General features: G+C 40.5%; 2 protein-coding genes and 1 long non-coding RNA gene across 5 annotated transcripts; all 3 read left to right on the plus strand.

The window, feature by feature from the left end:
- Window positions 1-7,746: 7,746 nt before the first annotated feature.
- On the plus strand, window positions 7,747-18,164 carry LOC117294570 (proton-coupled folate transporter-like). 2 transcript variants are annotated; one of them, XM_033777033.1, is made up of 6 exons: window positions 7,747-9,984; window positions 11,561-11,626; window positions 12,559-12,732; window positions 14,367-14,450; window positions 16,629-16,788; window positions 17,966-18,164. In XM_033777033.1, the coding sequence occupies exons 1-6, from the start codon at window positions 9,054-9,056 to the stop codon at window positions 18,036-18,038; spliced, it is 1,488 nt and encodes a 495-aa protein (XP_033632924.1). In that variant the 5' UTR covers window positions 7,747-9,053; the 3' UTR covers window positions 18,039-18,164. The 2 variants fall into 2 exon arrangements, with proteins under 2 accessions (XP_033632924.1, XP_033632925.1); XM_033777034.1 differs by lacking the exons at window positions 14,367-14,450; window positions 16,629-16,788.
- Window positions 18,165-20,324: 2,160 nt separating this feature from the next.
- Window positions 20,325-29,390, plus strand: LOC117294264 (BRISC complex subunit Abraxas 2-like). The gene is made up of 9 exons (XM_033776626.1): window positions 20,325-20,420; window positions 21,911-22,001; window positions 23,195-23,231; window positions 24,208-24,274; window positions 24,991-25,190; window positions 25,689-25,820; window positions 26,199-26,283; window positions 26,714-26,864; window positions 27,897-29,390. Exons 1-9 carry the CDS (start codon window positions 20,331-20,333, stop codon window positions 28,490-28,492), a joined length of 1,449 nt encoding a protein of 482 aa, XP_033632517.1. The 5' UTR covers window positions 20,325-20,330; the 3' UTR covers window positions 28,493-29,390.
- Window positions 29,391-32,201: 2,811 nt separating this feature from the next.
- LOC117295062 lies at window positions 32,202-38,325 on the plus strand. 2 transcript variants are annotated; one of them, XR_004519623.1, is made up of 8 exons: window positions 32,202-32,446; window positions 32,814-32,922; window positions 33,781-33,869; window positions 34,289-34,402; window positions 34,868-34,965; window positions 35,767-35,874; window positions 37,156-37,259; window positions 37,859-38,325. It is a non-coding gene; the product is annotated as an uncharacterized LOC117295062 (long non-coding RNA). The 2 variants fall into 2 exon arrangements; XR_004519622.1 differs by having other exon boundaries at window positions 32,205-32,289.
- The last annotated feature ends 26,216 nt before the right edge of the window (window positions 38,326-64,541 follow it).

Raw genomic sequence — 64,541 nt, forward strand, 5'->3', positions numbered from 1 at the left:
TAAAAAATAGAAATTTAATCAACTTTTCGGTAAAGGTAGAGTCATGATTAAATCAGCGTTTCGTTAAAAAAAAAAAAAATTGTTTTTGTTAACGAAATTCTGATTTATAGGCCTACATTTATTTAAAAAAAAATGTCAGTTCAGTGTCTACTTGCAGAGAAACGACAAAAAACTGCCACTGTGCTTTCACAATGAGCGTCTAATCCTCCAGCTTCACAGAAAAATGTTCTTGCTTATTTTTAATGAGGTTTGGCTGTGAACTGCCTCAGAAAGTAGATAGACCTAAGTCATGTGACTGGGTTATAACTTTCCCCGGGTAGCGGAAGACTTCGTCTAGTTTGTTTTTAAGCGACTCGGACTTTTTCCATCGGAGCTGCAAATCGCTGGACAGTGTCACCTCGCCGAGAACCTTGTCTGCCCCGAAGAGACCTTTACGACGCACGGTGAACATTAGCTCTGCGTACCTCGAGGTATCACTGCCTTCGGCCGTGAAGTCCAACGAGAAGGCCTCCTTGTACACGGGATTGCTACCGCCTTGGTGGCACTTTGTTCGGACCGTCTTCATGGCTTCATCCTCAGCGCCACCTCGTCGGAACAGTTTCACTTCCACGTAGGATTCTGCAAATGAAAAGGTACAAACAATGAATAAATATAAGGTCTTGTCAATTGAGATGCCGCTGTTTGAAGAAAAGACAATGGTGGGTGAGAATTGAAGAAAACAACATCACAGAACAGTTTCAGCTTTACTCACCTTTTGCTAAAGCAGACATCTTTAATGACTTTGCTTTGACTACAGTTATCATCAACTTCTTCTTGTGAGCGTTGTAGCACATGCAAAATGAGATCGAGCTTGCCGTCTGTAATACCGATACAAGAGAAAATAATGAAACACAATTAATTGTGAGCTCCGTCTCTCCATATACAGTTGCAACGCACATGGCTCTTAAGGCAATAACTGGTTCCATGACCTGTTATAAAGTTTGCTGTGTTACGGAAAGAGGCAAGGGTAGTTTTACGTTACTCTTAAAAATGAAAAGACCAGACTTATTTGCTTCTTCCTGCACAAGTTCATTTACACTTGAAACTCTGCCCTGGCATTAGCCCCGGCTTTGACTCATTCATTTCGAGGGCGTCCAACAGACTGACGAAGCCGGAACCAAAGTGACAATTTGGGAAGGAGAGACAACTACGACTTACCGTTTGTTGAGCTGTTGGCTCTAAGGTGACCCAGTTAGCATCTCCAGTGAGTGAGAAATCGGCAAGAGGCATACTGGCTTGGTACAGCATCTTCCCAGTCCTCCGAAGTAGACCATTGGTGTACACTTTGATGGTTAGTATCTTAGACGAAAGACTAGTCGACTTCATCCCCTTGAAGACGGCTCTCTTCGGAGGGAGGATGCTGCCATCAACGGAGTCGTCTGAAGACGGGATGCCTTCTAATAAATGACTCTGTTTGCCGGGGTTTAGAGTTAACTTGACTTTGTAGCTGAGTTTCTTATTACTCATTGTGGATACACCACAATATAAGTCATGGATACTGAATTGGAGGTTCTTGTTGTGTGCGTTGTACTGTGCTGAGATGCTTATGCCGTCATCAGAGGTTGGCTCCAGGTCGGATGTGGATGTACTGCCAGACTGTAGCTCGGTTGGCTCCTCATCGTGAATTAGCGTCATGGACGATAATGCCGTATCGATGTAAGATTCACGAATTGATGCATCTGTACTCTGCACTGACATCCTCTTGAGCCTTAGTGTTGGTGATGAGAAGGATGGAAACAGCCTTCTAGGCAGTGGTGACTGAGGATGCGCCGGCCAAACCTCCTCCGAGAAGCGGCGCAAGGCAGATTTCTCCACCGTCAAACGCGTCGAGGTGCACCCCAAAGATTTGCGAGATCTTTGGCATGGAGACTTCCTCCTCTGTGAGTGTAGAGAGTTTGCATCGAGGAAGAGAGATCCAGATGAGCAGTTGCTGAGAAGAGAACTGTACAGAGATAAGTCTGAGAGCCGCGTCTTGCTCCCAGTGTTTAATGATGGGATGATGAATTCAGGAATCTCCTTGCAAGACATTTTCTAAGACTCTTTAATTCACTTGGCGTTTAACAGAAAACAGACCACTTTGGTTGTGAGAGGGAGAGAGAGGGGGAGGGGAGGGGAGTATGCTTCCCTTGTCAGTTGCATCTACATCTTTATCAGCAGAGTGGAGTCTCTTTTATAGTTGCTGAGGTGAACTTCCATAAATAAATTTGAGAGTTGATAATGATTCATCAGATCACCGCATGCACTGAGTCACAATTACAAGGCACAGTGAATATATTATTGCCTGAAACCATACAAGGCATCATTCGACTCTCCGATTCCGTACTTTCTTGTCTCTTTACAATAAGACGGTAGCTGCCATACGATTTCTTATATACGGTTATTAAGACTGTATGTAATTAGTGTGAAATAAGTTACTTAATCTGACCTTGGTTAATGACGATGTGCTTTGTGGCTTCTGAGAAAATTAAAACCAAGTTTACCTCGGGTTGCAATCGAACCGACGAAAGTTTGTTGATACTTTGGTTTTGATATTTTGTTGACAACTTTGTAGACATCATGTAAAGTGGCCAACTGGTCACAAACTAACACGTGCGGATGACTGAAACAGGAAAGCTGCTAAAAACCACTGGGTTATGAATTGAACCCGTTTGCAGTCGGCTTGATCAGACTGGGTCAGACTGATCACACTGACCTAGAAATTGGCCAGGCACAACGAGACCCGCCGTCGATTTCACCAAACTCTTCGTAACTTAATAGAAATGATTTTAGGAGTTAGGACGAGTTAAGTGTCGTATCCATAGACTTAATAGGACGCATTGAACCCATCCTATGACGAGGTCGTCCTAACTCGAGTTAGGATTAAACCGAGTGTTTCCTGAAATCGGCTGCCGGATATATCAGGACCAAGTCTAAGGACTCAAGGACCGATGGTTTAAGCCAATGATATGATTGTTAGCCATAAACGCCATTTTGCCCAACACTGCTCATGGATATGACTAATATATAGTTGCAGATGGACCTTTCTCTCTATGGCCCTTCTCGAAACCACGGCTTGGGCCTCATCTCAGGCTTTAGACTAGACTTGATTCAAGTCCCGTTCTCGTGTGAGAGATCCCTAAGCACATCACGCCAATGGGAGACTTTTGGGACGCTTGGTGACAGCAGACTTACCAGGTGAATTTCCATTGTTCTCGGTCATGTGCGCAGGCTCAGAACTACGTAAACAATGGAAATTTACCTGATAAGTCTGCTGCCACCTAGCGTCCAAAAGTCTCCCATTTACTATGCCACAACCCGTAGCATACAGTACAGTGCGTGCTTGCAGTCAAATAATGTGATTGTGAAGCGGACTGGTTTGGTCGGGTATGCAGAGCATCACAAAACAGTAGTTTCTGACGATGGCACGGGATCGGGACTTGAGTCAAGTCTAGCTTTAGACCCAATCAGTTATTGAGAACCTAACTCCTGAGCTTTCCATACGGGTTTTCTACCGGCCAGGTGGAGGAAGCTCAAGCCGGAGCCTACGCCCGATCCGACCCGTTGTTTCGAAAAGGGTTGTGTGAGTTGTAATGATAGGTTTTTGGACTGACGTAGGTTGGCTCTTATGTCATGCAAAGACTTCATTTAGTAAAGCTTGATTGATAAATTCGTAAACCATAAAGAATTCGTTTCATTTGTGAGAGACAACGCGGATTTTTAATTGGGGGTAAGGCTTAATTGGGGTTTATGCACTTCCATCATTAACAGTTGCAAACAATGTGTCGTGGTACGTACACTCTGATAATAAGAGAGCACTAAAACAATACCCTTCGTCATCAGTCTCTTAAAGAAAAGGTCCTTAACATTAAACTCATGCACATGCCTTTGCCTAGACTTGTGGACAAGTCGTTAAATATCTGTCGCTATAAAAAGGACACTGGATTTGTGCCAGCTGGAGAAGTATCCACACGCATGGGGGACAAGAAGACCTGGAGAAACCTCAGCCGTAATATCATTGACCGAGGACACCACTCGAAATAAAAGAAGGTGATAGCGTTCCGGCTCTATTCCGAATAATAATCTCCTCGCTATTCCCGCGGTATTCTCGCGAGACTGCTGGCCCCGCGCGACTACAGCTCTCACGCCCCGAAGTCGGCAACCAGCAGTTCGCGCGAGAGCAGTGATCTCGCGAGAGCACAGCCACAACTCGACTATCTCACCGCGGTAGACCATTAACGACTCGTCCACAAGTCTAACCTTTGTCCAGAATCCTAGTCTGTGCCCAATTTCATAAAGCAGGTAAGCAAAAAAACCTGCTAAGCACAGAAAAATCTTGCTAAGCAAAAACGGGTAAACACCTCACACACCATGACGTTTACACCGGTGCGCGAGTGGTGCCCTTGTCAAGCTGTGTTTTCTGCTAAAGAACTTTATGAAATTGGGCCCTGCTGTTTTTCTCTGGTTGGGTCTTTCATCTTAGAGTTTGTCTCAAAATGTTTGTAATTTTCTAATTTTCTCTAACTTTTTGTTTTCGATGACAATATCAGTGTTTGTGTCAAAGTTTGTGATGTAGATATCGTGGTGTATTGTAGTGCTTGCATTCCCTTTTAAAGACAGTGGACACTATTGGTAATTGTCAAAGACCACTCTTCTCACTTGGTGTATCTCACATATGCATAAAATAACAAACCTGTGAAAATTTGAGCTCAATGGGTCGTCGAAGTTGCGAGATAATAATGAACGAAAGAACACCCTGCATGGTCACACGAAGTTGTGTGCTTTCAGATGCTTGATTTCGTGACCTTAAATTCTAAATCTTAGGTCTCGAAATCAAATTCGGGGAATTAACCCTTTCTCGAAATCTATGTTAATACTACAGAGGGAGACGTTTCTCACAATACACTGCCAACCTCTCCCAATTACTCTTTACCAAGTGAGGTTTTATGCTAATAATTATTTTGAGTAATTACTAATAGCGGGTGCGTTCGTTTAGCTTCCCTGGGTCTACCCCGCGGTGCTCACTCGGGTGAGCCCCTGACAAGAGCTAATCGAACGATCACACTAGCCCTCTCGTGGTGACGGCATGCACCTCAGGTCACCTCCAAGTGACCCACTACACAAGCAGGGCACTCGGGGCTGACCCAGGTGAGCCCCGTCAAAGCTATTGGAACGTATCGGGGCAGACCGGGGTCGACCCAGGGAAGCTAAACGAACGCACCCAGTCTCCACTGCCTTTAAGTTGTGTTCGGCTGTTTCTTTCACAACTTCTAAATATCTTGAAAACAGAGAGTGACTTAACTTCTGAAGAGTAAAGTTGACATTGCTTTCATTATAGAAATGTGTGTAATTGTCATTAAAATGTAGGATTTAATAGGGCAATCTACTAGGTGGTGTAGTTAGTATAACACTGCTCTAGAAATGCAAAGGTCGTGGGTTCGAATCCCACCGAGTAATGTGCCTGTAATTATGCTTAGGCCTTTTTTTCACAGAGCTGAGGGAAAGTATACTTTTCTTGAGTATACAGTGCTAACACAAGTCGGTGTTTATGGCTAAAACCAAAACAATTTCATTGAGAGGTACTATACGGTAAATTAACTTGAAGGAATTCGAGTCGAAACAGGGGTGTCGGTGTATGGGTAAAAACCAACATTAATAACATTATTATTGCTAGTCGAATCTTTCTTAAAAAGGAAGACGTGCCCAGTAGTTGGCTCGGGAGATGGTCCATTACAAACGTACATTACATCAGCCCATCCCACCTCTTATGGGACCTATAGAGCGACCACAAATCGTTGTGACAGCATCTTCGGGGAACAAAATCTCCTGCCACACCGGCAAATCGACACGAGGTTTAGTAAACTATACTCGCTAAACAAGTTCGCACCAGCTAACCATTAATTGAAGACTACCCTGGCAGTACTCAGCTTTCAGCTTCGTCCCTGTTATAAATAGGTCGTCTTTACATCTCCGGCCTTAATTTTGTGTAACCTGGTTTTCAAAATGACCCACTATACATATTGAACGCCGTACTTTTTTGTCCACAGAAACTCATGACTTCCGTTAATTACGGACCAATTTAGACAAAGTCGTATACGTGGCATCTTCGGATATAGAACATATTGTGGGTAATAAGTAGTAGGCATGGGGATTGTCTTTAAATAGTCAGACAAGTATAGATTTTGTACAAGAGGGAGTCTTGGTGGGGTCCCTTACTTGTTATTTCGGCCGGGTACCATCTTATGCAAGTTGTGTAACATTTTACACAACCCCTGTTTATACGAACCCATCAACTGTTGTGTAAACGGTTTACACAACCCCATTTGTGTAATTTTTTAAAGAATAGTGTGTGATGATTTTACACAATTAATTTTACACAATTATTTGTATTTTACACAACACGTTGTGTCAACGGTTTATAAGTACTCGCGAGAGGCCACCTTCGGTGGCCTTCAGGCCCGTAACCAGGATTTTGTTTTTGGACAAAAAAAGTACATCAGCACCTTATATGGTTAAAATGGCAGCTTGACCCACGTGTAAATATGCGCAACATTTTTACAACAAGTTCGTTGAGAGGGCAAGATGCGCCCTATATTTTGCGAAGGGCCACTTCCAGTGGAACATCCTCAATTCTATGTGAGAAGTTTGACGGGGCGCTAGGCAATTGTTTTTCTAAGCCGTAACATCTTACAAACTGGGCCCAGGCTTAAAGGCAGTGGACACTATTGGTAATTGTCAAAGACTAGTCTTCTCACTTGGTGTATCTCAACAAATGCATAAAAATACAAACCTGTGAAAATTTGAGCTCAATCGGTCATCGAACTTGCGAGATAATAATGAAAGAAAAAGTACCCTTGTCACACGAAGTTGTGTGCGTTTAGATAGTTGATTTCGAGACCTCAAGTTCTTAACTTGAGGTCTCGAAATCAAATTCGTGGGAAATTACTTCTTTCTCCAAAACTATGGCACTTCAGAGGGAGCTGTTTCTCACAATGTTTTATACCATCAACCTCTCCCCATTACTCGTCACCAAGAAAGGTTTTATGCTAATAATTATTTTGAGTAATTACCAATAGTGTCCACTGCCTTTAATGTTAGAGAGTGAAAAGCACTCTTTGAAGAGCCATATGAAGGACAACTCTTTTTCGAGTGATCTTCCACTCTTTTAGATTGAAGTTTGCATCTTTTTGAGTGATTTTTCACTCTGTCCTGGAGTGAAACCCTTCTAAAAGATAATAATAAAAAAGGAGCCGTATGGAGGACAGCTCGAAATGTAAAGAGTGGTGTTTTTCACTCTTTTACATTTAGAGAGTAGGGTGGGTTCAATGCTCCCTAACGTCAATGGAAATTACGGAAAATAACTCAACCAAAGTCTTACGATTAACTCTAAGTTGGGAAGAGTTTGGTGAAATCGACGGCTTTGTGTGTTTACCAATCTATAAAACCCAACCTTGCAGCTTGTTATTCTACTCGTGTAGGGGGGGGGGGGGTCGATAAGTTCCATTCAAGCTTCATTCAACCATAAAGAGTGGTCCTTGATCGAGCCATGACCCAACTGTGTTTTTCAGACACCCACAGTGACCCCTACACCACGGTGTACGTACATGTTTGTATATTGTACACAACTTGACCCAGTGTGTGGAGATTGAGTACACCATACGCATTGTGCGTACAGTATGTATAATATTATGTACGTACACGTGTAGTGAATTCAGTGGGATCGCTGGAGAGTATACGGTATTGTATCCTGTAAGGCTAGGCTCTGTTAACCTGGAACGATTCTAAGGCTTGGGCGGATCAAAAATACACCGTCTGTGGTAAATTCATTGCTTGTTTTTTATTTACACGCGATAGGTGTCCCACCAGAGAGAAGTTACAGATTTGGACTGGTAGAGTTGAGACCATTACAGTACCATGGTTGTACGAGCAGAGAAGACCCAGCGAAGACCAAGCCTTGCATAAGCAGATGGTTTTTACGGGGGGAGCTGTCTGCCGGTGGTAAGGTCGAACAATACCATGGAGGTACCTCCATGGCAATACCGAGGAAATGTTGTTCAATAACCGGGTGGTCAGCAGTGTATATTCGGTGTATAAAAATATAGGCCTAACTGCAGCTATTGCGTTTGTATGTGTTTTCAGAGTTTGGTCTTTGCGTCTCGATCGATCCGAATTCTCTGGCACCCTTTCACTTTCGCATTATCTATGTACGTACATTCAACACAGAGGTGTGGTTCTATATGGCTATGATTCGACCAAACAACCTAATCCACCTTGGTGTATGCGAGAGCTAACGAGTTTTCAAGACGACAATGAGGTCTCCCAACTTTTGTCCAAAGGGAGTATTTTTAATCGTGATTTTGGTAATTTCTAAAGGGAGTGCAATTTGATCATAGAGCAGGATCATGCTGTGATAGTTTGACGTCTGTGAATCACATGGGCTAGCAGTTGTCCCGTAGAGCTGCTTGGCCTCCGTTATCGTTGCAACTGGCCCTTTGTAGATAGAGCTTGGCTTCCGGACAATTTGGTCAGCAAACTGCATTGAGGGAGGGTTCATGTTTCTGTTGTGTTGAGTCTCATAGCAGACTGGAAAGCCTGTCTAAAACAGCTCCACCCCAATCTGTGGTATGACCTCCTGTCTAAATCGCCGGTTTTTAGGTGTCCCTTGGTGCATTCTGTTTGTATCCATAGAGCAAGGAAGATCCAAGACCGGTCTTCCAACGTGCCTGCGCCTGGATCAGTGGGACAGCTCTAAATGTAGCACAGAATTGGGCCTTCAGCAAACGAAACACAGCAATGCCCATACTCGTTGTGCTTAAGAGACATTCTTATTGACTTTTCGGGACTAAGTTTTATGCATGAGCTTTTGAAAAAAAATTGAACTTTTTAGTTCTACAAATATCTCAATCGAACGATTACTGGTCAGCTATCTTCTATTCTGAAGTGTTTGATTTATCGTTCAGTTTCTAGACTCGGTTGCTGTGTGTGTCCGTGAGCGTAGATTTGAGGACATTGGTTGGTTAAGAAACACTTGTATCAGAATGGGAGTTTGTGTTTATATCCGTCGTCTGTTAGGCGGCATCACAGTGGAACCTTTAGTGCTGGCTGCCATGACAGCTATATACTTCCTCGTCCAGGGCAGGCAGCAGTTTTTCTTCTTCAAACTCTGCATGATCAACTACAACGACCTGGAAGCCTGTTACAACCTTAGTGGGAATCCTCACTGGGAAGAGCAGGTCCAGATTGACACTGCTCGCTGGATGATGTACACGGACATCGCACTGCTGGTTCCGACTTTGTGTTCCAGTCTGGTCCTAGCTGCGTGGTCCGATCGGAGCGGCCGGAAACCTGCACTCATCATCGGATGTCTAGGTGGTGTTATTTTCGGAACAGTCTGGCTAGTTTGTTCCGTGTGGATCCACATCCCGATGCCATTTCTACTCCTAGGATCGTTGGGTCTAGGAGCTTCGGGTGGCCAGGTCATCATCATGGCGACTGCTGTGAGTTACATTGCGGATATCACAACCACAGAGGAGCGAGTAAAACGTGTTGGGCTAGCTGATGGAGCTCTCTTTATAGCATCCGTTATTTCGTTATTTTCATCAGGGCTACTGTTGGATGCCCATCTCTATTCGCTCCTCTTCATTCTTATGATTGTGCTTTTCCTTTGTGGTATATTATACACACTTGTGTGTTTGAATGAAACGCGTCCACTGGAGTCTTCCGAGAACTCAACGGTGCAAGAAACGGATCCCTTGCTCGGGGGATGTGGAGAGCCGAATGACGGCGAGGACTTGGCGCACGCCCCTCGCGACCACGACGGGGGTGTCGGTGGGTTTTGTGCGGCGTGTTGTAGCGTAGACTTGGTGCTGAGATCCTTCGTTGTTGCTGTTAGGAAACGGCCAGGGCGGAAGAGATTGATTATTATTCTGGTGATGGTCGCATTTCTTGTGAATCAGGTCGCGTTTGTTGGTAAGTTTGACACCTAGACCCCTTTAATTACTGAGCTGCTTATAGCCGGAAAGTGGCTAAGCACAATAAAATTCTGCTTACCTACCAGAATAAGGTTAACAGCCAAATTACTATGGTGTACCGTTATTAAGCAAATTAAGGTGTCAAGCAATATTTTCTGCTAAGGCAGCTCTTTGACAATGTACACCAGTATTTTCAATTCAGTTCAACATTTATTTCCATAATGCAAAAAATGTACTCAGGGTTTGTATATAATTAATTAGAACGAAGGTTTATTGAGCAAATATAATAATTATACAAGCCTTAAGAACTTCAAAAAATGATAATTATGCGAGACACAATGAAATAGAGGCAAATTCAAAAGACAAAATCTTGTGAGTGTCGTGGACTTCGAAACGGAACTAAAGCTACAACAGAATAAAGACAGGGACAAAGCCAGATAAACAAAGCAAACGCTACTTAAAGACACTGGACACTACTGGTAATTGTCAAAGACCAGTCTTCTCACTTGGTGTATCTCAACATATGCATAAAATAACAAACCTGTGAAAATTTGAGCTCAATTGGTCGTCGAAGTAACGAAATCATAACGAAAGAAAAAAACACCCTTGTCACACGAAGTTGTGTACTTTCAGATTCTTGATTTCGAGACCCTCAAATTCTAATTCTGGGGTATCGAAATCAAACTCGTTGGCAATTACTTCTTTTTCGAAAATACGTTACTTCAGAGGGAGCCGTTTCTCACAATGTCTTATACTATCAACTTCCCCCCATTACTCGTTACCAAGTATAAGGTTTTATGCTACTAATTATTTTGAGTAGTTATACCAAAAGTGTCCACTTCCTTTAAGAAGAAGTCACTCAGGATAATTAGAGAGAAGATGTTTCTTGTAGAAGAGTTCTTAAAGGAACACGTTGCCTTGGATCGGACGAGTTGGTCTATAAAAAGCGTTTGAACCGGTTTTAAATTAAATGCACATGGTTGGAAAGATGTTTTAAAAGTAGAATACAATGATCCACACACATTTGCCTGAACTGACAAGGTCGGCCATTTATTGGGCTCTGATGGGAGATCGCGAAGTTGTCCGACTCATAGCTGACAGCTACCCCTTCTAATCAAATAATTTGAGGGTGATAATTAAGGGATTTGCAGCTTCTTCGGGAGATTTTTTTTGAAAATGTTGGCAGCAAAATCATTACAACGAGGGCAATGTAAAACTACACTTTCCGTGCAAAACACATGACATCGTGGAACATTCTCGTGGAATTTCCTATATTGGTGGAACTGTGTTTACCCATTACTGGCATTGTTCAGCCACCGGTAAGGTCTCATGTTACAAACTCCGGAATATTTGTCAGTGATTTCAAGAATTGAGTCTTTATTGAGTCAAAAAAACCACAGTAATCATGTCTTTTTAACGCCCGTTCATATGCAGTAGGCCGTGTTTGTTTAAATATAATACCCACTATAGGTCACGTGACGCACGGAGCGCAATCGGTCTATTATATTCTTAAACAGAAAGCGACTGGTGGGGTAAAACAATCAATGTTACTTTACTTTACTTTGTTTTAACAGGTTTCCAAAGTGTGTTTGTGTTATATGCCAGCAAAGCACCCTTCAGATGGAGTCCATTCATGATCGGTAATTACACGTTCTGTTTTAAATCAAGGGGATAAAAGAGTAGCGACGAGTTCTTAAACTGCCGTTTAAAACCGACAGGGTCGTAGCCGTGCGATAAAGGCCCGAGCCGAAGGAGAGGGCCTTTATCGCTTGGCCACGACTCTGCAAGGTTTTAAACGGCAGTTTAACAATGAGTCACTACTCTTTTATTCCCCTTCATTAGTTTCTTTTTGGTTACATAGCGAAACCCTGTAAAACTTATCCTTTTCCGACGTTCTTGAGCTCTGTACGTGTTTTGCATTTTTATGACTGAGACAGTTTCGGATATGCATTCGTGCGCGTAGTATGCATCTAAACGTATCCGAAAACAACCATTTATAATCAGCTCCAGCTGGTCATTATCAACCGTTTAAACACCCCACGTGACGCGCTCTTCACCAATAGGAATAGCGAAACCGTCTGAGGTATTTATGAATGTAAATTTGAGGAGAGGAGATCACGTTGCAGATGACATTATGTAAAAAAAAACCACACGAATAAAACGATCACTGGTCGATAAACTCCACTGCGAAATTAGATTATTTCTTTCTCATCAAATATAAAATTTCAAACAGAAATATTTCAAGTGATGTTTTCTACTATCATCATCATTACACGTAAATCTGTGATCTTCACGATATCATTTTCCTACCAATTTTGTAATGCTCCTTTAATATTGTGTACCATAACACTCGAAGCGTTCAATAGTTAAATACTCGAAGCAGTCACTGGGTGCGTTCGTTTAGCTTCCCTGGGTCGACCCAGGTGTGTGGCGGTTTTTTTTCCAGGACGAACGTGGGTAATTATCTGCACACGTTCGTCCTGGAAAAAGAAAACGCCACACACCGGGTCGACCCGGGGAAGCTAAACGAACGCACCCACTATTATTTGTATACTTTATTTCCATTCCCTAGGTTCCTTAATAGGCGTCATAGCAATAGCAAATGCCATTGCTCTGCTGGTGTTTCTACCCTGTTTACGATGGGCACACGTCAACAATAATGTCATAGTTATTTTGGTCTTGCTGTCCATAAGCATCAGCTGTGGACTTTTCTCGATTGCCAGAACAACAACTGCCATTTGGTTAGGTAGGTAGCGGGTGCAAGCCATTTGGGCCATTATTTAATAGAGCTGCTTATAAGCACCGTGCGTCGTTCAATAATTTTCTTCTTAAAGCCAGTGGACACTATTGGTAATTGTCAAAGACTAGCCTTCACAGTTGGTGTATCTCAACATATGCATAAAAAAAACTAACCTGTGACAATTTGAGCTCAATCGGTCATCAAAATTGCGAGGTAATAAAGAAAGAAGAAAACACCCTTGTCACACAAAGTTGTGTGCGTTTAGATGGTTGATTTCGAGACCTCAAGTTCTAAATCTGAGGTCTCGAAATCAAATCGTGGAAAATTACTTCTATCTCGAAAACTACTCCACTTCATCGGGAGCCGTTTCTCACAATGTTTTATACTGCCAACCTATCCCCATTACTCTTTACCAAGTGAGGTTTAATGCTAATAATTATTTTGAGTAATTTCCAATAGTGTCCACTGCCTTTAATAATAAATGTGGCTTCTTATATAGCGCACATGTCCGTCAGCCAGTGACGCTCCTGAATTATGAGACCTAATTTTGATAGCACCATGTAATGCTTTACAAGGTGCTGTGGCACCAGTACGAACCCCTTCTCTTTTCGATAAGTGCACTGGGTTCTTTTACATACGTTACACAACACATGGGACCAACCGCTTTACGTCTCATCCGAAGGACGAAGCAATGGTCAAGTGTCTTGCTTAAGGACACAAGTGTCGCGGCTGGGGATTCGCCCACACTCTGCTGATCAGAAACACCATAGTTTGAATTCGGTGCTCTTAACCGCTCGGCCACGACACTTCCATATTATACCGACAATAGAGATCAGTGGCCAGGCCCAAAGGGACCCGGACCCGGGCTAAGTTTGACCAATGAGTTGTAGAGTGTTCACCTCTTTATAACAAAGGGCCATTGCACACGATACAACATTTACAGGCAACTTTGAGACAACCAACTGCAGTGCATACTACAGGCCCACTTTAGTTGCACATGGGTCATTTTTCGAACATTGTCTTACGATCTACAATAAAAAATAGATGAACATTGAAGTGTAGAACTTTCCTTCTTGGAGATTGCCTGGAACTGATTGCCTGTATATTGCCTCTTGTGACATGCCTTTAGATGTTCCATAACATATCTGGTTTTACACATCTTTTGATGACAGTTTTATACTTTTGTTTTTACCTTGACAGCCAAAATTTAATTAAATTAATAATATTGCTAATCACGATATTGCTAATCCTCTGAACCCCTATAAATAAGCCCACTCATCTCTTACATCTTCAGTCTCCTGACGATGACTAGAGCAAGCTAGTCCAAACGTTGAGACCAACCCAAGAACTGACTCCGCGGTAGTATGATCTAAGCTAAAGTAGTAGTCCCAGCCTATTCCTTTACCATCCGCCCGAGTAATAGTTAAAAAGCAGGACAGTTCTTTTCAGAACTGAGAACTTTCCTGAACCCCCGAATATCTATCCCGCGGTAGTAGAATAAAGAAAGACAGTTCTCTCGGAACAAAGTCTACCTGGCAAGTAGATACACACATGGTGTTACTGCAAACCAAATATATATTGATACCTCACCATGCAATGCCTCAAATCCTAATCACGATTTTGTTTTTTTGTATCTATAGCCGCAATGCCAACGTTTGTCTTCGGATTGGTTCCCGCAATTTACAAAGGATTGACAACTATGTTAGTTCCTGGTGACGAAACAGGTTCGTACAAAGACTATCCCTGTCTAACTTCGCCAAACAACATCACTCAACAATATAATAGATGTTAAATTTGCATCGGGGATAAAGAATATTAATTTTGTTTTTTACCCATACACCGATGTGTGTTAGCACTGTATACTCAGTACTTTCCCGAGTCCTGTGAAAAAATATCACAGGCATGTTACTCGGGTGGGATTCGAACCCACGACCCTTGCAATTCTAGAGCAGTGTCTTACCAACTAGACTACCGAGGTTGCCCGGCAGCTAGAGGCAGTTCGAAAGAACTAAAATTAATATTCTTTATCCCCGATGCAAATTTAACATCTATTATATCGTTGCGGTACCCGCTGCCAAAACATAGGATTCGAACTGCCTCTAGCTGCCGGGCAACCTCGGTAGTCTAGTTGGTAAGACACTGCTCTAGAACTGCAAGGGTCGTGGGTTCGAATGCCACCCGAGTAACATGCCTGTGATATTTTTTCACAGGACTCGGGAAAGTACTGAGTATACAGTGCTAATCACTCAACAACTTGAAGAGGGAACTAAAGACATACTTGTTCACTTAGACGTATTTTGGGTTTCATATAAGTTAGATTATGTTTATTCTTCATTTTTAATTGTATGTTTTCATTTTGTGTATGCCAACCGCTCCCTCTGAAGTGACGTAGTTTTCGAGAAAGAAGTAATTTTTCACGAATTTGATTTCGAGACCTCAGATTTAGAACTTGAGGTCTCGAAATCAAGGATATGAAAGCACACAACTTCGTGTGACAAGGGTGGTTTTAGTTTTATTATTATCTCGCAACTTAATTGAGTACAAATTTTCACAGCTGGTTTGTTATTTTATGCATATGTTGAGATTATACACCAAGTTGGAGGACTGGTCTTTGACAATTACCAAAGGTGTCCGTTGCTTTAATTGAGCTCTACAATGTGTATGGCTCTTTTTAACTGCTTGCCATGTATCACTAAACACACACAGGTTTCAGGGACTCTTCCACAAAAAGTGTTCAGTGTTTCTTTACAAGCACTTACGATTCTACCTTGCTTGCACTGGAAACCTTTGGTAATTATCACAGTGTTGTCACTTATTGTATCTCAACATATGCATAACATCCAAATCGGTGAAAGTCTTGACTCAATTGGTCATCGAATTTGCAAGAGAATAATGAAAGCAAAAACATGATTGCTGCACAATTAATTTGTATGCTTTTAGATGACTATAATAAAAGGCTCCAGGCATGTAGTCTTAATATTTGAGTGACAGTTTATGGAAACTGAAAAGAAGAAGGGGAACTAAATCAAAAAAATTGTTGGCATAAAAACTTACTTGATGAGCAATGGAGAGCTGTTGACAGTATAACACATTGTGAGAAACGGCTTCCTCTGAAGTATGTTGTCTTCTTTTTAGAGAGAGGTATATCAGGGATAAGATTGTTCAGACTTTTGGCTGAATTCAGACTTTTTGTTTCTGCCTGGTGAAGAAAATTAGACAATATATTTTGTCCACAAATAAAGAAATCCTGCTTATTGGTCTACTTCTCTAGTGCTTTGGATACTGTTCCGAAAAGCTCTTTGGAATCTATAACCCCAGGGGTTACCAAAAGGTAGAAATGCCATAATTTCAACATACCTTTGAATTTGTATCCAAGTTTTAGACTTTTTTGTTAGTAATGACTCTCATCCCTGTATATTACCAGGATACGTGTGCATTACAAGTCTTATTATTATTATTATAGGTTTTCTCTGTCAAATTCGGCAAATGAGCAATCAATTTCATTTTCATGCGTTCGAATTAAAGCTGTTTTGCCTCTCCAGTTGTTACTGCGTTTCAAATTCAGAATTCGGCCATTCAATTTCCTTTAGAGTCGAGTCAAATTCCTGTAGCACTCTGTTCAATTTAGCGTACCGTCATTCTTTTTCGTGACACACACGCCTCCAGAAGCGTCTGCGAATTTGAATGCTGCTTTGATGAATTTTAAATTGAATGATTATTTTGTTAAATCGAATGACGCAACATTACATTTTACTAATCATAAAACGAAATCGAATGACCATTTTCAGTAGCATTCGATTTCGCGCGAAATAGAATAGCTTGGTGGTTAAATGCTCATTTGCCGAAATTAACCGAGATTAACCTATAGTATTATTATTAAGTCTTATTACTTGCATACACAGGTAGTGTGGTGGCCTTGCTGATGAATATGGACGCCATTGCTACGTTGTGTGCTGCACTCATATTTGATAATCTCTACCCTGCAACTCTTCATATTCTTAATGGGACCGTCAGCTTCCTAACTGCCAGTGGACTTTTCTTTCTTGAACTGTGTATCTTCCTGTAAGTGTGAACTCTTCTTTTTTCCCTATTACATTCGGATATGGGATTGTCATTCTCAGTTGGGCACTGAACATCACACAATAACTAATCTGTGAAAATGCGTCCAATTAAAACATTCCAGTTTGGAGTAGGTCTATTCGTCAAGAATTTGCCCAAAATATTTCAAACCTATAAAGACAGTGGACACTATTGGTAATTGTCAAAGACCAGTCTTCCCACTTGGTGTATCTCAACATATGCATAAAATAACAAACCTGTGAAAATTTGAGCTCAATCGGTCATCGAAGTTGCGAGATAATAATGAAAGAAAAAACACCCTTGTCGCACAAAGTTGTGTGCGTTTGGATGGTTGATTTCAAGACCTCAAGTTCTAAACTTGAGGTATCGAAATCAAATTCATGGAAAATTACTTCCTTCTCGAAAACTACGTCACTTCAGAGGGAGCCTTTCTCACAATGTTTTGTACTATCAACCTCTCCCCATTACTCATTACCAAAAGAGGTTTTATGACAATAATGATTTTGAGTCATTACCAATAGTGTCCACTGCCTTTAAGGACCCTTAGCTGTATTTGTAACACAGCTTTGGCTGCATGGTTTGAATGTTTTAATCAACCAATGATAACAACCATGCAAGTCTCGGGCGTATTCATTTTTTGGCGGGACCTATAATTGGTCCCTCCTAATGCTACAATTGGTTAAAGGATCGAACACATTGCCTTGGATCGGTCGAGTTGGTCTTTGAAAGCGTTTGTAACCGTTTGTTAAAAAATGCATAGGGTTAGAAAGATGTTTTAAAAGTAGAATATAATGATCCACACACATTTGCCTCGAAATTGCGTGGTTTTCCTTTTACTTTGCGAACTAACACGGTCGGCCATTTTATGGAAATTTGACTCCCATAAATGACCGACCGTGTTTGTCGACGAGTTAAAAGGAAAACCACACAATGTCGAGTGATACTTGTGTGGATCATTATATTCTACTTTTAAAATATCTTTCTTATCGTGTTCATTTTATAACAAACGGCTACAAACGCTTTTCAAAGACCAACTCGGCCGATCCAAGGCAATGTATTCCTTTAATAAAACGTGCGTGCTTTAACGGTTCACAATACCGTACAACATTATAAACCGATTTTAAACATAATAAACTGATGATGATTTTTTTTTTTGCAGAGTCGTCGCATACTTCTTAAAGTATCATAGTGGTAATGAGGATTCAGGTTCAGTCGATGAAGCTACAACGTAATGACGTAATGACGTCACTAGAGAAGGGAGTCAAAATGGCCACGTTCGATCAGGGTCATTGTGAACCATTTATGCTCAATTGGCTATCGAAGTTCCATTAAAATAATGAAATAAAAAACACCATTGTTACGTAGAATTGTGTGTTTTCAGTTCTCAATTTTTTTTGTGAGCGTGTCTACTCACTTAAAGCCATTGGACACTTTCGGTAAACAGTTGGTCCAAAGGCCCACACTTCGTGTATCACAACTTATATATAAAATAACAAACCTGTGAAAATTTAGGCTCAATCGGTCATCGGAATCGGGAAAAAACAACGGGAAAACCCACCCTTGTTTCCGCCATTTCGCCGTGTCATAACATGTGTTTAAAATAAATCCGTAATTCTCGATATCGAGAATTGATCTTGTTTTAATGTTTTCTCAAAAAGTAAAGCATTTCGTGGAACAATATTTTAAGAGAAGTCTTTTACCATTACCTTCTGTAAACCCTGTAAGTTATTTGTAAATCTGTGAACCTTTTTATTTGTCTGTTCCGAAAGTGTAAGGATCCGGGCGATTGGCAGATCTTAAAGGAGACATCGCTGAAAAAAAGTCCAATAACATTGGAAGAACAAAGAGAAGTCCTCGATTAGCTGGAAACTAAGTTATAAGTACATCAGCTTTCGATAAAAGAAATTTTGAGCCAATCATTTCACTTCAAGGCAATGTGGCTATGGAAAAAGATAATTAGTCTCCCGAAATTTGAGTTTCAGAAACAATACTGTCAGATTGTGTTTTCAGAGAAATCGTTAGAGAAATTATACCAACTTTGGTAATTAAAGGACTAAAATAATCTGAGACGAAAGCTGGGCATGTAGAGAATCAAAGGTTAAAATTATTAGGAGTTGAACATAACTTGACGATCCCTTGGCCTTGGGGTAAAGTCAGTATGTTTCCACGCCGCTACAAGGTAAGCTATATATAAATTAAAGGCACTGGAAGACCACTCTTCTCACTTAGTGTATCTCAACATGTTTAAATCATCTTCCCGTCAAGTTAATTCGGCAAACTCCCTCAAAGATATATAAACACCAAGCTGACAACAGCCAATCTCACTCATACAAACGTTGGTTTCAGTGAACACTATTGGTAATTACTCAAAATATTATCAGCATGGTTGATCGGTTGATAGTATAAACATTGTGAGAAGCGGCTCCCTCTAAAAAGACTTAGTTTTCGAGAAGGAAGTAGTTTTCCATGAATTTGATTTCGAAACCTCAAGTTTAGAATCTGAGGTCTCGAAATCAAGCATAGAAAAGCACACAATTTCGTGTGACAAGGGTGTTTTTTCTTTCATAGTTATCTCGCAACTCCGACGACCAATCGAGCTCAAATTTTCACAGGTTTGTTATTTTATGCATATGTTGATATACACCAAGTGAGAAGACTGATCTTTGACAATATTACCAGTGTAGTGTCTATTGTCTTTAACGTGAATTAAACATCAAGAAATTGTGATTCAGTACTAGACGACAATATTTATTCTCGTCATTTTGAAATGCATAAAATGACAAACCTGTGAAAATTTGAGCTCATTTGGTCATGGAAGTTGCGAGATAATAATGGGAAAAAATTTACCTTGTCACCGAAGCTTCGAAATTGTGTGCTTTCAGCTGTTGATTTCGATACCTAAAAATCTAATCTGAGGTCTCGAAATCAAATTCGTGGAATGTTACTTATTTCTCAAAAACTATGTTACTTCAGAGGGAGCCGTTTCTCACAAAGTTTTATACCATCAACAGCTCTCTATTGATCGTTAACAAGAAGGTTTTTATGCTTCCAATTTTTTTGAGTAATTACCATTATTGTTCAGAGCCTTTGAGTAAATAAAAGAAAAAGGCATTAATACAGCAAAACAAAAGAAATCGTGAAAGAAACTTCTCTTATTTCTGCGAAACTTTGCTTAGTGTTTTGTTTCATATTATTTTGTATTCTTCGTAAAACCAATGTATTGCTTTTTCTGTGAATCTTTTGATTTGCAATTTTTTAATGTGATTTTTTATGTTTGCTGGCAAAGAAAAATAAATGAAATGAAATGAAAAAACAAAACGGGTTGGACTTTTGGATCTATTGCCGAATGCTGTATGCTGTAGGATTGCTCGTTTCATCAACGTTGGTGGCGCTCTTTAGCTCCCTTTCTCGGCAATTTTCGTACCTGAATCTGTGGGCCAGACTGTTCAGTTTGTTTACACATACGATGTGCGTATGTTGTGGGGAGTCGGGAGCTAGTTTAAAAAGGAAGTTGTATTTCCATCATGGCGGCCTCCAGTACCGTAGTTGTCAATGTCAGTGGATGCGTATGGAGTTCGCTATTTCTTGATCATGCCAGTAGCATTGGTGACCAGGTTTGTGTTTATTAGATACATTAGTGGTAACCTTGATTTGGGTACAATAATGTAACGTTTGACTCTCGGGGGCGGCGCTAATAGGAGGTCCTGTTTTCAAGTTAAAAACCAAATAAAGCAAACAATTACAAAGTTAGGCCTACTAACTACAGTATACACTACAGTTAGTTATAAACACGTAAGGCCAAGGGCAGGCTCCACTGCACTGGCTCTGGTTTGGTATTTTAGGTATTTCTACAACTTACAAATACAAGATTCAAAAATATGTCATAATGTTGAGTACTACTACTAACTAGGTAGTAGCTAGTAGTTGATAACGTAACCCTCCTGCCGACACGGCTGAGCCGGAGGGTTACGAAGCATCTGCAACCTGTGCAGGGCGAAATGGTCAAACACGTACATTTTCAACAGCTAGTCAACAGATTTGCTAAATTTTTACCACTTTCAAGTAATCTCTGTGCCCCTAAGAGTCAACTCATAGACTCAGTCAGGCAGATTGAACTGCACTGCATTGTGTATCATACACAGGTATCCATTTGAAGATGGGGGGCATGGGGCCGGTGCGTATCATACACAGGTATCCATTTGAAGATGGGGGTCGTGGGGCCGGTGCGTATCATACACAGGTATCCATTTAATGATGGGGGGCGTGGGGCCGGTGCGTATCATACACAGGTATCCATTTAATGATAGGGGCGTGGGGCCGGTGCGTATCATACACAGGTATCCATTTAATGATGGGGGGCGTGGGGCCGGTGCGTATCATACACAGGTATCCATTTAATGATGGGGGGCGTGGGGCCGGTGCGTATCATACACAGGTATCCATTTAATGATGGGGGGCGTGGGGCCGGTGCGTATCATACACAGGTATCCATTTAATGATGGGGGGCGTGGGGCCGGTGCGTATCATACACAGGTATCCATTTAATGATGGGGGGCGTGGGGCCGGTGCGTATCATACACAGGTATCCATTTAATGATGGGGGGCGTGGGGCCGGTGCGTATCATACACAGGTATCCATTTGAAGATGGGGGGCGTGGGGCCGGGCCAAGTGAAGAACCAACACGGGAGTTCAGCATATTGGCACTGTTAGTGTTACTCTACATGCTCTAGGCGCGTACTGATGGCCTGCAGAGCTAGCTAGACTCCTAGAGTCTGGTGTTTCTGCAGGCCTCATGTTTTCATAGTTCACCTACTTGGTAAGAAGTATTAAATGAATTCACAAATTTTGAAATATTTGTAGCTGTACATTTATATGCCATTTTTTATATACAGAAAGGTTTGTTCTGAAAAGAACCGTTGAAGACGATCACAGCATACTGATCGAAATGTCGAGTTGAACCAACGGTTCTTTTCAGAGCCACCCCAACTCAATAAAGATAGTCATTACATGGTGTTACCGCAAACCTTTCTATATTGTATTTCCACCATGCAAAGTTTCAAATCCTACCATGTTTTATGTTTAAATTTTTATTTATTTCAACAGGAAGGTTTTCTGTTTGGGGAGATTGTGCGTAAAACAAACACTGACATCAGCGACTCACAGATTACCAGAAAGATTGAAAATATATCAATCAGTAAGTAAATCTAACTTTGAATTCGCCCCGTCCCCAAAACTCAAATATCCCGAGTTCCTCCCCTGAGTTCTTCCGAATGACCTCAGCTGCTGGATGTGGAAGTAGGCATATCAGAGTCCAATGCTTTGGCTGTTGACAATACTTTAAAGGCAGTGGACACTATTGGTAATTACTCCAAATAATTATTAGCATAAAACCTTACTTGGTAATGAGTAACGGGGAGAGGTTGATAGTATAAAACATTGTGAGAAACGGCTCCCTCTGAAGTGACGTAGTTTTCGAGAAAGAAGTAAATTTCCACGAATTTGATTTTGAGACCTAAAGTTTAGAATTTGAGGTCTCGAAATCAAGCATCTGAAAACACACAACTTTGCGTGACAAGGGTGTTTTTTCTTTCAATATTATCTAGCAACTTCGATGACCAGTTGAGCTAAAATTTTCACAGGCTTTATGCATAGGTTGAGATACACTAAGAAAGAAGACTTGCCTTTGACAATTACCAATAATGTCCAGGGTCTTTAACTCCTTTAACTCACTTGTGACCGGTTTATCCCTTCAGAAAAAAAGTTGTAAAATAAATAACCCACAATCACACAGTTTTCAGAATATGAAAGATGACTCTTTAAGGATTTGAACTGCCTCTTACCATCAGGCTCTAGAGCTCTGTGGTTTAGTGGTAAGACGTCTGCTCTAGCAATGCAAAGGTCGTGGGCTCGAATCCCAATCGAGTGATTTGCATGTTTTTTGTCCCTTCTTTTCAGTACTAAACAGTTCGTAAAACACACACAACAAATTATATATTCTAATTTTTAATCCCAAATGCAATTAATGGGTGGCATGGTTGGCTTGTGCATAAAGGGCTCGCCTCTCACCAAGGTGACTCGGGTTCGATTCCCGGCCAGGGCAAATGTGAGTTGAGTTGTGCTTTGGTTCTCTTCTAGACTCTGGTTTTCCTCCCTCGGGAAAAATCAAACACTGTCGATCTTGGCTGTGCTTCTTAGTCATAATGGGTTGATGTGGCTGGCAGCCAAATGCGCCCTTGCATGCCTGCTTCTTGAACACGTTGTAGCCGCTTCCTTCGCAATTCAGCTCTTAGCTGCGAGTAAGGATGATTAGCCCCCTAAATTATAAATTTGACACCTATTAATGGATTCTTGCTGTAATGATTTATCGTTTCTTTTTCTTTTTTTCAGATGTTTATTCCCACTTTGCTTGTTCTGAGCCTCACAGGTAAGGATATTTAGCTTGAGTAGTGTAAAGGTTGGGTGTATCAGGAGATGGTAGGGGGTAGGAGACATTCTCAGAATAATATTTGTTAAAAAGAAGATCATGCATAGACTTGCCTTCCAAAATCTGTTCATGATCGAGTTCCCTTTCCAGTTGCACTCCAAACTGCTGTTGTTGGCATAAACCATTTTGAGATACGGTGAACACATTCAAATTAATACTTGGGTAAATTTGTCTGGTACGCCCAAACCAAACGGTGCACTCCTGTAGTGTCCGCCAGACCTCAAGAAGGCTTATGGTGGCTGAATGTTAGCGAAACATTCAATGGTGTTAACAGATAATGTGACTAAAATCAACATGGTATGGTTGGTGTGGGTAATCAGGTTAGCATAATGATTTCTGTCCTCGCCTTCGACCTCTAGGACCCATGTCGAATCACGCCGGGGCGCTACAAGGATTAGGTTTTTTCAGTCTCTACCTGACTGCATGTGTTTCCCTGGAATAATTCTCTGGGGTTTTCCTCTTTAAAGTTCCTTCTTTGTCTTCTCTCAATGGGGTTGATTTCACAAAGACTTCTAAGACGAGTGCTAACTTAGGACTAGTGCTAACTTAGGACTAGTGCTAACTTAGGACTAGTGCTAACTTAGGACTAGTGCTAACTTAGGACTAGTCCAGGTGATATTAAAAACGTATGGCTAGTATGGAGTTACTCGTCCTTACTCGAGATAAGACAGTGAAATCCTTTGTGAAATCCACCCCCCCCCCCTTGGCTAGTATATTGATAAAGTACCCTGAGAATCCTTGGCTTAACTACCCGAATTAATAAATTGGAAAGTCGAGCCCATCTCGGCCTTTAAAACGTCTTCAGTGACCTTACTGAGGGTGCTGTTTTGGGGCTTTTGTCGTCATTTGTAAGGGGTCTATTCAAAAATATTAAACAGTTATTACAATTAATACTTTCTTCTCTTCATTGTTTTAGTTTCTATGACAGGAAAGGGCACGCAGATAAAGTCAAGTTGTTATCGATGCTGAAAGACAATTACAAGGTAATCCTGACGGAAACATATTTCTCAACTTCATGTCACGAGTAACATGCCTGTGATATTTTTTTCACATGACTCGGGAAAAGTACTGAGTATACAGTGCTTACACACATCGGTGTATGGGTAAAAACCAAAATTAAAACAACTTCATGTCGCTGTATTTCCACGTCTGTCTGTCTGTCTTTCCTTGTATGGCAGCCCCAACTTAAGCAAACGTGTACCTGGGTGTCTCCATTTCACTAATTTTTTCCCTTCTAAACTTTCATTATACATTCAGAACTACCTCAAGTTTACACTCCATCCAGGAATCTTGATCAAGTTCCATGCTTTTCCTCATTGAACCCAAGTCTCGACACTCATGGGGTGACGGGTCTTTTTCTTCAGCTACGCCGCGCATCTGGAACTCTCTACCACTTAATCTTAGATCTTGTCTTTGTACCACAAAGTTCAAATCTCTTCTCAAAACTTATCTTATGTCACAGATTTTCAAGGACTAATTTTGTTGTGTCTGTTTTTCTTTTGTTTTGGTTTTTGGTTTTACTGCGCCTTGAACACCAAGCAGGGTGAATATGTGCGCATTACAAGTCTTTATTATTTATAATATTATGTAGCAAATTGTGCTTTTGGGAACATCATTTTTCATGATCCGGATTTGTGAAATGGCAATAGATGTTTGTTGAATTGAAACTTGAATGTTTTTGTTTCCTTGTCTGTGCCAGCATATGGTAGGCTGGTATCGCTTCAGACGGAACACCCCGTTAGAACCGTCCATGCGGGAATCTACTTTACACAAAACGCTTCTCAAGACGATCAACACAGACACCCCTCACCTCTTCCTACTTGGTCTCTTCACATCAGGGTTATCATGGAACCAGTCTACACATTCCTTCAACTACCAACTGCTGACAAAAGGGGACAGGTATGGTACCCTGTCACCTCTCACCCCTAACCAACCTCATTTCCTTTTACTTTTAATCTGTGATGAAATAAATAAGTTGATTGATTTCCAGTGGTGTACGATCTTGCTGCCCCATTCCCCCAGGAGTGCCTTGGTTGATTATAACCCCTGGAAGTGTAATTTTTGAAGTATACAACGAAATTAAAGTTAGTCCTGTAGTTGATCCATTCTGTTTTTGAGTTAGCTATCAGAAGAGGCATGAAATGTATCCAGTTTATGGTGAACATGTAAAAACATTGATTATGGTAATCGTGTAAAAACATTGATTCATTAGGTTCATCCACAGGATGAAGCAATAATGGTTAAGAGCTTTGCTCAAGGACACACAAGCTACGACCGCAAGTCCAACCAACACTCTGCTGCCAGCAAAAACAGAGCTTGAGTCCTGTGAACTAGCTCAGCCAAAACGCTCCCACCAAAACCCCAAATAACAGCATGGCAACTTTGATTTATATACAGGGGGTTTCAGTGTGTAGCAGTTAAGATCATCAACCTGGGAGAAACGAGTCACTCTGAGTATAAAGAGACGACAAGAACAAGTAATGCAGCCAAGGGAAGAGGAATCTACACTAGCATCCTCAATAACTTCAGGTATTTCAGTCTTCTCCATTAATCTTTTCACTGTGACTACACTGCAGTTAACAAGCTGTATGTACATGTTGTTAAAGGCAGTGGACACTATTGGTAATTACTCAAAATATCTATTACCATAAAACCTTACTTGGTTACGAGTAATGGGGAGAGGTTGATAGTATAAAACATTGTGAGAAATGGCTCCCTCTGAAGTAGCGTAGTTTTCTTACTTAGCAACTACGATTGATTTGCAGTTAAGATCAATCTTAGCTCTTTGTGAAATCGGCCCCAGGTTCGAGGTTGCGGAATCTTGGCTGAGATAATGTCTAGTCGGATAAGTTTAAATAAAGCCAAAATAATTAGAGTGTTTTTTGTTCACTCTGTTTTATTCTGTAGGGGCCGACTAGTTGACGTTGAAGGCAGTCTTCAAGGTGTTCATGTCATCCAAGACGTTAATGAAACTGTGTACTCCAAAATGCAGGTGGGTTCCCCAATCCCGAATCCATGCCAAAAAGATATTACTATAAGCACTGGACACTATTGGTAATTACTCAAAACGATTGTTAGCATAAAAACTTACTTAGAAACAAGCCATGGAGATCTGTTGATAGTATAAAACATTGTGAGAAACGGCTCCCTCTGAAATAACGTAGTTTTTGAGAAAGAGGTAATTTCTCACCAAATAATAAATGACTTTTGACCTGAAGCCTTTTATTAGGCATCTGAAAGCACACAAATTTGTGCAACAAGGGTGTTTTTTCTTGGTAGTTTTTGGTGGTTTTAGGTTTTGCAGGTGATATTTGTGTAGGGCATTATTCCTTGTTGGGTGTTAACCAAACATTTCTTTACAGATTGCAAAAATTATACTCAAAAAGAAGCCAATTAAAGTACCTTTTTGCATAATTTTCCAGAAATTAAAGAACGAGATCGGACAAAGTGAGCAAATGCTGCAAACAGAAATGGAGGAGGTTCGGGATCTACAACGGCAGAAAAGAGAACGAGAGAAGAGGGAGGTACACAACAAGATGGAACAGCATGCAAGGCTTGCCGCTGCAAACACAGGTATTGGAGACCAACATACAGCTAGCATTTAGTCAAGGCGCACGCGCCACCCCCAGATGTCAAGCACGACCCCCGGATATCACGTACAAAAAAGCCATGCGGGAGCGACGAAGCGCCTTAAGCAACTCGTTTTAGGGCCTTTGGTTTTTCTTTACTTTTTGCCACAGATTTTAGTGGGAAAAATGTAATGCATAATGAGTTGTTTGCCAATGAAAAACGCAGTACCGTAGATCACACGCCGCGTGCATGCCCCTTGACCCACATATTCATAATGGTGCACCAAAAAGTCACGTGCTGAGGGCAAAACAAAGAAGGTTCATATATGGATAACTAATTAGATAAACCAGTTGCTAAAGGCGCTTCGCCGCTCGCGCTGGTCTTTTTTCCGTGCGTGATATCTGGGGTGCTGCCTTGACTAAAGGTTAACATACAGGGGGAGCATACATTGTTTGGACAACCCCCCTTTTGTTCTTGGTTATATAATTAGCTCTGCCCTTAAAGGCAGTGGACACTATTGGTTACTACTCAAAATAATGATTAATATAAAACCTTCTCTTGATTACGAGTAATGGGGAGAGGTTGGTAGTATGAAACATTGTGAGAAACAGCTCCCTCTGAAGTAACATAGTTTTCAAGAAAGAAGTAATTTTCCACGAATTTGATTTTGAGACCTCAGATTTAGAATTTTAGGTCTCGAAATCAAGCATCTGAAATCACACAACTTAGTGAGATTTCTGTTCTAATTTGGTATTTAAGACCGAGCTGTGTTATAAAACACATATTGACTGGCATAATTCGGTAACTAGTGTACGTCTATTCTCCCTCGGGCTTGTGAGTGACCAGAAGAGGGACCTATTTCCCTTGGCCTTCGGCCTCGGGAAATAGGTCCCTCTTCTGGTCACTCAAAGTCCCTCTTGGGAATAGACGTACACTAGTTACCTCATTGCCAGTCAATATATGTGTATACTGTCAACCCAAACTACACTATGTAACATTTTGTTTACTGATTGAGTTATTTTCCTCCTGTCTTAGTTCTTCCTGATGCAGAAGACTTCGCTGACATTCCAGCACTACCAAAGGCTATTATTCACCACCCTAAGCCGCCCGATGATTCAGCAGCCTCAGTTCTTGTACCATTAGCAGCATCCGTCAATGTCTCAACGACCAGTAAAGCTCAAACGAAAACAACCCACTGCCAAGCCAGCTGCCTCCCTGTTGCTGAATCCCACCCCCCTGCCCAACGCCTCCCTGTCGCTGACCGAGTAAAGACCACAACGCCCAGTACCTCAGGTCAAACACAGGCTGAGGCACCAAAAGTTAAAGTTGTATCGCCCGGGGAAACAGTTAGTAAAGATCCGTTTGCTGGACTTTTGAAGGACATGAAACGATCCATACAGAAAACAACGAGTCTCGGGGAAGAGCTGAGGCCTGTTGAGGGTCCCCGCTCAACGAGGGCGCACTCTTGGGATAAAACCAGGACCGAGGTCGACCCAAGGGGTACCCCGACCAAAAATAGGGGTTGGAACTCAATGGAATTAAGTGGCTCGTCCCCGTCGAGGGGAAGTACACCATCAGAGGATGATTCCAGCTCCCCTCAAGTCTTACCCTCTTCCTCTCCTACATTCTGAGTGGCAAGGAAGCGCCCTCTATGTGCTAAAATACGCAGTTGCTGCCTCGCAAGGGATGGATGTTTTGCTGAAAGATACGTCATGGACAAAATTAAGTACCGAGTGGAAAACGAGTAAATCTCTGTCATTGCAACAACAGATAAAAAGGTATCTCGGCAACGATGTATTGTTGTGTACATCCCATTGAAAAAGAGTCCGGAGAACGCTGAGCTCGGCCGCCCGCTGTGTCGTCTGTGGACGCGGCGTATGGTTACTGCACAGTATGCGTGTATACAAAAAATGAGCATCACACGACACGGGTGTATGGCAAAATTGTAAGATGGCAGCGCACGTGAACCGTTTCTACTGTTTTCATTGGTCAATCTACTGTATTGCAAGAATATTTTTGCCATACACAAGGCATACACGTGTCCATACAAATGGTCTCACAACAAAACCACACGCAGAATGAGACACTCAGCGTTCTCCGGGTTGTAACTTCTATGGTACATCCTAAATGTATTGCAAGGTATGCTGTTGTGTAGCTTGAAATAATACTTGTCTTGAAAAGTCTAATGTAAAAGTCACTACTGTAAAAGACACAACAATAGATCCTTTTTGGGAGAATGCCTGCTCTTGGGTGAACTGTTATTGCAAACCAAGCCAAGTTTCATGAAGCTGCTTACCACTGATTTATGTGCTTACCATGCACTGCAAAGCATTTGATTCTATGGTGCTAAGCGCAGAGTTCTGCAGTAAGCAGTGCCGTGAAATTGGGCACAGTTTATTAACATTGTGTCAATCGAGATATTGTTTGAGATTTGGGAACATACAAAGAACACTTCACAAATTTATTATTTAAAGACACTGGACACTTTTGGTAGTTGTCAAAGACTAGTCCTCACAGTTGATTATCTCAACATAATTCATAAAATAACAAACCTGTGAAAATTTGAGCTCAACCGGTCGTCGAAGTTACGAGATTAATGAAAGAAAAACATACCGTTGTCGCACCATGGTCACGCAAAGTTGTGTGCTTTCAGATGCTTGATTTCAAGACCTCAAATTAATTCTGAGGTCTTGAAATCAAATTTGTGGAAAATCACTTCATTCTCGAAAACAACATTACTTCAGAGGGAGCCATTTCTCACAGTGTTTTAAACTATCAACATATCCCCATTACTCGTTACAAAGTAAGGTTTATGATTATTTAGAGTAATTACCAATACAGCGGTCTACAGCAACGTGTCGTATGACATTTTTGGCTGGTGACCTAACAGCTGTTTTGTTCATTTGTAACTTAGCAATGAATCATTAGGATGTATTGTAAATATTTATAACAAAATATGTATGTACTAATTTTTTATGTCTTGCTTGAACAGTTTATTAAAGTATAAAAGTTTAAAGAAGAAACTTTATCGCAAGAACTTGAGCATTGAATGTACCAGTATGTCATAGATCACATTTGCCTAGAAGAATTTGCAAACAAAGGGAACCAAGCATTGATATTAAAAAAACAAAAACACATTTGCTAGGAAGTTTTAATTTTTTTGGGGGGTTGAACAAAGAATTGACTAGAGTGGGACTCTAACCAAGGACCTCCTTAATGTGCCGGCGCTGTACCAAATGAGTTATCTAGCCCTATATTGGCGGTGTCCCTACTTTGTCAATATCTTTGTTCGGGGGTGCCAGTCAGAAGCCATACAACCGTTAACTGCCGTGTAGCCAGGGATCACACCCAAATAACGATACAACCTGGGAAGCGGCAGCCAGGGGATCACCTTAAGGGGATGCGACTTTTTGTTTCAGATATCAATATAAACCACAAGGGAAACTGACTGGGTAAAATCCTGCTTGATTATTACAATCTTGCACAGTTTTTTTGTCCTTCTAGTTTTGTTCTCCAACCAAATGACAACATCACCTTCGGTGAATATATTGTCATGCCCCGGAAAATTCATTTTCACACAAATGTTTTTCAGAGATGTTGCAGTACCTTTTACTTGGGGTATAATGTTTTAAAAATGTGTCCGAAACAGCGACTTCGGCTACAGCTACCGCTAGCCCACGCATTTCTTCCTATTTTTCAACACTGGCAGATGTGCTGATCTAGCCGCAGCTGTAGCCGAAGTCGTCGTTTCGGACACGGCCTAAGCTGAGTAAATTGCATTCTTTATACATTTTTTGGCCAATTTCATTACTGTTCAAATTTATTGTTTGAATATGAGTCATTTGCTCTAATGACCTTTCACTTTCGTATAAATATTACATTTATGTCACATTTTTATGTCAGTAATTACTCAAGAATCAAGTGCTGTTGAATCTACCTCTAGTTCTCAACCAAGTGCCCTATTTCAAAGAGATGCTTAGTTAAGCAATACATAATGCTTACATTTTTCCGACCCCAGCCACAGATGATACATGTGATTGGTATTTTGTCCGGAATTTTATTTTTGTAAGCATAATTTGGTTGCCCTCTGCAATATTCTCGGCCACTATTGGTAATTGTCAAAGAATAGTCTTCACAGTTGGTGTATCTCAACATATGCATAAAATAATAAACCTGTGAACATTTGAGCTCAATCGGTCGTCGAAGTTGCTCAATATTAATGAAAGAAAAAACACCCATAGTCGATCGCAGCATGGTCACACGAAGTTGTGTGCTTTTCAGATACTGGATTTCGAGACCTCAAATTCTAAACTTGAGGTCTCAAAGTCAAATTCGTGGAAAATTACTTCTTTCTCAAAAACTACGTCACTTCAGAGGGAGCAGTTTCTCACAATGTTTTATACTATCAACCTCTCCCCGTACTCGTTACCAAGTGAGGTTTTATGCTAAAAATTACTTTGAGTAATTACCAATAGTTTCCACAGCCTTTCAGTACTTTCCGTTTCAAGCAATACATAGTGCTTAACATTTTCCCAACACCAGCCACAGATGATACATGTGGAATGGTTTTTTGGAAGGTAATTTATTTCTGTAAGCATAATTTGGTTGTCCGCAGCAACATTCTATGCTTAAACAAGTTGCTCTGTGAAGTTGGGCCCTGGTCTGTTTGATTCTTCTTATATCTGGTAGGAAAAATATTGTCTGCTGACAAAACAATAAAATTTGCAGACCCTTGCGACTAACTGCTGTTGTATAATTTCGTTCATGTATCTGCTTCAAAATCCTCAGGGTCCCTCCACCCATTGAACAAATATTAGTAATAAAGAGTCCCCCTGAAAATTGTAACAAACAGTGGGCAAGAAGGTGCAATAATGGACCAATGGCAAGATTGTTGCGCACTGAAAAAATAAGTTATAAACAAAAGTAATGACAAACACAAACAAAATAGTAAAACAGAATAGGGGTAACACAATTTTCTTGTAATCAAAAAAGTGAGAAAGTTACGGAACAAACAAGGAATTAATTTTAATACATTATATAATGACTTTTAATGGAATCAATGTCAATAAAAACTTGCATCCTTCAATGGTAGGAAATGGAAGTTGGGCCCCCTTTTTATCATACTAGTGATCCGCCTATCGCCCCGGCCCCCCCCCTGCATAAAAACCCATAGAGATAATAGCTCTATGTAAAAAACCCAAACCGTCGGTGACCAATAATTGTCCAATGAACACCTTTGCTTTGTTATGCAAATTTGTTTGTGAAAGCCCAGCCCCCTTGCAAGATCACATGACACAAGGCTTTCAGCTTGTGCCGCCATTTTTAAATACATACTGACAGCGTCAGAAGTTGATATGCTGTTGCTTACTCTCAAGTAATTCAAGTTTTTACCGAATTCTGAGTACTCAAATTTCACAAAACTGTAATGGTGAGTTGATTAGTTGATTGTGATAATGCTGGTTTGAAGTTATAAGTTTCCTTTTTTAGAGACTTGAAGATACGTGCGGGGTAACTTTGACCCTGCGATGTCAAATTCCAACTCCGAACTTTTGGAGCGGGTGCCCGGGAGCTGGCAGCGCTGCCGGGTAAGTGCGTCCGAACCCCGGCACTTGGTTCATTGAATTGAATTGAAATTGTAGTAGGACACACAAGTTTCAGATGCTTGTTTATATTTTTACCCAATTTTATTTAAGAAGCTGAAATTCGTTGATATATTCTTCAAACAACAGTCACTGTACTTTGATGGATCCACAAATCACAAACAATCGTTAGACCAGTTCCGAATCATTATTCTGAATTTAAGTTTTGTGTGTGCAATCTGTACAACATTTTAAACAAACAAAATCAATCACCAATCAAGTTTGCATTTGAAAAAAAACCTTCCAATCTTATTCATAAAGTTAAAAATACAAGCAATCTTATCGTAGAATATTTTGTTTTCTTTACATTTAGGGTAGCTGCAGACACGCTGTCAGATGAAGTCTATCTCTCCAGAAGTAGAGGAAGTGATGGGAATACAGCCTAGCTTCAAGATTCAATGATGACTGCACCACTACAGGAGGTAAATTTATGACGTTAGCATAAGTTTGATGTATCAAGAGATTTTTATAATGATAGCCTCTGACTGAGGAAAATATGTAACAAGATCAACTAGGTTGGATAACTTTCCGTATGGCGCCACCACTTTTTCACTCATTTTTACAAAAAGGGATATCTCATTGAGGTAAATTAGATACTATATTATTTCATATAGAATGAAAAAGTGGTGGTGCCATATGGAAACTTTTCCCACTAGGTTTATTCCCGGATCTAACTTCTTATCGCTGGGAATTCTGAACTGTTTTTGAAATAATTATTGCTATGTTTTAGACTGCTTGTCACAATGAAATTCTGACTTAAATTAACACTCTCATTAATTGCACCAGAAACTCTTTTCTCTTTTGAGAAGTGGTGGACTTGTATTTCTCATGAATTTGCTAAACCTTGCCTGTCTGTAAGCCTGACCTCCCATGCCGAATGCAATTGGTAATAGCTTGTCAATTTCTCAAATTAATTAGTTGTGGCACAAGAAGTGTCATAATGTTGAGGATCACAAAATAGTGCCAGAAAATTGGGAGATTTCCTTTTTCCCTTGACAAATAAAATGTTATAGGAAACCCTGCACCAATGTTAAATTACACAGATATTTAACTCGAAAAGAATGAAATCCCACACAACAATCCATCCCCAGTGGACAAGCCAAGAGAAAATGATGCCATCTTTTAAATGTGTAGTGTTTGGTACCACAAGCTGTCAAGCAAGTGTTTTGAGATTAACTGTGTGGCCTCCTCTTTTAGTCAAAGCATTGTTTCTGTTTCACACTGAAAGAAAAACAAATCCCGCTTTCATAGAATGTTGTTTATTTTGTTCCCATCTGCAGACACACCATTGTCAGATGAAGTCTACCTCTCCAGAATGATGGGAATGCAGCCCAGCTTCAAGATGCAATGATGTCTTCTCCATCGATAGGTAAATTTATAAACCTTAAATTTGAGATTTTGCCAGAGAATTTGTTACAATTCAATGTTGTTTTTAACCACTACCACTGGGTGTTGTGGCACTTGTGTCCTTTTGAAGAGAAGGACACATCTGCTTCATCCTCTGGAAGGTGCATACAGCTGTAGGTCTTGTTTGTTTGTAACACATGTAAAAGACCGAAGAACACTCGCCGTGAAAGGGGGGCTTGCATCTGTTTTTCTGATATGGTTTGGCGGCAAGTTTACGCCACCATGCTTTGCTTCCCTCATCAGTGCTTTGAAAGCTCACATTGTTGTTCCCATTTGAAAAATCCTAAAGCTTCCTTATTCTCTTTGTTCAAGCACCTTATCAGCCTAGTCAGTAGTTTCCCTTTCAGTTTTAAATATTGTTTATATTTGATTCCTGTTTAGGTTTGCTGCAGTCATATGAAGTCTACCTCCTCTCAAGAAGTACATGTACATGTAGATGCATGATGTGAAATGCAGCCCACCTTTAAGATTCGATGATGAATCCATCAACAGAAGGTAAATTTAAAATTAAAGACACTGGACACTATTGGTAACTGCCAAAGACAAGTCTTCTCACTTGGTGTATCTCAACATATGCATAGAATAAAAAACCTGTAAAAATCTGAGCTCAATCAGGCGTCAAAGTTGCGGGATAATAATGCAAGAAAAACACCCCTGTCACACGAAGTTGTATGCTTTCATGTGCTTGATTTCGAGACCTCAAAGTCTAAATCTGAGGTCTCAAAATCAAATTCATGGAAAATTACTTCTTTCTCGAAAACTATAATACTTCAGAGGGAGCCGTTTCTCATCTTTTAAGCGTGTAGTGTTTGATACCACAAGCTGTCAAGCAAGTGTTTTGAGATTAACTCTATGGCGTCCTCTTTTGGTCCAAAGCATTGTTTCTGTTACTGCACTAAAAGACAAACAACAAAACAGCCCTTTCACAGAATGTTGTTTATATTTTGTTCCCATCTGCAGACACTCTATTGACATATGAAGTCTACCTCTCCAGAAGAAGATACATGATGGGAATGCAGCCCAGCTTCAAGATGCAATGATGTCTTCTCCATCAACAGGTAAATTTAGGAACAACCTTTATTTGAGATTCTGCAAGACTTTAGGTCTTTGAGAAAAATATGTAAAAAATCAATGTTATTTTTCAACCACTTACCACTCCGAGTTCAAATCCCAGTTGTGGTACTTGTGTCCTTTTGATTAGCAAGGCACTTTGGCTTCAGACAATAACCACATCAACAAATATTATTGTATATTTTGTTTATCAGTTTGTTTCGTATTACTTCCTTTGTTAGTTTTACCTTCAGTTTTGATATATATGATATATTTTTGCTATTATTTCATTTGATTTTAAATTTGTTTCCTTTGTCATTACTGTTGAATCTATTTTATAACTTAATGTATGCATAATATGCTTTAAAAGTATTTAAAAAACGTATTTTCACAATCGTTCATGCTTATTTGTTTCTGTTCCCAGTTTCAATGTATTTAATCTTCAATACTTGCTTAAATTTTCTCCCCTAAGATGTTTCTATTTTAATTGTTAAATTTGTACAAACAAATTATTTGATGTTGCTTTATGAATATTTTTAATTGTGTATTACCCTTTCCTGTAATTGGCGGCTCGTCCGCTGTTGGTTTGGTCAATTACTATAATCCTCTGGAAGGTTCATACGGTGGTAGGTCTCGTATGTTTTGAACGCTTATAGTGAACCCATAACACTCGCTGTTATGATTTGGCAGCAAGTTTAGCCACCATGCTGTGCTTCTCTACTGAGCGATTTAAAACCTGACTTAATAGTTCCCTTTTGAACAAATCATTACCTTTCACAAAATATTGTTTTTATTTTATTCCCATTTAGGCTAGCTACAGACACACCATTGTCAAATGAAGTCTACCTCTCCAGAAGTCGATGCTTGATGTGAATACAGCCCAGCTAAGGACTCCTCGATGTCTTCCCCATCAACAGGTACATTTATGAAAAAGCATCAATTTGAAATGTATAGAAAGACTTTGGATTGTTTGATGGTTTGATAATAATAGGCTTTGAGCATGAATTAAAGTAAATATTTCCACCTGGGATGAAAAATCTTTGATTTGAAACCACCCTGAAAACTCAATGAAGAGCAGGATTTGGCTTAAATTCAAGGAAGTATTTCTCTTTCAACCATGCTTTAAGGGAATTGCAATTCTCTTAAAACATCTAGACGAAACAAGAGTTTCCAGATCAATGACCGGACTCCATGATTTTCACCCTGATTTCCATCCAAGCCCAGACCTCTTTAATTGGTGAATAATTCTCTGGAATGTCATTTCTCACTTCCCCCACTCCATGGTCTCATGAGGGTTATTAGACTCTTCTCCAAATGTAAACATTGGTTTATATCCACATTGTGCTAAACAGTACATTGCTGACCTGAAACAAGGTGAAACCAAATTGCTGCCCAGTTAACCATCTATTAGGTTGACTTCCCCTCATTAAACAGTAATCTATCTTGCTGTGGGCATAAAAAAGGGCACAGTAAAAACCTTTTTACCCTTTCCCTATATATTGGATGTAAAGAAATTGATCTTGGTAGTTTCATGTGATTAATGGTTAGTGTGACCTTTGATTAATGAAAGGGAAAAAGATAATCTCAAATTACATCTGTGTTCCATTTATTAATTATTTATTCATAAATACCCCTGACAGTTTCTCTACTACTAATGGTGGAGAGCACGCCACGTGGGGGTGTTTAAACAATTGATAATGACCAGTGTTTATGACCAGCTGGCTTCCGCTTGTTAGGCGCACAAGGTTATCACGCGGAACACAACTCAAAGCTATTAGCAACAGCACGTAATCTATTTCTAAGCGCAGGGCGCGTAATCTATATCTTCTAGTGCGCGTACACTAAACCCAAGCGCAATAGTCTCTGCATAAAGTTTTTTAAAACAAATATTTCAAACGTCAAATTTTCAATTGTCAAAGTGTCTGTTATTGTATTTTTTTTAAACGTTTTTTAACAAAAGGGCATTTATGAATGGGAATGAAAATAGTGACTCGTTCTTAAACCTCTGTTTAAAACCCTGCAGGGTCGTTGCCGTGCACTAAAGGCCCGTGCCTTGGCTCGGGGCTTTATCACACGGCGATTTGACCCTGCCGACTTTAAACGGCCGTGTAGGAACTTGTCGCTACCCTTTTGTTCTCTTATTAATATTTTGTAAAGTGTACTTAAACATGATTGTGGTCTTTGTTTGCATGACACAGTGATGGTTGTCGTCTCCATTAACAACCAAGGAGGGGTTTGAGACCTGCAGTTGATGAGCTTCCTAACGAGTCTGGAAAATAAACTACTCTCTCCTTGATAAAAGGTAATGTAAACTCCTGAACATTGAAACAGTTAGAACATAAATTTTATCCTAGTTTCCTTCATTCAAACACATCTTTAGTATGGTTTAACCATAGAGAGCTCTATGGTTTACCATACTTGAAGTGGCAGTGCTAGACTCAAAGATTTGGGCTTGGGGAAGGGCAACCATAAGGGACAATTTCAGGGCATTTGAATATATGATTTCCACCAGATCATAAATATTGGCAAGTCTGATTAATAATAATAACTGTATTTATAACGCGCCTTTTGCCAAAGGATACAAAGCCCCAGGTATTATTACTGCAATGAGTGGGACGTAGTTTGAGATATAAGACCTAATCCTTAGCACCATGTAATGGTTTACAATATGCTGCCAATCAAACTAAACTGGTAATCTGGAGTTTCGAGACAGCCAATTAGGGTTAGATTGATCAGTTGGTGGAGCACTGGCTTTTTCACGCGCTTTAGCAAATTTGTCTTTGTTCAACCCAAAATTATTACAAATTTACCCTGTCAGTCTCCCTTGTGGATTATTACTTGATACAATAAGATTTTGTTTGACTTAATGTCTTAATGATTTTATTTTCTTGTATTTTGAAGGTGTGCCATCTGCAGATGATATCTACCTGACAATTCCCGAGACCTGCAACTGTGCCCACTAAGTGTCAAAACAACAACAGAATAGAGGTATATGTAAAATCCCTGTGGGTGTTTTTCACTAACATTAAAAAGTGGTCTGTTTTTGCAGCACTTGAACAAACATAATACCTCACATGCCACAACATTGATGGGGAGTTTATGCGGACACCAGTCTAACCCATTTTGCGTGGTTCGTCCCTTCAGATTGATTACAGATTTAAAAAATAGGAAACATGTTTATGATTAACAACACCCTTAATTTATATAGATAATTCAGCACATTCCTTAAAGCATACCACCTATATGGTGAATTATAAAAGTTGCTTGTATGGTACAGATATGGATGTGTTGTGTAGTTGAAGATCGAAATGTAAAATTAAACATGAGTTTTGTGTAACACTAATTATGTAATTTGTAATGAATATTTTTGAGATGCTGAAGAACAAAAAATCATCCATAACTGATTGCATTTTTTGCCAAGTTTAAATCAACATTTGTAAATAAAACAAACTTTATTTAAGAAGTCAAGTAAACATTTATGGTTCTTGAGTAAATTTATACCACCGTAGAGGAGGGCCTTCGCAACTTCATAGCACTGCTTAATGGTAGCAGAAAATTTTGCTAAGGTACAAGCGTATTTCACAGGCTAGCAGAAAAAATTGGGCGGCCATATTGCGCGTTTACCATTGACTTGCATTCTGACATCATTTAACTTTGTGGGGTAAGCACCAGAAGGTAAGCACGCTTTTCGTGTGCTTATGGTTAGCAGCGCTACGAAATGGAAATCACACAGTAAGCTCAAAATCGGCCACTCAGCAGCGCTATGAAATTGGGCCCAGGTCAATTTGTTTTCAGTAGCTTTTCATAGCACTACAACCTTAAAGGGTTTTTAGGGGAGCAATCTATATTGGAAACATAAAATATTGTTAAGGCATTTATACCATCAAGTAATCGTGGATAAACAACTTGTTGACTTTATTTGTAAGATTTAAGACAGTTTAGTTAAAGGAACATTACAGAATTGGTTTTTGCTGACAAAACAGTTGCTGGCAGTTTAAGCACTTTATGTAATCCACCATATTCATAAACTGACACACCTGTAGAAGTTTGAGATTGATCGGCCATCTGGGTCACGAGAGAATAGTGAAAACCTGATAACAAATTTTGCATTGCATCAATGCCAAAATAAAAATTAATAAAACGCTCACTGAGCGATAAACACTAAATGCGAAGTTAGATTTTATAATTCTCATCAAATATGACATTTCAGACAGAAATATTTCAAAGGAATATTTTCTACTATCATCATCATTAGACCATGGAAGTTTCATGTAAATCTGTGATCTTCTCAATTTTTTTTTCTTACCAATTCTGTAACATTCCTTTTAAGAAATCAAGTAAACATTTATGGTTCTTGAGTAAGTTGATATCACCAGTGGAGGGCCTAGTCAATTTGTTTTCAGTAACTTTTAATAGCACTACAATCTTAAAGGCTCCAGAGAGCAATCTAAAGCGGAAACATTAAATGTGGTTCAGGCATTTAAAACATCAAGTAATTATGGATAAACAACTTTTGACTTTAATTGTAAGATTTAAAGACACTGGACACTAATGGTAATTGCAAAGACCAGTCTTCTCACTTGGTGTGTCTCAACATATGCATAAAATAACAAGCCTGTGGAAACTTAAGCTCAATTGCCCGTCGAAGTTGCGAGATAATAATGAAAGAAAAAACACCCTTGTCACATGAAGTTGTGTGCGTTTAGATGGTTGATTTTGAGACCTCAAAGTCTAAATCTGAGGTCTCGAAATCAAATTCATGGAAAATTACTTCTTTCTCGAAAACTATGTCACTTTAGAGGGAGTCATTTCTCACAATGATTTATAGTATCAACCTCTCCCCATTACTTGTCACCAAGTAAGGTTTTATGCTAAACATTATTGTGAGTAATTACCAATAGTGTCCACTGCCTTTAAGGCAGTTTAATTGACGTTAAATAAATCCCTGCTGCAATATTACCTCTCAGAAATGTTTATTGTAAAAAGTAAGCTCACCATTTACAAGCAAAGAAGACATTGTGTGTATTTGAAACTGGAGATTATTGATTAAATGTATATAATTACTAAGACTGCTTGCATAGTGCGAATAATTTTAAAGGCACTGAACACGTATGATAATTGTCAAAGACCAGTATTCTCACTTGGTGTATCCCAAAATACGCATAAAACAAGCCTGTGATAATTTTGATTCAATTGGTTATTGAAGTTTCAAGAAAATGATGAAAGAAAAAACACCATTGTTGTACAAAATGGTGTGCTTTCAGATAGGAATAAGAGGCTTCTGGCCAGAGGGTTTTATTATTCGAGTGAGAAATTACCTCTTTCTCAAAAACTATAAGGTTTTATGGTAAAATATATTTTGATTAATTACCAACTATGCTCATGCCTTTAAAGGGTTCATATACATATTATCAAGTAAGACAATTGAAATGAGTCTTAAATAAAACTGAGCAAAATAGCGTAAAAATATCACTCTTAAAGATTCTATGTTATGAAAGTAATAGCCGTAAGTGAATATAATAATTGTTTGTATCTTATAATTTGGAGTTGTCAAATAAAATTATTCTATAAATGTAGCAAGAAATCTCTCTCCTTCCATTATTTTACGTGCATTATTGTACAAGTAATGTATTATGGTTACAATTATTAAAGTTATTTGATCCTAGACTTAATGAAACTTGAGTGAAAAAATCCACTCCGCTTAAAAATGGACTGGTCCCATTCAGTGATGTAATCCAACAAAAAGGTCTAAATACCTTCTTAATTCTTTTCCAGCAAAGTGGAATAAGATCACTTTAATACATTTAACGGAAATTCGAAATTTGTCACACCTTTAAACCACTCCCAAAAGACCATACCTTTAAATCATACCTTAAAATAAACCATTTAAATATAAAATAAAAAAATGGACAGAAACTATTACTAAACACTTTGTCACACCCAAAAAGACCTAACCTTTAAATAGGGCCTTAAAATAAACCATTTCAATATTTAAAAAAATTCCACTCCTTTAAACTCAATTTGAAAGAAATTATTACTAAACCTTTGTTACACCTATAAACCACCCAAAAAAGACCCTACCTTTAAATTGTACCGTAAAATAAACCATTTCAATATTTAAAAAAGAATTCCACCCCTTTAAACTCAAATTGTAAGAAATTATTAATAAACCTTTGTCACACCTTTAAACCACCAATAAATACCCTACCTTTATATCATACCTTAAAATAAACACTTCCAATATTTAAAGACTCAATTTGAAAGAAATTAATACTAAATCTTTAATTCCAAATTACCACCTTTAAAATACCTTTAATACCTTAATAAGAAACAGTAATCGATGGCTTTTAAAAAAAACACCTTTAAAATTAATGTTACTGCCACTTTAAATCCCCCATCTCAACGATTACATCCCATCGCCCCAAGCCATCATACCAAACCATCCCCCTAAGCACCCATCTCAACGAGTACATCCCATTGCCCCAAACCCCCATCCAAAACCAACCCCCCAAGCCCACATCTCAAATAGCCCAGCCCATCACCAAAGTCCTCATCCCAACCAGCCCAGCCCATCACTTAAACCATCACCCTAAGTCCTCATCCCAACCAGCCCAGCCCATCACTTAAACCATCACCCTAAGTCCTCATCCCAACCAGCCCAGCCCATCACTTAAACCATCACCCTAAGTCCTCATCCCAACCAGCCCAGCCCATCACTCAAACCATCACCCTAAGTCCTCATCCCAACCAGCCCAGCCCATCACTTAAACCATCACCCTAAGTCCTCATCCCAACCAGCCCAGCCCATCACCCTAAGCCCTCATTCCAACCAGCCCAACCCATCACTTAAACCATCACCCTAAGTCCTCATCCCAACCAGCCCAGCCCATCACTCAAACCATCACCCTAAGTCCTCATCCCAACCAGCCCAACCCATCACTCAAACCATCACCCTAAGTCCTCATCCCAACCAGCCCAGCCCATCACTCAAACCATCACCCTAAGTCCTCATCCCAACCAGCCCAACCCATCACTCAAACCATCACCCTAAGTCCTCATCCCAACCAGCCCAGCCCATCACTTAAACCATCACCCTAAGTCCTCATCCCAACCAGCCCAATCCATCACTTAAACCATCACCCTAAGTCCTCATCCCAACCAGCCCAGCCCATCACTTAAACCATCACCCTAAGTCCTCATCCCAACCAGCCCAGCCCATCACTCAAACCATCACCCTAAGTCCTCATCCCAACCAGCCCAGCCCATCACTTAAACCATCACCCTAAGTCCTCATCCCAACCAGCCCAGCCCATCACCCTAAGCCCTCATTCCAACCAGCCCAACCCATCACTTAAACCATCACCCTAAGTCCTCATCCCAACCAGCCCAGCCCATCACTCAAACCATCACCCTAAGTCCTCATCCCAACCAGCCCAACCCATCACTCAAACCATCACCCTAAGTCCTCATCCCAACCAGCCCAGCCCATCACTTAAACCATCACCCTAAGTCCTCATCCCAACCAGCCCAATCCATCACTTAAACCATCACCCTAAGTCCTCATCCCAACCAGCCCAACCCATCACCCAAACCATCACCCTAAGTCCTCATCCCAACCAGCCCAACCCATCACCCAAACCATCACCCTAAGTCCTCATCCCAACCAGCCCAGCCCATCACTTAAACCATCACCCCAAGTCCTCATCCCAACCAGCCCAGCCCATCACACAAACCATCACCCCAAGTCCTCATCCCAACCAGCCCAACCCATCACTTAAACCATCACCCCAAGTCCTCATCCCAACCAGCCCAGCCCATCACTCAAACCATCACCCTAAGCCCTCATCCCAACCAGCCCAGCCCATCACTTAAACCATCACCCTAAGTCCTCATCCCAACCAGCCCAACCCATCACTTAAAGCATCACCCTAAGTCCTCATCCCAACCAGCCCAACCCATCACCCAAACCATCACCCTAAGTCCTCATCCCAACCAGCCCAGCCCATCACTCCAAGCTCTCATCACAAGTCAAACCCAACCCCATCACTCCTACCATCATCCCAAGCCCTCATCCCATCAAGCCCAACCCAGTGGCCTACTTACTATCCAGCAACCTCCTTGGCCCCTCAGCACTTAGAAATTTTACTCTCCAAGGCCCTTGGTCAGCCCTTGCTCAGCCCTCAGATCAGCTAGAAATCCAAGGGTCTAGCCTTGGAGAAAATATTTTGAAAAATTTTCTAAGTCAGCCATTTTTAACTTCATCACTCCAAAAACCGTTAGATTTTTATAACAGCTCGGTAGCACAGCAGTGAGAGAGTGGGCTTACAGAGCTGAAGGTCCCCGGTTCAAGCCCTACCCATTTTTATCAAAAAATAATTTTTTTCTTATTTAATGGTAAAAAAAGGGTCCCCAGGGGATTTGAACCCACCCTGCTCACAGCTCCAGGATTCCTGGAGCTGTGAGCTAGCCCACTGCGCTACCCGGCTTCTTAAAAAAAAATCTCGGAACTAATATTTAAACCTTAGAATGGAAAGGTAAAATAAAAAATAAAATAAAATACACCCCATGACCTTCGACCTTTACACGAGCTACAAAAATTTAAATAAAATTAAACAACTGTGTTGGTGTCCATTAAAAAATTGAATTTAAATCTAACTAATTTAGTTAAGTTAAATAATAACCCGTAATTACTGATACGTTACATAGCGATAAAGTACGATACACCAATAAATAACACCTAATAACCATGTTATTTAAATCTAACTAATTTAGTTAAGTTAAATAATGACCCGTAATTAACGATACGTTACATAGCGATAAAGTACGATACACCAATAAATAACGCCTAATAACCATGTAATTTAAATCTAACTAATTTAGTTAAGTTAAATAATAACCCGTAATTAATGATACGTTACATAGCGATAAGGTACGATACACCGATAAATAACTCCTAATAATTATGCTATTTAAATCTAACTAATTTAGTTAAGTTAAATAATAACCCGTAATTAATGATACATTTACACAGCGATAAAGTACGATACACTGATAAATAATGCCTCACAGTTATGTTATTTCCCTTAATTGCCACCCCCCCCCCCCCCCACCCACTAGTGAACTTTTAATCACAACACCCTGGAATTATTTTCGCACCTTTAATTTGCAGTCTTCATCAGCAGGACGACTCCGATGTAGCATCAGTGAGATGGCGAACACGTCGATCCTGACACCGCAGAGTTTGTATCGCGAAAAATATTTCGACTAGACCCGACGTTTCGACCCCAGCAGAGTCTTTTTCAACAGCAAGAGCTTAACTTGTAATGTTTAGAGCGTTTGTTTTATGTAAAGTATAAAATAATAATAATCTACATTGATAGAGTATATACATTGATTATGTTATTCATAAAATTAAAACTTTTAGTAATTGTTGTATCTTAATTAAGAAAGTTTGAAACTACATGTACTTATACCCCCCCCCCAATAGTGATAACACTTACTCAAATAATTAGAAAGAAATAACAGGTTATTTATTACTGTAGTTTAAAGTAATAACATCGAGCAGTCTGTATAAGCCTGGAGGTGGACCCCAATTCACAACTTGATTTATTTTGTCTCATCTGTTACCCCTACAAATAATTTTAATAATAAATTAATTAATACTTAGGTGTTTGCCAATATTTTATCAGGGTTATTTTTTTAACATTGTTCATGTTTAAATTAGTTCTAAAAACACATTTCATTGTTAGTATTCTTATGTTTTCATGTTAGTTCTGCATTTTTAAAACATAAACTTGTTAAGTGAACGATAAATTTAATTACAACTCAATTTAGTTACTGATTGTTAGTAGGCAGCATTACACTACCTGAATCACATACTTATTGTAATATTCATGAACTACTAAAGACAATCATCACAAACATTTGTTATTAATTAAATCATAGAAAGCTATTTCTTTTCAGATGTTAGTATCAAGTATAGCATACAGTTAATGCAATGAAAATAATTTATCATGTTTAATCATTCATTTTTAATACATATAACTAAAATACTCTTGTAATGTGTCAATTGTTTGTTAGTAATATAATCATTGCAAGCTATTTCTTTTCAGATGTTAGTAGCATGTATAGCTAGCAAGCACTTAGAGCAATTAAAATAATCTACCCATTTAATAATAATGTATATATTCAAATACTCTTATAATGTGTTAATTTTGTGTAAGTCATCAAATAATAGAAAGCTATTTTTTTATAGATGTTAGTAGCATGTATAGCTAGCAAGCACTTGGTGCAATTAAAATGATTTAACATGTTTAATAATTCATTGTTAACGTATATATATATATTTTTTAATGTGTCAATTTGTTGTTAGTAATAAAATCATAGAGAGCTATTTCGTTTTAGATTTAAGTAGCAAAACTTAACGGAACTAACGGAATATAATGTATATATTTATAAATAAGAAAAAGTTGTTTGTATTAGTCGCTTTAGTTATTTTGTTAGTTATTATAATCAGTAATTTGTTTGTACATATAATTTACAACATTGTTAATTCCTTGTGTGATTTTGAGGTTAATTAATTATTTCCCCCCAGTTTAGCTTTCTTCATAATTCATTTTATATGTGATTTAGTATTTGATTAAATTTCATATATTTTACATGTTAATATACACATGTACATGTCGTGTAACCCTTGTAACATATCTGGTAACATATATACATTATCTGTGAATTATGGAACAATAAAATAACATATTCCAGTACATATTTCATGGTGTTATTGCAACAATAATTTACAAGGTGAAAACTTTTATTTGGCAACAGAAAACTTCCACGCACGACAGCTTTATTTTCCGCCCGACTCACGCTTCAACCCGTCTGACTCACGCTCGAACCCATCAGCAGCTGCCTCGCTTCAAGAAAAATCGCCTCGTATTTTTTTACCGAAAAAAAGAGACACAAGACACTTAAATAAAAGGACAAAATAAATGGACAAAATAAAACACTCTAAAAGCAAACCACACAGGAACATTTTGCATTCCTCTTTTAATTTTTTATTATTTAATTGTCGTCTTCGTTTATTGTGTATAAATTTTACATTTTTCAGTATCATTATCATTATCACAGTCTTGTTAACTTCTTTTGATCTAATGATTCTGGATCTTGACTGTGCAGAAGCAGCACACACCTCCGCACAAGGCAGAAGTAGCACGCACCTCCGCATCAATGCAGAAGCGGCAAGCACCTCCGCATCAATGCAGAAGCGGCACGCACCTTCGTATGATAAGTGCATTCTCGCAATGTCACCATTATAGGAGCTGACACTCCCATGATAGGAGACAGACTATAATGGGATACACTGCAAGACATCATACTGGGGTGACATACCTTCAACACTTGGTCATCTATTAAGGGGGGTTAATTGCATCATCATTTGTTTTCTTTCATGGGGGGATTTCTTCAACATAGTTAATTGATGGGCTATCTTTTCCCCGAGTCCAAAGGAGATGACCGTGAAGAAGCAGCACTACTTCCGCACAAGGCAGAAGCGGCACACACCTCCGCATCACTGCAGAAGTGGCCTGCACCTTCGCATGATAAGTGCATTCTCGCAATGTCACCATTATAGGAGCTGATACTCCCATGATAGGAGACAGACTATAATGGGATACACTGCAAGACATCATACTGGGGTGACATGCCTTCAACACTCAGTCATCTATTAAGAGGGGGTTAATGCATTATGAATTGTTTCTTTCATTGGGGGGATTTCTTCAACATAGTTAATTGATGGGCTATATTTTCCTGAGTCCGGGGGAATTTGACCGTGAAGAAGCAGCACGCAGCTCCGCACAAGGCAGAAGCGTCCTGAACCTCCGCATCAATGTAGAAGTGGCATTCACCTCAGCATCAATGCAGAAGCAGCACGCACCTTCGCATGATAAGTGCATTCTCACAATGTCACCATTATAGGAGCTGACACTCCCATGATAGGAGACAGACTATAATGGGATACACTGCAAGACATCATACTGGGGTGACATACCTTCAACACTCTCCCACCATTGACGTAATATATGTTCAATACATTCTACAAATCATTTATATTTAAAGCACACCATTATACATAAGTACACCATCGCAAGCATTTTTTTGTCATCAGATTTTGCTGATTGTCATCCTGGTTAGCTTAGTTCAATTAGCAGGGCTACCATCGTGCAGGTTCCAGGATACCGGCCCCACGCGCTTTCTGAGATCGTAAGAGCCATTGCACCGCCCCTTAAGGGGACGGGTCCGGTCCACTGTCCCAACTTCGGCGCCAGGACAGCCTCCCTACTCTTAGTAACGCGGTCCCTAGTTGAAAGGACTAGGGACTACTTCCGTTGGTCAACCATACTTGTGATAACACCGGCACCATCCTGACAGATGAGGAGCCCAAATGCACCTTTAAGATCAACCACCCAGTGGCCCGAGCCGGAAGTAGGACCCCACATGCCACGTGCAAGTGTCCAGGTCCCTTTAATCGAACCGCCGCACTCCTCCGTCAATTCCTTTCGACCGCCGCACTCCTCCGTCAATTCCTTTCGACCGCCGCACTCCTCCGTCAATTCCTTTCGACCGCCGCACTCCTCCGTCAATTCCTTTCGACCGCCGCACTCCTCCGTCAATTCCTTTCGTCCGCCGCACTCCTCCGTCAATTCCTTTCGACCGCCGCACTCCTCCGTCAATTCCTTTCGACCGCCGCACTCCTCTGTCAATTCCTTTCGACCGCCGCACTCCTCCGTCAAATTTCAAACGAACTGCCGCACCACCAAGACTCTAAGATCGCTAATTTCATAGCATAAAAAACGCATATGTGCTTGCTTGCTTATGGTGTACTTATGGTGCTACAAATTAAACAGCCCACTATAGGACGATTACAAACATTATCAATATCAAAATATTTCACCTACAATGTCTCAATATTGATGACAACTTATTGCTGGATTGTTCTTTCATGATCTATAGATGAACTGCTTTAAAGATGTCTTGACGAGTCTGATGTTTTGATACGCGTACCCTGCAGCCTTCAAGATGTCAGTAGAGGAGATTCCCTCTGCACTTTATTTCAGGGAACTAGGAGCTACATCTCTGACCCTGAAAGGAAAAAATACAAAATACATTTGTAAGTCAACAGTGGGCAAAATCTCATGCAGGGTTGATTAAAAACCTTTTCTGAACTGACAATATACTAACAAGTTTGAATCAAGTACATTGTGTATGGTTTTCCTCTTAACCCGTGGGGTTTATGATTTCCTAATAATTATGAATACATTTATTAGTATCGTTTAGGAAAAAAAAAAAAAAATCAAGGAGAGTCCAACTTATATAAATTTAACATTTTAAATCATTCATTTTTAATAATATATAATCAAATACTTTTGTAATAAGTACTTTTTTTTTAGTCATAAAATCATAGAGAGCTATATCTTTTTAGATGTTAGTAGCATGTATAGCTACCAAACACTTAGTGCAATTAGAATAATTTAACATGTTTAATAATTTTTTTTTTTTTAATATATTATTAAAATACCTCTGCATTGAGTACATTTGTTGTTAGTAATAAAACCTTAGAGAGCTATTTCTTTTTAGATGTTAGTAGCAAAACTTTACGGAACTAAAATATATATATATTTCTAAATAAGAAAAATTTGTTTGTATTGGTCGCTATATAATAAGTTTTTGTGTTAGTTGTTATGATCAGTAATTTGTATGTACATTAATAAATAGTTAACTTGCGGGTACAACTATGTGAAAATCTCTTAGGGTCAGTGTTAGCTCTGAAAAGAGGCGATTGGGTCTCGACGTTTCGAACAGTATTCTCTGCTTGTCTTCTGGTACATTGTGTTTGGTTTTCGGCTTAACAGGGGTTAATGGTTTCCTAATAATTATTATTACATTTTTGTAGTATCATTTAGAAATAAAACACAAGATCAAGGAGAGTCCATCTCATATAAATTTAGGCTAGGTTTAGACATCTAATTGTTTACCAGTCAATGCCTTTGGAAGCTGCAAAGCTACCCAAACACAGGTAAAATGCGAAAAAATCCCTTTGTTTTTCTTTGAAATTCCCATTAGTAAATGAAATGAATTTCTTTTGTAATTTGTACATTAGTGTTTTCATTAAGTCAAAAATAAACAAACGTTGAAAGCATCGAAAGGTACTCACCAGACATATGTCTTCAGCAGTTTCACGAAGGATTTTTCCACGTTGATGAAAGACACAAACCTCAAGAAAACCGAATCGAATTTTCACGAAGAGCTAAAAACCTTTTTGCCATGCGCTCGCATTGAAGATACTGCTGCCGGAACATCAAACATGAGTCCCAATTTGCTAGAGGAAGAAAAATAACCCAACCATTACAGCATGGAAGGGAGAGGCCCAAAGCCAACACATGAAGGGTAGTGGGGTGAAGGATTCCGCACTATCACATGTGTCGGGTTGGTCGGACCAACATCGGACAGATGAGCAAATGTGGACTTTATCATAGTCCCATTTTGCTATTAAAGAATAATCAAAGACCCCAACCATCGTAGCATGGAGGGGAGAGGCAAAAAGCCAACATAAAGAGGGTAGTGGGACAAAGAATATCTCACTATCACCTGTGCCGGATTGGTCGGACCAATGCTGGACAGAAGAGCAAATGAGGACTTGATCAATCCAAGTTTGCGATAGAAGGATTAAGGGACCCAACCATCATAGCATGGATGAGAGAGGCGCAAAGCCAACATACAGAGGGTAGCGAGACAAAGAATATCTCACTATCACCTGTGCCGGATTGGTCAGACCAATGCCGGACACAAGAGCTAATGAGGACTTGATCAATCCAAGTTTGCGATAGAAGGATTAAGGGACCCAACCATCGTAGCATGGAGGGGAGAGGCGCAAAGCCAACATAAAGAGGGTAGCGAGACAAAGAATATCTCACTATCACCTGTGCTGGATTGGTCAGACCAATGCTGGACACAAGAGCAAATGAGGACTTGATCAAAGTCCCAGATCGCTTTAGAAGGATTAAGGGACCCAACCATCATAGCATGGGTGGGAGAGGCGCAAAGCCAACATACAGAGGGTAGCGAGACAAAGAATATCTCACTATCACCTGTGCCGGATTGGTCAGACCAATGCCGGACACAAGAGCAAATGAGGATTTGATCAAAGTCCAAGTTTGCTGTAAAAGGATTAAGGGACCCAACCATCATAGCATGGATGAGAGAGGCGCAAAGCCAACATACAGAGGGTAGCGAGACAAAGAATATCTCACTGTCACCTGTGCCGGATTGGTCGGACCAATGCCCGGACACAAGAGCAAATGAGGACTTGATCAATCCAAGTTTGCGATAGAAGGATTAAGGGACCCAACCATCGTAGCATGGAGGGGAGAGGCGCAAAGCCAACATACAGAGGGTAGCGAGACAAAGAATATCTCACTATCACCTGTGCCGGATTGGTCAGACCAATGCCGGACACAAGAGCAAATGAGGACTTGATCAAAGTCCCAGATCGCTTTAGAAGGATTAAGGGACCCAACCATCATAGCATGGGTGGGAGAGGCGCAAAGCCAACATACAGAGGGTAGCGAGACAAAGAATATCTCACTATCACCTGTGCCGGATTGGTCAGACCAATGCCGGACACAAGAGCAAATGAGGATTTGATCAAAGTCCAAGTTTGCTGTAAAAGGATTAATGGACCCAACCATCATAGCATGGATGGGAGAGGCGCAAAGCCAACATACAGAGGGTAGCGAGACAAAGAATAACTCACTATCACCTGTGCCGGATCGGTCGGACCAATGCCGGACACAAGAGCAAATGAGGACTTGATCAAAGTCCAAGTTTGCTGTAGAAGGATTAAGGGACCCAACCATCATAGCATGGATGGGAGAGGCGCAAAGCCAATATACAGAGGGTAGCGAGACAAAGAATATCTCACTATCACCTGTGCCGGATCGGTCGGACCAATGCCGGACACAAGAGCAAATGAGGACTTGATCAAAGTCCAAGTTTGCTATAGAAGGATTAAGGGACCCAACCATCATAGCATGGATGGGAGAGGCGCAAAGCCAACATTTAGAGGGTAGCGAGACAAAGAATATCTCACTATCACCTGTGCCGGATTGGTCGGACCAATGCCGGACACAAGAGCAAATGAGGACTTGATCAAAGTCCAAGTTTGCTGTAGAAGGATTAAGGGACCCAACCATCATAGCATGGATGGGAGAGGCGCAAAGCCAACATATAGAGGGTAGCGAGACAAAGAATATCTCACTGTCACCTGTGCCGGATTGGTCGGACAAATGCCGGACACAAGAGCAAATGAGGACTTGATCAAAGTCCAAGATCGCTTTAGAAGGATTAAGGGACCCAACCATCATAGCATGGGTGGGAGAGGCGCAAAGCCAACATACAGAGGGTAGCGAGACAAAGAATATCTCACTATCACCTCTGCCGGATTGGTCAGACCAATGCCGGACACAAGAGCAAATGAGGATTTGATCAAAGTCCAAGTTTGCTGTAAAAGGATTAAGGGACCCAACCATCATAGCATGGATAGGAGAGGCGCAAAGCCAACATACAGAGGGTAGCGAGACAAAGAATATCTCACTATCACCTGTGCCGGATCGGTCGGACCAATCCTGGACACAAGAGCAAATGAGGACTTGATCAAAGACCAAGTTTGCTATAGAAGGATTAAGGGACCCAACCATCATAGCATGGATGGGAGAGGCGCAAAGCCAACATACAGAGGGTAGCGAGACAAAGAATATCTCACTATCACCTGTGCCGGATTGGTCGGACCAATGCCCGGACACAAGAGCAAATGAGGACTTGATCAAAGTCCAAGTTTGCTGTAGAAGGATTAAGGGACCCAACCATCATAGCATGGATGAGAAGGGTGCCAAGCCAACATACAGAGGGTAGCGAGACAAAGAATATCTCACTATCACCTCTGCCGGATTGGTCAGACCAATGCCGGACACAAGAGCAAATGAGGATTTGATCAAAGTCCAAGTTTGCTGTAAAAGGATTAAGGGACCCAACCATCATAGCATGGATGGGAGAGGCGCAAAGCCAACATACAGAGGGTAGCGAGACAAAGAATAACTCACTATCACCTGTGCCGGATCGGTCGGACCAATGCCGGACACAAGAGCAAATGAGGACTTGATCAAAGTCCAAGTTTGCTGTAGAAGGATTAAGGGACCCAACCATCATAGCATGGATGGGAGAGGCGCAAAGCCAATATACAGAGGGTAGCGAGACAAAGAATATCTCACTATCACCTGTGCCGGATCGGTCGGACCAATGCCGGACACAAGAGCAAATGAGGACTTGATCAAAGTCCAAGTTTGCTATAGAAGGATTAAGGGACCCAACCATCATAGCATGGATGGGAGAGGCGCAAAGCCAACATTTAGAGGGTAGCGAGACAAAGAATATCTCACTATCACCTGTGCCGGATTGGTCGGACCAATGCCGGACACAAGAGCAAATGAGGACTTGATCAAAGTCCAAGTTTGCTGTAGAAGGATTAAGGGACCCAACCATCATAGCATGGATGGGAGAGGCGCAAAGCCAACATATAGAGGGTAGCGAGACAAAGAATATCTCACTGTCACCTGTGCCGGATTGGTCGGACAAATGCCGGACACAAGAGCAAATGAGGACTTGATCAAAGTCCAAGATCGCTTTAGAAGGATTAAGGGACCCAACCATCATAGCATGGGTGGGAGAGGCGCAAAGCCAACATACAGAGGGTAGCGAGACAAAGAATATCTCACTATCACCTCTGCCGGATTGGTCAGACCAATGCCGGACACAAGAGCAAATGAGGATTTGATCAAAGTCCAAGTTTGCTGTAAAAGGATTAAGGGACCCAACCATCATAGCATGGATAGGAGAGGCGCAAAGCCAACATACAGAGGGTAGCGAGACAAAGAATATCTCACTATCACCTGTGCCGGATCGGTCGGACCAATCCTGGACACAAGAGCAAATGAGGACTTGATCAAAGACCAAGTTTGCTATAGAAGGATTAAGGGACCCAACCATCATAGCATGGATGGGAGAGGCGCAAAGCCAACATACAGAGGGTAGCGAGACAAAGAATATCTCACTATCACCTGTGCCGGATTGGTCGGACCAATGCCCGGACACAAGAGCAAATGAGGACTTGATCAAAGTCCAAGTTTGCTGTAGAAGGATTAAGGGACCCAACCATCATAGCATGGATGAGAAGGGTGCCAAGCCAACATACAGAGGGTAGCGAGACAAAGAATATCTCACTGTCACCTGTGCCGGATTGGTCGGACCAATGCCCGGACACAAGAGCAAATGAGGACTTGATCAAAGTCCAAGTTTGCTGTAGAAGGATTAAGGGACCCAACCATCATAGCATGGGTGGGAGAGGCGCAAAGCCAACATACAGAGGGTAGTGAGTCAAAGAATATCTCACTATAACCTGTGCCGGATTGGTCAGACCAATGCCGGACACAAGAGCAAATGAGGACTTGATCAAAGTCCAAGTTTGCTATAGAAGGATTAAGGGACCCAACCATCATAGCATGGATGAGAGAGGAGCAAAGCCAACATACAGAGGGTAGCGAGACAAAGAATATCTCACTGTCACCTGTGCCGGATTGGTCGGACCAATGCCCGGACACAAGAGCAAATGAGGACTTGATCAAAGTCCAAGTTTGCTGTAGAAGGATTAATGGACCCAACCATCATAGCATGGATGGGAGAGGCGCAAAGCCAACATAAAGAGGGTAGCGAGACAAAGAATATCTCACTATCACCTGTGCCGGATTGGTCGGACCAATGCCGGACACAAGAGCAAATGAGGACTTGATCAAAGTCCCAGTTTGCTGTAGAAGGATTAATGGACCCAACCATCATAGCATGGATAGGAGAGGCGCAAAGCCAACATACAGAGGGTAGCGAGACAAAGAATATCTCACTATCACCTGTGCCGGATTGGTCGGACCAATACCGGACAGAAGAGCAAATGTGGACTTGATCAAAGTCCAAGTTTGCTGTAGAAGGATTAAGGGACCCAACCATCATAGCATGGATGAGAGAGGCGCAAAGCCAACATACAGAGGGTAGCGAGACAAAAAATATCTCACTATCACCTGTGCCAGATTGGTCGGACCAATGCCGGACACAAGAGCAAATGAGGACTTGATCAAAGTCCCAGTTTGCTGTAAAAGGATTAAGGGACCCAACCATCATAGCATGGGTGGGAGAGGCGCAAAGCCAACATACAGAGGGTAGTGAGACAAAGAATATCTCACTATCACCTGTGCCGGATTGGTCAGACCAATGCCGGACACAAGAGCAAATGAGGACTTGATCAAAGTCCCAGATCGCTTTAGAAGGATTAAGGGACCCAACCATCATAGCATGGGTGGGAGAGGCGCAAAGCCAACATACAGAGGGTAGCGAGACAAAGAATATCTCACTATCACCTGTGCCGGATTGGTCAGACCAATGCCGGACACAAGAGCAAATGAGGATTTGATCAAAGTCAAAGTTTGCTGTAAAAGGATTAAGGGACCCAACCATCATAGCATGGATGGGAGAGCGAAAAGCCAACATACAGAGGGTAGCGAGACAAAGAATATCTCACTATCACCTGTGCCGGATCGGTTCGGACCAATGCCGGACACAAGAGCAAATGAGGACTTGATCAAAGTCCAAGTTTGCTATAGAAGGATTAAGGGACCCAACCATCATAGCATGGATGGGAGAGGCGCAAAGCCAACATACAGAGGGTAGCGAGACAAAGAATATCTCACTGTCACCTGTGCCGGATTGGTCGGACCAATGCCCGGACACAAGAGCAAATGAGGACTTGATCAAAGTCCAAGTTTGCTGTAGAAGGATTAAGGGACCCAACCATCATAGCATGGATGGGAGAGGCGCAAAGCCAATATACAGAGGGTAGCGAGACAAAGAATATCTCACTATCACCTGTGCTGGATTGGTCGGACCAATGCCGGACACAAGAGCAAATGAGGACTTGATCAAAGTCCAAGTTTGCTATAGAAGGATTAAGGGACCCAACCATCATAGCATGGATGGGAGAGGCGCAAAGCCAACATTTAGAGGGTAGCGAGACAAAGAATATCTCACTGTCACCTGTGCCGGATTGGTCGGACCAATGCCCGGACACAAGAGCAAATGAGGACTTGATCAAAGTCCAAGTTTGCTGTAGAAGGATTAAGGGACCCAACCATCATAGCATGGATGGGAGAGGCGCAAAGCCAACATACAGAGGGTAGCGAGACAAAGAATATCTCACTATCACCTGTGCCGGATTGGTCGGACCAATGCCGGACACAAGAGCAAATGAGGACTTGATCAAAGTCCAAGTTTGCGATAGAAGGATTAAGGGACCCAACCATCATAGCATGGATGGGAGAGGCGCAAAGCCAACATACAGAGGGTAGTGAGTCAAAGAATATCTCACTATAACCTGTGCCGGATTGGTCGGACCAATGCCGGACACAAGAGCAAATGAGGATTTGATCAAAGTCCAAGTTTGCTATAGAAGGATTAAGGGACCCAACCATCATAGCATGGATGAGAGAGGCGCAAAGCCAACATACAGAGGGTAGCGAGACAAAGAATATCTCACTGTCACCTGTGCTAGATTGGTCGGACCAATTTCCGGACACAAGAGCAAATGAGGACTTGATCAAAGTCCAAGTTTGCTGTAGAAGGATTAATGGACCCAACCATCATAGCATGGATGGGAGAGGCGCAAAGCCAACATAAAGAGGGTAGCGAGACAAAGAATATCTCACTATCACCTGTGCCGGATTGGTCGGACCAATGCCGGACACAAGAGCAAATGAGGACTTGATCAAAGTCCAAGTTTGCTGTAGAAGGATTAATGGACCCAACCATCATAGCATGGATGGGAGAGGCGCAAAGCCAACATACTGAGGGTAGCGAGACAAAGAATATCTCACTGTCACCTGTGCCGGATTGGTCGGACCAATGCCCGGACACAAGAGCAAATGAGGACTTGATCAAAGTCCAAGTTTGCTGTAGAAGGATTAAGGGACCCAACCATCATAGCATGGATGAGAAGGGTGCAAAGCCAACATACAGAGGGTAGCGAGACAAAGAATATCTCACTGTCACCTGTGCCGGATTGGTCGGACCAATGCCGGACACAAGAGCAAATGAGGACTTGATCAAAGTCCCAGTTTGCTATAGAAGGATTAAGGGACCCAACCATCATAGCATGGATGGGAGAGGCGCAAAGCCAACATATAGAGGGTAGCGAGACAAAGAAAATCTCACTATCACCTGTGCCGGATTGGTCGGACCAATGCCGGACACAACAGCAAATGAGGACTTGATCAAAGTCCAAGTTTGCGATAGAAAAATTAAGGGACCCAACCATCATAGCATGGATGGGAGAGGCGCAAAGCCAACATACTGAGGGTAGCGAGACAAAGAATATCTCACTGTCACCTGTGCCGGATTGGTCGGACCAATACCGGACAGAAGAGCAAATGTGGACTTGATCAAAGTCCCAGTTTGCTGTAAAAGGATTAAGGGACCCAACCATCATAGCATGGATGAGAGAGGCGCAAAGCCAACATACTGAGGGTAGCGAGACAAAGAATATCTCACTGTCACCTGTGCCGAGTTGGTCGGACCAATGCCCGGACACAAGAGCAAATGAGGACTTGATCAAAGTCCAAGTTTGCTGTAAAAGGATAAAAAAGACCCAACCATCACATGGAAGGGAGATGCTCAAAGCCAACATATAGAGGGTAGTGGGACAAAGAATATCCCACTATCACCTGTGCCGGATTGGTTGGACCAATGCCGGACACAAGAGCAAATGAGGACTTGATCAAAGTCCAAGTTTGCTGTAAAAGGATAAAAAAGACCCAACCATCACATGGAAGGGAGATGCTCAAAGCCAACATATAGAGGGTAGTGGGACAAAGAATATCCCACTATCACCTGTGCCGGATTGGTTGGACCAATGACAGACAGAAGAGCATATTGGAACATCACAAAAGTTCCATTTTGCTGGAGGAGGATCGCTGGATCAAGCCATTGCCCCTCGATGGAGAGGAGGGGCACATGGCCCATTCAATGAGGAAGTTTGGGCGAAGGATAACCCACAACTACCAGCACCGATGGTCGATGGTGCAGAATTACCCATATGAACAACCAATGGATTTACTCACTAGTAAACCATTTTGTGACTATTGGTGCACCATTGCAATTCATGATAGCCGTTCGTTTGTAGACATAAAAGTTTGGAAATATAGCAGTGATGGACCACTGGATAAAAAAAAACGATTTCTTTAACCAAGGCAGAAAATGATAAGGACAGTGTAGATACTTCATCTGCGCGTAACCATTGGAAAGATGGAATCGGGATGGCACCAATGACAGACTGACAACTAATGACATACCACCAGAGGGCATCAATTTTAAGGCATTGATTTAAAGAGCAACAAATATTAGATTTCCATTCAGTGTCAGGGGTAAATGATACGCGTATAGTTTTGTAAATTTACCTTTTGCCATGTTTGCTGGAGGGTGTAGCTCTTTTATCTTAGGCTGGTCTTGGACATTTACTTGTCTACAGGTTGATGTCTTTGGAGATGCTAAGCCTGACTGAAACACAAACAAATTGCAAAATTTAGTGTTTAAGAAGTCACTTAAACAATGATAGAGGTAGCCATGCTAGTATGGTCGCTAAGCAAGAAAGGTAAAGGTTACGTAGCACATATAGACTAGTTACATAACAAACTGCATTAGCTTTGTAGCAACAATGATAGAGGTAGCCAAGCTAGTATGGCCACTAAGCAAGAAAGGTAAAGGTTACGTAGCACATATAGACTAGTTACATAACAAACTGCATTAGCTTTGTAGCAACAATGATAGAGGTAGCCATGCTAGTATGTCCGCTAAGCAAGAAAGGTAAAGGTTGCGTAGCACATATAGACTAGTTAAATAACAAACTGCATTAGCTTCGTAGCAACAATGATAGAGGTAGCCATGCTAGTATGGCCACTAAGCAAGAAAGGTAAAGGTTGCGTAGCACATATAGACTAGTTAAATAACAAACTGCATTAGCTTCGTAGCAACAATGATAGAGGTAGCCATGCTAGTATGGCCGCTAAGCAAGAAAGGTAAAGGTTACGTAGCACATATAGACTAGTTACATAACAAACTGCATTAGCTTTGTAGCAACAATGATAGAGGTAGCCATGCTAGTATGGCCGCTAAGCAAGAAAGGTAAAGGTTACGTAGCACATATAGACTAGTTACATAACAAACTGCATTAGCTTTGTAGCAACAAATATGATGAAGTAGTTATTGCTACAAAAGCTCATGGATTTGTTTTCATGCAGTTATAGTTAACCTTTAAGTGCTTCCACTACCTTCCTTGATTCATCATTGAAATAGTCGGATTTTAGATAGTTTGCTATTCTCTGAATTTATCTTTTTGATCAAACTTAAATGAAGATAACTCATTCAAAGCAGCAAGAAAATGATTGGAGGAACTCATGCACCTCACCTCACGAATGTTTAGATTGTTGCAATTTAAATAATCAAACTAATGAAATAATGAAAATAATTCAAAGGGAAGGTACATGCTTGGTAACTGTCAAGACCAGTCTTCTACCTTGGTGTATCCCAACATAAGAATAAAATAACCAGCATGTGAAAGTTTTAGCTAAATTGGTCATCAAAGTTGCGAGAAAATGATGAGAGAAAAGCACCCTTGTTGGACGATTAGGAATAAATGACTTCAGGCTAGAAGTCTTTTATTAATTTAGTGAGAAATTACCTCTTTCTCAAAGTCTATGCTACTTCAGAGCGAGCCGTTTCTCACAATGTTATATATTATATAACTGACATACAGATCCTTGTCATTTGATTGGTGGAACTTACTTCACGTGACATTCACTATTACTCCCATCCGCACCGGCGATCAAAAAGACCTATTCACCCATGGGCAATAGCATTTCCCATTCAACAGTTAGGATCATCCTTGTTCCCAATGTTTTTGAGCAGTACAGAGCGCCGCTGCTAAAACAAAGGAGCATCTGTGCAAAAGGTTGTGATCCGATTTGTGCATTGTTGCTGCTACGCGGCGCTACATGATTTTTGGTGGTCAGTAATTTGTGTGATTTTTCATAATGTTATCCTTTTAAAATTCATCAAATGATAAGGATCTATACGTCAGTTATATAAAACAAATATTGAGTGGCTTTAAATGTGGAATGGAAGGAATATTATCGCTCGGTAAAATTTGAACTGTTCCATTTTACTCGGCTTCGCCTCGTGAGTCCAAATTTTACCTTGCGATAATATTCCTCCCATTCCACTCTGAGCCACTCAATATTTGTATACTATCAACAGCTCTCCAATGCTCGTTACCAATCTAGCAAATGTCAAACTATAACAGAGTTTCATTTGGGACCTGTTTAAATGTTGAAAGTATTCTTTTGAGAAATTCACCTTTGACTGGAGAATACAGCTCATTATTTGGGACTGGTACCTGGTCTTGCACATTGAATTGTCGACAGGTAGATGTCTCCGGAGATGTTATCACACACTCACTCACTCAGTCAGTCGACCACTTGATGTCCGACACGCCACAGACTCTCATGGAGGGATGTTGCCAAAGACCTCCAGAGAAGTTACGCCTGACCACAACACAAACAAATCACAAAGTTTGAACATGAGAACATTATCCATTATTTAAACAGTTAACTTGCTTCCATCTTTGGAATGTGTTTTTAGTATTGTATCGAGACTAATAATTGAAAGCAACAACAAACTGGTTTATCAATGAGCTTTCAGAATGAAACTAATCCAGCAAATGGCATGCACACTTTAAATTAACAACAGCTAAGAATTTATCTTGATATTAGGGTTCGAAACGCAGCTTCAAAAAATACCTCCCCAAAATCTTTCAAACCCCACATGAAAAAAAGGAAGAAAAAAAAAGATCAGATTAAATATTTTGTCAGGCAACTCTTTCAAAACTATTGAAAAGAAAACTTTTAAAATACCATTCAAATGGTTGGAGGATTTCCTACTATTATTACATTATTACAAAACCTTAAAGAAAAAACTAAGCCCAGCCTGTAATGCCAAACCACAAATGATTGCCAAACATACAAGGATCTTTGAATTAGTTGTAATACTTTACCAAGACTTTGCCTCATGCCAGTCCTTGGAGATGGTCCACACTTATCACCTGCAACGACAAAAAAAGCTGAGATAATTAATTACAAACTCCAAAGAATTTCAGAGTGTTTAGGCTAAGCCGTCCATTGGGGCATTGGTCTTGTTTTTGTGTCCAAGTTATCAACATTTGGGTTCCAGACCGTGCATAATTTTTGTCGCCCCAAATTACCTCCAGTTAGCTGTAAAGTTTCACAAGCCTGCATAAATTTTAACAAAAAATATGTACATTAGTGGTTTGGTTACTCAGTAGGGCTACCCAAGAAGCAGGTTTGCCAAGCCCTTAGCACCCTTGATAAAACACAATGACAAAACACCTGTTGAGTATTGTACCATGAGAATAAAAAGTAACAGCCACAAACCCATTATTTAATCACTGACTTAATTCAGTAAACTGCCTTACCTGTCAAGACTGCTCCTCCAAATGATGTATCAGCCAAACCAAAGTTTCAAGTGGAAGTCTGTCATCGTGAATGTCTGGGGAAGTTGAGATCCCTGTTTGATGCATCAGGTGATCATTTCCATCCTGTAGGAAGACATCTCAACTGTATTGATGGTTCGTCTACTTCACCTTGCCAGAACAAGATGCGCTGGATATCCTGGGCAGCCATCTGAAAGAACAAATTACTAATGAGCAAGAGTTGATAAAGGTATATTGAACTGTTTGGTGGATTCGACACTTGCATCTGTCTAAAGACACGTCAATCTTCTAAACCATTAAAACCACAAACACATTGAGACAAAAAATATTTAGAGGAATACCGAAAGCAACGAAGCAGTAATAATAATACACAAAACCATTTTTAAAAATACAGAGAGCGAAAAAAAATTAAGAAACGAAAGTGACGACCCGAAACATTAAGAGCTCAAATCTGAGGCAAGGCAACATGAAAAAGAATTAATAAATACCCCAGACAGTTTCTCTACTCCTATTGGGGGAGAGCGTGTCAGGTGGGTGTGCATAAACCTCTTGTTAATGACCGATAAAAAGTGTGAGGTTCTGAGTGTGACATGCGACTTTGCAACTGTTCTTATAAGACAGTTTCTTCATTCCTGTTGGTCAAGAGCAACGGTTGAAACAGTTGTGCCACACCACGCGATACGCGCGACGCCCACAGCATTAAAAAAACTGCCTTACCTGTCAACACTGCTCCTCCAAATGATGTCTCAGCCAAACCAAAGTTTCAAGTGGAAGTCTTTCATTATTAGTGTCTGGAGAAGTCGAGATCTCTGTGCGATGCATACAGGTGATCATTTCCATCCTAGTAGGAAGACATCTCAACTGTATTGATGGTTCGTCTATTTCACCTTGCCAGAACAAGACATGCTGGATATCCTGGGCAGCCATCTGAAAGAACAAATTACTAATGAGCAAGAGTTAATGAAGGTATATTGAACTGTTTGGTGGATTCGACACTTGCATCTGTCTGAAGACATGCCAATCTTCTGCAGAAGGAAAGATTTCTCACCGAGCAAAGAACAATCTTGTAATTTGAACTTAAGTGGATGGTACTCTATTGTTTATTGTTAGAATGCATTGAATCAAACCGTTGTAATACTTCTCTGTCATGATTTTGTAGGATCAGGGGAGGGGTACATCTTCTGCTGAGACGACAGCTCCAGCATTGCATCCACCACACAATACACTGAGGGATGACAGCCTGCAAGGTAACTAACAAAACAATGTCTGTTAAAATTTACTGCAAAATTTGACAATCTCGCATTTTATTCATAATAATAACAATAATAAAAACTGATTTATACTGGGCCAATTCCATGCAAAGCTGTTCCAAGGCACATTACAATGAACAATCAAATATAAACCATTAAACCATTAGGAAGGAAACATGGTAAACAATAACAAATAAAAATACACAGTGTTTAAAATGCAAATAACCAAGGAAATAAGAAAAAGAGACAACCAAAGTTAAAGGCTAACAAGTGAGGGAATGCATCACAGATCAAAAGCGCAATGAACAATAAAAATAAACCATTAAACCATTGGGGAAGGAAACATCGTAAACAATAACAAATAAAAATACAGTGTTTAAAATGCAAATAACCAAGGAAATTAGAAAAAGAGACAGCCAAAATTAAAGGCTAACAAGTGAGGGAATGCAACACAGATCAAAGGCGCAATGAACAATAAAAATAAACCATTAAAACCACAAACACATTGAGACGGTAAATATTTAGAGGAATACAAAAAGCAACGAAGCAGTAATAATAATACACAAAACCATTTTTTAAAATACAGAGAGCAACAAAAATTAAGAAACGAAAGTGACGACCCGAAACATTAAGAGCTCAAATCTGAGGCAAGGCAACATGAAAAAGAATTAATAAATACCCCAGACAGTTTCTCTACTCCTATTGGGGGAGAGCGTGTCAGGTGGGTGTGCATAAACCTCTTGTTAATGACCGATAAAAAGTGTGATGTTCTGAGCGTGACATGCGACTTTGCAACTGTTCTTATAAGACAGTTTCTTCATTCCTGTTGGTCAAGAGCAACGGTTAAAACAGTTGTGCAACACCACGCGATACGCGCGACGCCCACAGCATTAAAAAAACTGCCTTACCTGTCAACACTGCTCCTCCAAATGGTGTCTCAGCCAAACCAAAGTTTCAAGTGGAAGTCTGTCATCGTGAATGTCTGGGGAAGTTGAGATCCCTGTTTGATGCATCAGGTGATCATTTCCATCCTAGTAGGAAGACATCTCAACTGTGTTGATGGTTTGTCTGCTTCACCTTGCCAGAACAAGACATGCTGGATATCCTGGGCAGCCATCTGAAAGAACAAATTACTAATGAGCAAGAGTTAATGAAGGTATATTGAACTGTTTGGTGGATTCGACACTTGCATCTGTCTGAAGACATGTCAATCTTCTGCAGAAGGAAAGATTTCTCACCGAGCAAAGAACAATCTTGTAATTTGAACTTAAGTGGATGGTACTCTATTGTTTATTGTTAGAATGCATTGAATCAAACCGTTGTAATACTTCTCTGTCATGATTTTGTAGGATCAGGGGAGGGGTACATCTTCTGCTGAGACGACAGCTCCAGCATTGCATCCACCACACAATACACTGTTGAGGGATGACAGCCTGCAAGGTAACTAACAAAACAATGTCTGTTAAAAATTACTGCAAAATTTGACAATTTCGCATTTTATTCATAATAATTACAATAATAAAAACTGATTTATACTGGGCCAATTCCATGCAAAGCTGTTCCAAGGCACATTACAATGAACAATCAATTGGGGAAGGAAACATGGTAAACAATAACAAATAAAAATACACAGTGTTTAAAATGCAAATGTCTGTTAAAAATTACTGCAAAATTTGACAATCTTGCATTTTATTCATAATAATAACAATAATAAAAACTGATTTATACTGGGCCAATTCCATGCAAAGCTGTTCCAAGGCACATTACAATGAACAATCAAATATAAACCATTAAACCATTGGGGAAGGAAACATGGTAAACAATAACAAATAAAAATACACAGTGTTTAAAATGCAAATAACCAAGGAAATTAGAAGAAGAGACAACCAAAATTTAAGGCTAAAAAGTGAGGGAATGCAACACAGATCAGAGGTGCAATGAACAATAAAAATAAACCATTAAAATCACAAACAAATTAAAACGAAAAATACTTAGAGGAATACCAAAAGCAACTAAGCAGTAATAAAATATACAAAACCATTTTTTAAAACACAGAGAGCGAACAAAAAAAAGAAAGCTTAATGATCATTTGAATCAAGTTAATTTATTGTAACATACATTTGGGTTGATATAGTTTGCAAAATTTTAACTTTGAATATTTGGGAAGTGCAATTCAATGAAACATCCCCTTGCCTACTGATGAGTTTGCCAGCCCCGGTCATTGCAACGAGTATGTCTAGACGCATGTGTGTGCACTAACAATGTTTTCTGCACTGTGATGTCACAGAGTTTAATGAATATTTTACAGACAGGGCAGCGCTTCCACACTCCTATTCGTTTTGTACATGTCGCCATTTGGGAAAATTATTTGTTAACAACGTGCAGAAGTAAGAAACAACCGAGTAAAATCCCATTCTCAAAACCACAATACCTACAGTTTGTTTGTTAGTTGGCACGATATGTTTTAAAGGGACCCCTCGCACGAGAACAGGACTTAGCGAAGTCTATCTAAGAAGCAGGTTTGCCTAGCCCCTAGCACCCTCCATAAAACACAATGATCAAAAACAAACACCTGTCATGCCTGTTGAGTATTGATACCATGAGAATAAAGAGTAACAACAACAAT

Source organism: Asterias rubens, chromosome 9 (genome assembly GCF_902459465.1).
Source record: "Asterias rubens chromosome 9, eAstRub1.3, whole genome shotgun sequence".
Taxonomy (NCBI): Eukaryota; Metazoa; Echinodermata; class Asteroidea; order Forcipulatida; family Asteriidae; genus Asterias; species Asterias rubens.

What these genes read in the sequence shown, in the direction of transcription:
- LOC117294570 (XM_033777033.1), top strand. Translation starts at nt 9,054, where the DNA reads ATGGGAGTTTGTGTTTATATCCGTCGTCTGTTAGGCGGCATCACAGTG. An exon ending in GAATCAGGTCGCGTTTGTTG is followed by an intron (nt 9,985 to 11,560) that starts GTAAGTTTGACA and finishes TTGTTTTAACAG; the next exon opens with GTTTCCAAAGTGTGTTTGTG. An exon ending in AGTTCCTGGTGACGAAACAG is followed by an intron (nt 14,451 to 16,628) that starts GTTCGTACAAAG and finishes TTGCATACACAG; the next exon opens with GTAGTGTGGTGGCCTTGCTG.
- LOC117294264 (XM_033776626.1), top strand. Translation starts at nt 20,331, where the DNA reads ATGGCGGCCTCCAGTACCGTAGTTGTCAATGTCAGTGGATGCGTATGG. An exon ending in CTGCTGACAAAAGGGGACAG is followed by an intron (nt 25,191 to 25,688) that starts GTATGGTACCCT and finishes ATTTATATACAG; the next exon opens with GGGGTTTCAGTGTGTAGCAG. An exon ending in CTGTGTACTCCAAAATGCAG is followed by an intron (nt 26,284 to 26,713) that starts GTGGGTTCCCCA and finishes ATAATTTTCCAG; the next exon opens with AAATTAAAGAACGAGATCGG.